General features: G+C 38.4%; 5 protein-coding genes, 1 long non-coding RNA gene and 1 pseudogene across 15 annotated transcripts; 5 read left to right on the top strand and 2 right to left on the bottom strand.

The window, feature by feature from the left end:
• Window positions 1-25,459: 25,459 nt before the first annotated feature.
• On the top strand, window positions 25,460-27,443 carry LOC133715654 (uncharacterized). Its single transcript, XR_009849150.1, has 2 exons — window positions 25,460-25,805; window positions 27,003-27,443. It is a non-coding gene; the product is annotated as an uncharacterized LOC133715654 (long non-coding RNA).
• Window positions 27,444-29,626: 2,183 nt separating this feature from the next.
• LOC133714295 (germin-like protein subfamily 1 member 18) lies at window positions 29,627-30,803 on the top strand. The gene is made up of 2 exons (XM_062140392.1): window positions 29,627-29,823; window positions 29,952-30,803. Exons 1-2 carry the CDS (start codon window positions 29,679-29,681, stop codon window positions 30,503-30,505), a joined length of 699 nt encoding a protein of 232 aa, XP_061996376.1. The 5' UTR covers window positions 29,627-29,678; the 3' UTR covers window positions 30,506-30,803.
• A 39-nt stretch (window positions 30,804-30,842) lies between these two features.
• Window positions 30,843-62,476, bottom strand: LOC133714290 (uncharacterized). 9 transcript variants are annotated; one of them, XM_062140384.1, is made up of 10 exons: window positions 38,570-38,881; window positions 38,065-38,180; window positions 37,214-37,258; window positions 36,665-36,712; window positions 36,479-36,550; window positions 35,416-35,711; window positions 32,632-35,276; window positions 31,929-32,033; window positions 31,530-31,704; window positions 30,843-31,413 (listed from the first exon to the last, which is right to left on the bottom strand). In XM_062140384.1, exons 6-7 carry the CDS (start codon window positions 35,474-35,476, stop codon window positions 34,198-34,200), a joined length of 1,140 nt encoding a protein of 379 aa, XP_061996368.1. In that variant the 5' UTR covers window positions 35,477-35,711; window positions 36,479-36,550; window positions 36,665-36,712; window positions 37,214-37,258; window positions 38,065-38,180; window positions 38,570-38,881; the 3' UTR covers window positions 30,843-31,413; window positions 31,530-31,704; window positions 31,929-32,033; window positions 32,632-34,197. The 9 variants fall into 9 exon arrangements, with proteins under 9 accessions (XP_061996368.1, XP_061996366.1, XP_061996367.1 ...); XM_062140382.1 differs by having other exon boundaries at window positions 36,479-36,712; XM_062140383.1 differs by lacking the exon at window positions 38,065-38,180 and having other exon boundaries at window positions 36,479-36,712.
• On the top strand, window positions 47,739-48,768 carry LOC133713380 (germin-like protein subfamily 1 member 18). The gene is made up of 2 exons (XM_062139384.1): window positions 47,739-47,940; window positions 48,069-48,768. Exons 1-2 carry the CDS (start codon window positions 47,796-47,798, stop codon window positions 48,620-48,622), a joined length of 699 nt encoding a protein of 232 aa, XP_061995368.1. The 5' UTR covers window positions 47,739-47,795; the 3' UTR covers window positions 48,623-48,768.
• Window positions 48,989-52,878, bottom strand: LOC133714292 (uncharacterized). Its single transcript, XM_062140389.1, has 4 exons — window positions 50,765-52,878; window positions 50,036-50,144; window positions 49,640-49,811; window positions 48,989-49,523 (listed from the first exon to the last, which is right to left on the bottom strand). Exons 1-2 carry the CDS (start codon window positions 51,631-51,633, stop codon window positions 50,054-50,056), a joined length of 960 nt encoding a protein of 319 aa, XP_061996373.1. The 5' UTR covers window positions 51,634-52,878; the 3' UTR covers window positions 48,989-49,523; window positions 49,640-49,811; window positions 50,036-50,053.
• Window positions 55,142-58,440, top strand: LOC133714289 (probable RNA helicase SDE3). 2 transcript variants are annotated; one of them, XM_062140377.1, is made up of 5 exons: window positions 55,142-55,290; window positions 55,404-55,614; window positions 55,701-56,478; window positions 56,832-57,062; window positions 57,335-58,440. In XM_062140377.1, exons 2-5 carry the CDS (start codon window positions 55,607-55,609, stop codon window positions 58,307-58,309), a joined length of 1,992 nt encoding a protein of 663 aa, XP_061996361.1. In that variant the 5' UTR covers window positions 55,142-55,290; window positions 55,404-55,606; the 3' UTR covers window positions 58,310-58,440. The 2 variants fall into 2 exon arrangements, with proteins under 2 accessions (XP_061996361.1, XP_061996362.1); XM_062140378.1 differs by having other exon boundaries at window positions 55,208-55,337.
• Window positions 62,477-63,671: 1,195 nt separating the features above from the next.
• On the top strand, window positions 63,672-67,353 carry LOC133716086 (heat stress transcription factor C-1-like; annotated as a pseudogene).
• The last annotated feature ends 3,880 nt before the right edge of the window (window positions 67,354-71,233 follow it).

The following is a 71,233-nucleotide window of genomic DNA, read 5'->3' as shown; positions in this document are numbered from 1 at the left end:
GCCTAGACTTGTACCTCCATTTAGTCCTTTGTGAGTGGCGCCTCTTGGAGGGGTACTTCCTCCACCGTGTGTTCCTCAAAAGCCTCATAGTAAGGCTTCAATCGATGGCCATTCACCTTAAACTCATTGTCGGTCCTCTCGCTCCTTATCTGTATAGCACCATGAGGGAAAACATTAGTAACAATGAAAGGACCAACCCATCTAGAACGAAGCTTACCTGGAAAAAGCCTAAGTCTAGAATGAAACATCAAAACTTTCTGGCCCACTGCAAAAGATTTCCCACGGATCATTTTGTCATGAAAGGCTCGAGTCTTCTCCTTGTAGATCCAGGCACTATCGTAGGCCTCGTTCCTTATCTCCTCAAGCTCATTCAACTGGAGCTTCCTATGCAAACCTGCCTCATCAAGGTTCATATTAAAGTTCTTCACTGCCCACCAAGCTTTGTGTTCCAACTCCACTGGTAAGTGACAAGCCTTCCCATAGGTAAGTCTAAAGGGAGACATCCCAATGGGAGTCTTGTAAGCTGTCCTGTAGGCCCATAGTGCATCATCGAGCCTCTGACTCCAATCTTTCCTCGTTGGGCCCACAGTCTTCTCTAGTATCCTCTTGATCTCACGATTTGAGACCTCTGCTTGTCCACTCGTCTGAGGGTGATAAGGTGTAGAGACCTTATGCGTGACATTGTATTTCTTCAGCAAAGCCTCAATCGTTCGGTTGCAGAAGTGAGATCCTCCATCGCTAATAAGCACGCGTGGCATTCCAAACCTAGAAAAGATGTTAGAACGAAGGAAATCTGCAACAACTCGAGAATCATTAGTACGGGTGGCCTTAGCTTCCACCCATTTTGACACGTAGTCCACAGCAAGGAGTATATAAAGACAACCATTAGATGAAGGAAAAGGCCCCATAAAATCGATACCCCATACATCAAATATCTCAACAGTTATAATATGAGCTAAGGGCATCTGATCCTTAGGACCTAGGTTACCTGTCCTTTGACACCTATCACAACTCATGCAAAACAAGTAGGCATCCTTAAAAATAGTTGGCCAATAAAAGCCACAATCCAACACCTTAAGAGCTGTCCTACGAGACCCAAAGTGACCTCCACAAGACTCAGAATGGCAAAATGCAAGAATGGATTTATGCTCAATTTCTGGGACGCACCTCCTAATTATTTGATCACTACAATGTTTCCACAAGTAAGGTTCATCCCAAATAAAGTACCGAGCCATTTTTTTAAGTCTTTCCTTATTAGAACGAGGTAAAGTGTCTGGAAACCTCCTAGTCACTAAATAGTTCACAATATCAGCATACCAGGGTTCACTTACCTCTACTCCGAAGAGTTGTTCGTCCGGGAAGGTCTCTTGCAAGGGTAGGGTGTCCTCCTCATGCACAATTCTGCTCAAATGATCAGCCACTACATTCTCACTCCCCTTCTTGTCCTTAATCTCTAGGTCGAATTCCTGGAGCAAGAGTATCCATCTGATGAGTCTCGGTTTCGCTTCCGTCTTGGTGAGCAAGTACTTCAGAGCTGCATGATCAGTATAAACAACAACTTTAGTCTGAAGTAAATATGAACGAAACTTATCTAAAGCAAAGACAACTGCAAGGAGCTCTTTTTCTGTAGTAGAATAGTTCAACTGAGCATCATTGAGTGTCCTTGAAGCGTAGTAGATGGCATAGGGCTTCGTGGCCTTCCGCTGCCCTAACACAGCCCCCACAGCATAATCTGAGGCATCACACATTAACTCAAATGGCAAGGACCAGTCTGGAGGGAGCATGATGGGGGCAGTCGTCAATAAGTCCTTCAGCTTTCCAAAAGCCTTCTGGCACTCATCATCGAATTCAAAGGGTATGTCCTTCTGAAGCAAACGACATAAGGGTCTAGCTATCTTGGAAAAGTCCTTGATAAACCTGCGATAAAAACCTGCATGACCAAGAAAAGAGCGTACCTCTCTCACACAAGTGGGAGAGGGTAAGTAACGTACAAGATCCACTTTGGCTTTATCAACCTCTATACCCCTATTAGAGATAATGTGCCCTAGAACAATCCCTTGTGTCACCATGAAGTGACACTTTTCCCAATTCAAAACCAAGTTTGTTTCAACACACCTTTTTAAGATTAAATCCAAATTTCTCAGACATGAATCAAAATCTTTACCAAAGACACTAAAGTCATCCATAAAAACCTCAATTATCTTTTCAATATATTCAGAGAAAATAGACATCATACAACGTTGAAATGTACCTGGTGCATTGCACAATCCGAAGGGCATACGTCTGTAGGCAAATGTCCCAAAAGGGCAAGTGAAGGTGGTCTTCTCTTGGTCCTCTTGAGCTATACAAATCTGATTGTAGCCACTATACCCATCCAAGAAGCAATAAAAGGAATGACCTGCTAACCTCTCTAACATCTGATCAATGAAGGGCAATGGGAAATGGTCCTTCCTGGTGGTGGCGTTGAGCTTCCTATAGTCTATGCAGACCCTATGTCCTGTCACAACTCGTTGGGGCACTAGCTCATTCTCCTCATTCTTCACCACGGTCACCCCAGACTTCTTGGGCACTACCTGAACTGGAGAGACCCACTTGCTATCTGAGATTGGGTAAATCACATCACAATCGAGCAGCTTGATTATCTCATTTTGGACTACCTTCATCATTGGAGGGTGAAGGCGACGTTGGGCTTCTCTGGTGGGCTTGGCACCCTCCTCCAAAAGTATCCTATGAACGCATGTAGTAGGGCTGATGCCCTTGATATCTGCCAAAGTCCATCCAATGGCAGTCTTGTACTTCTTCAGAACTTCCACAAGTTTCTTCTCTTGATCCTTCTCTAGCTTGGAGGACACTATCACTGGCAATGTCTCCTTGTCTCCCAAAAACACATACTTCAAGTGGTCTGGTAGTACTTTCAACTCAAGGGTAGGGGCATGTACCACTGAAGGAAGAAGTTTATTAGTAGCAAGGGGAATTGACAAAGGAGGAGTGTACCTTGATGAAGGAGGTTGGCTCTCAAGGGCGGCCACAGTTTTGATCACAATAGGCTCAACAACGCCCTCCAATTCTACATTGGGGATGGCGACGCCATCCTCAGTGTATCCCACCCCTTGGGTGATGGTCAAAGCCAACTCATCATCTGCCATTGCATCTAAAAAGCTCTGCGCAAGAGAATCAAGCACATCAATAAAAAAACATGATTTAGAATCAGACAAGGGATACCTCATTGCTTCAAAGATGTTGAAGCCAATCACATCACCATCGAACTCCATGGTCAATGTCCCTTCATAGACATCGATCTTTGTCCTTGCTGTCCTCATGAATGGACGCCCTAAAAGTAATGGAGTTGAGTTTAAGGGTGAGTCCTCCATGTCAAGGATATAGAAATCTGCAGGAAATATCAGATGGTTCACCTGCACAAGAACATCTTCCACATATCCCTTAGGATACGTGTTGGACCTATCAGCCAATTGGACAACAACATTATCTTTCTTAAGCTCACCTAACTCTAGAGATGCATATAAACTATATGGCATAACATTAATTGATGCACCTAGATCTAGCATGACATTTTCAAACTTAGTGTTTCCAATGACACAAGGAACAGAAAAACTCCCTGGATCCTTAAGTTTTGGAGGCAATTTCCTCTGGATAACTGCTGAGACAGTTTCATTCATCTTCACTACCTCCTTCTCACGCGTTTGTCTCCTTGTGGTGCACAACTCCTTCAGAAATTTGGCGTACTTTGGGACTTGTGTTATGCACTCAATCAAGGGCATGTTGACTTGCACCCTCTTAAAGATCTCCAAGATGGCTTGATCAGATTCATCCTTTTTGGACTTTGCAAACCTACTGGGGAAAGGAACACGAGAGAAAGGGGAGTTAGTAGTAACTGAACCTTTAGGGTTTAGATCATTACCTCTTAGTTTCAAAGGTGGCTCAGATGTTTGAGGCACATTTGTTTCAACCCTAGAAGTGGCTGGATCATGCTCAATATCCTCCTTTGTAACCTCAACGTCATCCTCCTCCTCATGGGCTACATGGTTCTTCTTCTGGGCCTTCTTTTGGACCTTTGGGACGTCCCTAAGCTCTTTTCCACTCCTTGTGACGATCGCCTTTGCAGACTCAAAGTTTGGGTTGGGAATGGTGCTGCTTGGAAGCTTCCCACTCTCAGATATCTTTCCCATGAAGTCCACCACCTGTCCCATTTGCTTCTTAAGCTCAGATATGTCCTTCGTGTTACTCTGTTGACCTGTTACAAGAGCTTGAGTAGAATTTGTCAAAGTTTGTTGCCCTTGAAAAAGGGCTTCAAGCATCTTATCGTAAGAAGGGTGAGTAGCATTATTAGGAACAAAATTATTATTGGGAGCAAAGTTTTGAGGAACCTGAGGCCTCTGATAGAAGCTCTGAGGACGTGGAAAGGGTCCATTTTGATTCTGGGGGTTCTGAACATTCTCCGTATTGCTCCAACGAAAGTTAGGGTGGTCCCTAAGTCCTGGATTGTACGTGTTGGAAAAAGGTTTGTACCTTTGAGATTCAAAAGCATTTAAGGACTCCCATCCACCATTTTGTATCAGTTGGGGGCATTGATCAGTTGGGTGCCCTTGAATAGAGCACACCCCACACGCCTTTACTCCCTCTTGGCCTTTCTCGATCAAAACTTGAGACAACAAAGCACTCATATTATTCAACTTTTCCTCAAGTGCTGAGTTAGAAGTTACCTCATTTACCCTCCTTGAGGAGGATAATGCCCCCTCATATTGTTGATAATTGAGAGAACGATTTGCCAACAGCTCCTTAGCCACCTCAGGTGTCTTATCCATAAAGGACCCTCCAGCTGCAGCATCCAACAATTGTCTTTCAAGAGGGAGAAGTCCCTCATAGAAATAGGTGAGTAGGTTCCCTTCCTTCATCCCATGTGAAGGGCATGATGCCACTAAAGTCTTGAACCTTTCATAATAGGAGCAGAATGATTCATCAGCTGCTTGTTGTATCCCAGTTATTTGCTTCCTTAAGACAGTTACCCTTGAGGCTGGGAAGTACTTCGTAAGGAATTCATTAACCATCTTGTCCCAAGAGTCCACATGGCGTGAGGGAAGATCAAACAGCCATGTCTTCGCCTTATCTTCCAGAGAGAAAGGGAATGCCTTCAACTTTAGGATGTTAAGGTCAGCATTCTGAGGGCACATACTCCCACACACGAACTGGAATTCTTTGAGATGCTTGTTGGCGTCCTCATTCATAAGTCCATGAAACTTGGGAAGGTGGTGCAAGAAACCACTCTTCAATTCAAACTCTGCTACCTTTCCATCAGCTGGTTCTGGGTATATGATGCAAGTTGGGGCAGCTCCTCCTTCATTTGATGAAGACAGTTGCCTTATAGTCTGATTCAATCCAGCCATGGGTTCTTCTTCCTCCTCTTCTGACAAGTAACTTGAGGAGTTTGAACCCAAGTTAGCTTCTTCTTCTGTCCTCCTCCCTTGGGTGTCAATTGAAAGTTGTCTAAACGCCAAGGGAGTTTGGATAGGAATGTCTAAGAAATTTGGAAGCTCTTGATTTCGTTTTATCCTATCCAACCGTTCTTTGATTTCTGAAAGCTTGCTAATTGACTTGGACATTCATGGACCTTACAAGATAAAACAATTAATATACAAGTTAAAAAATAGAAAGCAATTATAATGAACTTCTATTCAAACATTACAAAAGTGAGGGAGCTTTAATCAGTCTATGCTCATTTTATTTCCAACACTTAGGTACGGGAACAGAGAATCTCGATGTGCAATGGGACTGAAACAGCTACCCTATTTCAAGATTATGTTTAATCCAATATACGTTAGCATATCACAACATTTTCTTCTGTTATAAATATAGTTGATATCGAATTTAATTCCAAGCGGTAAATCAAGGTGGACGTGCGGCCCAAGTATAGTCGCCTAGACACAAACTCCCTCTTACATCTTTTGGGCAACCTTACTGAAATGGCCAGGTAGGGGAGGACGACCACAAGAGGCAGAATCCATTTTGGCATGAGCGAAGCCCATTTGTAAGCACTTCTGGATTCAAAACCCGTTATGAACGTTGTCCCCTTCCTAGACACCATTCCACATAGGCTATACTTACTAAGATGAAAAAGTTCATAAGTGTGAAGACAGTTCAACAAGTGTTAATAAAGGCCGCCCTCAACCTTAAGGGACCTGAACTAGGTACCAATAAGGGGTTTAGACCAATATTAACAAAAGAGACTTCACCTATTCCATTCAATTTACAACTTACAATTAAAACTCGTGTTCAACAATATAAATAACATCCTAGTTAATTTAAACTAAGTTTCAAACAGTTTATAAACAACAAATATATACAATAAATGACACATTTTTAACAAAGAATTTTTCAATCCCCGGCAACGGCGCCAAAAATTGATGCGGCTAAAATAGCCTCACAATTTAACCCTGCAAAATGTAGTTGTCAGTATAGGATAAGCAGGGATCGTTCAGTCCGGGGATTGTAGGGTACACCTAAACAAAAAGGTCAATTTTAATTAGTAATTAATAAAACAAGTATTAACAAGTATTTATCTACAAATTTACACAATAAAAAGGGGGGATTCAACTTTTGGTTTCTAAGTTCCTACGAAATAAAAGAAAAAGATAAATATATACATGTGATCGACTTCTTCACACTCAAATCAGAATTTCCAAACCATATCAACATGCAATGAATTATTTCAATCTAAACAACCTAAAATCGTGCCAACACTAAATATCATAAATGAATTCGAAGTACAAGTCTGAAGAGATCGAGTACCACTTTAATTCTTCTTTTGAATCTCCTAAGTTAGGAAAAGTCCGTAACTTAAAATATTTCATATAAAACATCACGTTAATACTGAAGAGCATCCGTCAACATTAAATATGAATCATTAAGTGCAATTAGAATTCTGAATTCAAACATGTATGCATCCATAAGAAGTTACAAACGCACAAACATGTAGCATATAATCTCGACCATTGTACATAGCCTTTACCACTTCAATTTATGCCCTAAAACGATTATGTGAATTAAAACACAAATTTGGCTTTATTAACCTGCAGATTAACATCATTATTCAACCAAAATCATATGCTTAAAGATATAAAAGATGGCACGAAATCAGATTGGAGAGATATCATAAACAACTCAAGAACATAAAGAAATGAATCTGAAAATTACTAACATAAACTCGTTCTCAACAAAAATCCAACTCCAATGACAAAGTTCATAAACGAAATCTGAAATTCAATACTAAAGAGTACGAAAACAGAAATAAGGGCCATGGATTACACTTTTTGATCTTCAAGGAAGCTTGGAGAACGTCAAGAGAACACAGGGCTTGGCCTTCAAGAACACGAACAGCCTTGGAGAAGTCCTAAAGCTCTTCACGCTGAGAGGCTTTTTCTGAATATTTGGAGAGGGTTTTGGAGAGAAGAGAGCTAGGCTAATGAACTGAATTTTGTGTGTAGAAGTGATGATTTTGGAGTAGAGAATGGCTGCTATTTATAGTGGAATTCTCATCTCTTGTGATGCAATCATAGCCAATCATCTCGAGGTGATTTCTCCTCCAAATTTGCTTGATTTGCTCATGACAAAGTCTTGATTTTTCTGATCTCTTTTCCCCTTAATGACTCATTGTATATTCCTTGAATAATGACCAGATACATCCCTTATTCCTCTCCTTTGAATTGCACTGATTTCTTCTTCCAATTTTGCACATAATGAACTCCTACAATCAAGAAAAATCAGAATTTAATTAGAGTTTATAATCAATAAGAAATCAGATAATTAGGAATAAATATTGATTAAAAACAATCCATTTTATCTCCTCGAATTATTCCTCATTAATCCTTCAATTTTTCTTGATTTAATCACTCAAGAGTTTCTAATGGGATGGACTCTCATTAAAATATAAAAATCAGAAATAGAAAAGTTCAAATGAAGAAAGTTTCCTAAAACAAAATAGGAAATATTTCCTAAAATGAAAGAGGAAAGTTTCTAAAATGACTTGTCCTTAATTTACTCTCATTTCTGCTCTTTTTCGCTTGTTTTCTCCATTTCAGTCCTTGAAGTACCTAAAAACATAAACTATGTTATAATTATTAATTTTAAGAGAATAACTTAGCCAAATGAGGGAAAATATATATTAAAAACGTCACACTTTGTGCTCCTATCACGGAACCATCACCCCCAACGGTGATCCAAGCTCGGCAAACAATAACTTCTTCATTGTGTTTCCATGAATCCCCTCTTGGAGCCATTTTTCACAAGACAAAAAAAATATATATAGATATATTTAAGAACAAGAAGATGTGTTTATGAATGGAAAATTGTTAAAGGCACATCGGACCATCCATATTCAAAATGAAGCAATCTCAGCCGAGCGTTTTTTGACCGTTGCATGTCCCAACAGTCGGCAACAGACAACCCAGCATGGCGAGGCCCAGTAGAACAGGAAGCATGCATGTCACTTTTCTCTCTCCAGCGTAATTGAGAGCGTGTTCTTCCTCCTCCCTTCTTATTTCCGCGCGTCGTTCTCCTCTTCATTCTCCAGCGCGTCTCTCTCTCTCTCTCTTGGGCTGGGTCAGCCGGGTTTGTGGTCCCAGACCACTGTTCATCAGTCTTGGTCTTGGAAAAGTCTCAATTTGGAGACTTCAAATGAGCCCAAGTCCCATTTTTATGAGACCAGCCCCCTCTAAAAACCAAGGTTGGAGATGAAAAGTCTCATAGTTGATCAAATTCTAATTTTGAACCCCAAGGTTGGAGTTGCCCTAAGGGCTAACAGAGGGATTGTACAGGTACCACTGGACTCTCTGAAAATTTGTAGGTGCCAAAAGTGCATTTTGTGATAATTCGGGTACTATATGAGGATTTTACCCTTATCTTTATCATTTGAGCTCATGCGTGACGTCTTTTATTTTCCAAAAATGAGAGCATCACAAAATTTTCTTGCATTCCAGCTTCTGAGTTGATGTAAAACAGAAAAAGAGAAATCCCCTTTGGAAAGTTTACCTGAGCATATTGATTCATTAGCGAAGCTTGAGATATCTGGATGTGAGGCCTTGGTTGTTGCAATATCAAATTTTAAGCAACTCCATGAATTAGATATCCGAAATTGCTACGGAATGGTGCATTTGTTAGAAATAGCAAACTTGAAGAATCACAAACATATAGTTAAGAACCTATATTAGATCAATACATGTAACTAAGATTACTGAAAATCAACAAAATGTAAATTATATGATTAGGATTGAAAGTGCTATATCAATCCTGAATCTCTAGAAAACAAGAACACAAGAACATTAATGCAAAGTCTTACTCGATGCACTTCTATTGTCCATGATAGCCTTCTCCTGATTTCACCCTTATGTTCTCTTAGTATATGGGACTAAAGCAAGAACCACACATGCATCAGAAGGGATCAATCTGACATATATATAGCAACTCTGCAAATCAGTTTCATCCATAAAGAAACTGCTGCAATACCTCAACTGCTTATCAAACTTTAACTGCTCTTTCAACTGTAACTTAATTTAAATTCAAATACCAGATAAGCTTGTCACAAAATGAAATATTTCATCAGCTTATATCATAGTCTAAACTTAGATTAATTACATATATATGAAATGTATATGCAGAATACAAGTTCTAATCAATGTCTTATTCCATAAGCAATGCTAGTTTGCTTACAATCTCCCACTGAACTTGACATTGATTTGTAATTGTAGCTGAATGCATATTTATACACTCACATAAGAACTAATCTACTTAAAATGTGCACTGCAAGTTTAGACACTTTGGTTATTTAAATTTGGTAATCTAGATTCTGTCAATGATATCCAACTACAAGGAACCCAAGAACATCACAGTGAATAAGAATAAACACTAGTGTTCCAAGATCACAATGCAGCAGACTAAAATCACATGAATCTCAGTTACAGCAACAGTATAAACACACCTGTGTTATGAATGCATTCAATTATACACTTGTATGTTTAAAGTCCTACCAAAATTTCTAAATTAATAGAAGTAAAGCAAATTATATTCCACTATAAATTTTATCACAATCTGCATTATATATATTGCCATTCAATAAATTGCAAACTGAAAGTTGTACAACTTGATTTTAGCAGATAATTAATTGAATAAAACCTTAATAATATAATTGCATTTTATTGATCATATCACAACTTAAATACTAGTCAATACTAACTTGTGAGATAATGCTGATATGTTCCTAAATATCAAATGATGTCTGCAACTCTCATATTTGCAGCATGTTTTACAAACTTAGCCACTGGTAAAGCCTTGGTCAATGGATCTGCCCAATCTTTACAACTTCTATTTAATTATCTCTAACACTTTCCCTCACTGCAAAGTACTTAACATCAATATTTCTAGAACTTGAAGACCTCTTGTTGTTCTTTGAAAAGAAGACTACTGATGCATTATCACAGTAAATCACCATAGGCCTTTCTACAGAACCTATTAACTTCAAATAAGAAATAAAGTTCCTTAACCACAATGCATGTCTTGTTGCTTCAAAAATAGCAATATACTCATCTTGAAAAGTTGATGTGGCTGTCAAAGTCTGCTTTGCAGTTTTCCATGAAATAGCTCCACCTGCTAGAAGAAATATATAACCAGATGTAGATTTCAAATCATCCATATCTGATTTGTAAGATGCATCTGTGTAGGTCTCTACTTCAAGTTCTTTCTCATTCAATCTTCTATACACCAGCATATGATTCCTGGTCCTTTTTAAATATCTCAGAACTTTCTTACCTGCTATCCAATGTTCATGGCCTGCATTTGATTGAAATCTTGAAAGCATATTTACTGCAAATGAAATGTCAGGCCTTGTACAAATCTGAGCATACATCAAGCTCCCCACCAATCTTGCATATGGTACATTCTTCATGCTCTCTATTTCCAACATGTTCTTTGGACATTGACCCTTGTGCAGCCTATCTCCTTTAGATATTGGTGCATCACCTGATTTGCAGCCTTGCATCCCAAATCTCTGCAATATCTTGTCCATATAATTTTTCTGAGATAAACCTAAAGCATATTGCTTTCTATTTCTAGTTATTTCAATGCCTAGCACATAATTAATGTGCTTCTCCCATATCTTTCATGTCAAACTGACTCAACAAAAAAGCTTTTGTTTCTTTCAGCAAACAACTATTGCTGCTTGCAAGTAAAATATCATCATCATACAGAATGAGCAAAATAAAATTGCTCCCACTGGTCTTAAGATAAATACACTCATCCAATTTATTTTCCAAAAAGCCAAATTGAGTGATTACCTTATCAAACTTGAGATACCATTGCCTGGAAGCTTGCTTAAGACCATATATTGATTTCTTGAGCTTGCAAACCTTGCTTTCATCTTCTGCAAAATCATCTGGTTGCAACATATAAATTTCTTCATGCAAATCACAATTCAAAAATGCAGTCTTGACATCCATCTGGTGTAACTCAAGATCAAAGTGTGCTACTAGAGCCATGACAACTCTGAATGCATCTTTGGTTGAAACTGGAGAGAAAGTCTCATTATAGTAAATTCCTTCTTTCTGATTGTAGCCTTTAGCCACTAGTCTTGCTTTAAATCTTTCTACTTTGCCATCTGCATCCCTCTTTGTTTTAAACACCCATTTGCATCCAATAGGCTTAGAGTCATGTGGTTTATCAACCAAAATCCATACACCATTCTGAGCCATACTTTGAAGTTCATCCTCCATTGCCAATCTCCATTTTTCACTATTTATTGACTGCATAGCTTCTGCAATTGAAATGGGATCATCTTCATCATCTAAGTCATCTTCTTCAATTGTCAAGTATAGCTTGTAATCATCTGGTATGACACATTTCCTGAAGCTTTCAATTTTGGGGTAATTCCTTTTTGCCCAAAAATCCTATGTATTGTGCCCAAATGCACCAAACTTTTCGTATCTTACTATTTGCTTAGGAAAAGACTAAAAAGGGTAATTCCTATGTGTTATCCTGAATTTTAGAGCTTTTTTCTACCATAGAAACTTTATTTTAAAACAAAAATTGAACACAAGACTAGCCTTCAACATACCCAAGTTTTTCTCCTAACGGCTCCCTGCCTAGCGGATACTTTAACAGGTGGAATCACTGCTGCTTGTCTTAATCTTGGTTTTAAAACTGGTTTTTTTCTGGTGAACAAAATACTTTTCAAACTTCAGAATGTATATAGGAAGTGGATGGTGATGGGTGGAAGACACGGTTACGAGATAGTGATAGATATAATGCAAACTAGATAGTGATAGATAAAGATAATTAATTTTGCTACTTTTGACAAACATGGGTGGGTATTCTTTTATTTATTCAACAGAAATACATGTTAGAAATCCAGAGCCTCATTCTCAGGTAAACAGCAAAAGGCTGTTTAGTTATCCATGAAAATGAAAAACAGGTACTTACTTGTAATGAAAGCACACTACTGCACACCGAATAGAAAACACACTGCTACTATGGCTTTCTTACTTCTTGAGAGAAGACTCTTCTCTTCAATTGTCTGATCTAGAACTAATATGATAAACTTCGAATGCCTTCTAAGAGAAGCTAAAACTCCTTATATAGGGAGCGGAACTTAAACTAGAATTCAAAACATAAAAATGTACAGAACAACTCCGTGACTTCTGCTTTTCTGAGTGCTCCTGCTGGTGGAGGTCGGTCAGGGAAAAGCAAAAGGTGATAAGTGAAATGTTTTTCACTTGTCCTTTTCTTTTTGAAAAGGGAAAAGCAAAAGTAGCTTTAGAAAAGTCTAAAAGTCTACAGTTGCTATTTTGGTGTTGATTCTTCACCTGAAGCTTCACATGTTCTCGTCTGTTTCAGAATGGTGGCCAAAGACAAAGGAGTTGTTGTCTGTCTGGGCCATGCGAGTTGTTGTTGTTGCATTTTCCTCGACATCTGTATCAACATACATTTTGTGGTGGTTGTCATTTTCAAGCTTTTCCACCCAGCGCATGCATGCCATTGTCGAGTCTATCTCTTTTCTGGTGAGAGATAGAAATAGGTCACTGCTGACTGCGTCAGGATGATCGTAAGCAGTGATAATTATCTTTTCTCCTGCTGCCAGGAAGGTATTGTTGATGTCTTCAGAGATGATCTTTTTGATGTAGTCAAGAGCCATGGCCTTCATCCAATGGATGCTAGAATTTGGTTGGCCATTGTATGCTACACAGGCTGGTTGAAGATATCTTCTTTGAATAATTCTCACATAATGATATGGAGGAATATATTCAACTTCACCGTTTGTCTTCTGGATCCATTCTGGAGGAGTGGATCTGAACTTTAGACGAAGCATACAGTCATTTTTCCTAATGTTCTAGACTGTGTTGACAATAATAGGCGGCAAGCCTTTTAGATCATCATTAGTTTTAGTCCACAGATTATGGACAAAACCATTTTCAACAAGCCAAAGCTTGTTGACAGGACCCGCCCCGGATTTCACCCCGAAATCCGGAGTGACCCTGCGGGGCCCACCTTAGAAGAAATTCTACCAAAAATTTGGCAGAACTTCCCCTAAAAGTAGGCTACCCAAACCTGTAGGAAAATTTTACACTTCTAAATCAATCCATCCTTATTCTCCTGGAGCCGCCCTGCTTCCCAAATAACATCAACTTCCATTTCAAAAAGTACAAGTATCAACTTGATAACTTGATAACATGAATCCCACAGGTTATCAGAGCAGCTCTAATATAACAGATAAATAAGGAAAATAGAAATAAAATGAATGCACGGAAGCTATGTTGTGGACTATGCCTCGACTCCATGTACGCCCGACCACGACTAATCTAACCTGCACACTGGGCATTTGAAACCGAAGGGCCCAGGGGAAAAGTAATTTAAAACACGTTAGCGTGAGTGGACAAAAATAAACAATTTTTAAACAAAAGGAATTTAATACTTTCCCCATTTATTTCTCTAAAAACTCCCGATGCATGCAATGTTTAAGGACAACAAAACAAGAGAAGTTCTGTACAAGAAAAACCGACTAGCCCCGCTAGTCACAACTAAAAGAAAAGATTGAAACTCCAGTACTCAAGAAAAATAGGACCAGCCCCGCTGGTTAAACGGAAATCGAACTAGCCCCGCTAGTCAAAAATAGTAAAGTGAGTAGGGGAAGACGATAGCCATACCAGTGAGCCTCCCAGGCTCGGGTGATAGCCTCCCAGGCTAAAATACTCCCATAACTCCCGTAATATACCCTTACGCCACTAAGTGTAGCGATAGGATACCGGGCTACAGAATTACTGTCACAGAGACAGTAACCTGCGCCACAAAGGCGGAAGGGCTACGGTGATCCCATCACCGCACCACAAAGGCGGAAAATCAATGCTAGCATGATAAAATCACCCCTCAGTATGGCACAGGGAAACATAACCGAAAATCCAGTAAATCCATAAGTACATAAAGCTTCCCCATCTCTCGTAAAAGAATTTCCAATGACGTGACCCCGCACGCCATAAAATCTTCAAATAATCAAAGTTCTCAAACCGACATTATTGCTAAGGCATTCCCAATGCCAAAACCAAGGATCAAATAAATAAACAAGAAAGTAATTCCATCGAAATCCCATTTCGAAAACCTTTCCAAAAATCTCAAATCCATGAATAAGAATATAACTAAAAAGTAAAATTCCGGAAATCACCTCGGAAATAAATAATTCATCAAATAAAATTATAAATCATAAGCAACTTCGGAAACGAATCATTATCGAAAGTAATTATATGAGATAAAACGAAATCCATCTCCGAAATCAAATCACATGCTCGAAATGTAAAATGATAAATAATTAGAGCATAATCAAAGAATAAATGCATGCATCATTTACTTAAAAACAAAAGTCCACTCACAGTGATTCAAATGCAATAACCGTCAACTTATCCATCCCAAGTCAAGAGCTTGGAAATTCCTCCGTTAAGTCATTTTCGATATTGAGCTTTTATTCTATCTCAAGTAGTCACGCTCAATTCCTTAACAAAATAATTAAGCCCAATTAGTAACTTAATAATAATGACAACTTCCTTAAGTAACCAAAACGTGTTAAATTCACCAATTTACTCCAAATTGATAATTACGGGTAACCATTTCCGAATAATCCACTTAACAAAGTAAACTCATTTGGAATATGGTAATTACACTATTTTCAAGTTATAATTCAGGTTAACCATTCGACCTTTTTACTTAGCCTTTAAACCTTAAATGTAAAATTCATGATCACCATTTCCAAATGATTATGTCCTTACGGAAATTCCCGGATATGGTAGTATTAGAATATTCCAATTGGCAACTCGTTTCATTAATCTTCATCGAACAATCGATTTAACTTGCTCAAATAAAATGTGTCATTCTCACAACAATTTCCTCTTAACATCAATTTCAACATTCAGTTACTTGCCAAACTCGTCGAAACCGATCCATTCAATATTCACCAATACCTTAATTATTTGGCCAAACTACTTACCACTTCTAGTAAGACATTTCCACAATGGTAATCAATTCGTCACTTCCTAACTTTGCACAAGCATAACACCATCGAAAATATATTTGAAACCATTCTAATTGCAAACCAATAACTCCATCAATTCCATAATTTGACCAAACCAATTATAGCAATTATAAGGTCACCGAACCCAGTTCCTTACCAATTCTTCATCTTCAAACAGAGGGCCAATTCTAAATAAGTGTAGTCCTCCACCACCAACAACCATTCGAACTCCTAGCAATAACAACACAATTAAATAACAATCTTCAACCAAATTTATATCTCAAAAATAGAGTTCCTGCTTCTTACCTTCCTTCCTTCATTATACATCAAACTGAACCAATGCCCATTCATTTCTCCAAAAACTTCATAACTCATAATCAAAAACTAATAAAGGTGGCCTGGAATTCCGGTGGCGGAGCCACGGTGGTCCACACGGCAGCGGCAGCGCGTGCAACGGTTCTGGCCGAAGCAAAGGTCGGGACCAAAGGGTTTTGAAGAATGAGGAGGCTCTGATTCCAACTTTGGTGGTTGTGCAGCTCAATTTGGGCTGGAGATTGGAGAACGAGGACAAGCAGATTCGGAGTCACCGGCAGTGATGCATATGGCAGCTTTCCGGCGTCGATTGGAGGAGAAACATTTGGGTTTTGTGGCTTGGCTTGATCCAAACACGTTGGCGGCAGCGGTGAGCTGAGGGAGTCGCCGGAATTGAAGGAGACAAAATCGCGGGGACTGTGGTTGCTGTGCATGGTGGCTAGGCTCGGTAGAACTCGTCGATTTGGCCTGGGCTTGCGTCGAAACTAGGTGTCGGACCGATTGGTGGTGGCGGTGACGAGAGGTGGTGGCCGGAAACTAGCATTTTCCGACGCTAGCAGAAGAACGACGTGCAAGAGAGAGAAGGGGTCGTGCGGCCGAGAGAGGGAGAGAGGAGAAAAATGAGAGAGAATTTAGGGTTTTTCCCTTTTTATACTTGACTTTGTGAAAAGTCGGTTTTACCCTTCACTGACTCTCAAAAACTTTGGCGTAACTGAACTTCCGTAGACCGTAACTCATTCATACGAATTCCGATTTTTGCGTGCTTCGTGTCTACGAACTCCGTTTAATACCTTTTACAACTTTCATGAAGGAAGTTTTCTCAAAATTGAAACCGAACAAAAAGTCAACTTTTGGTCAACGAAAAATACCGAAACGAAGTAAAAAGTGAGAGTAATTGTTGTTTACCGCCCAAATGACCAGTAAATAGGTAAATTGAGATACGAGACGTAACACTTGTGTTCTTGGGGATGTTCACTCTGAACATTTACCAGGTATCTTCCAACATATGGTCCTGCTACGATGAAGAGAGTTGGAGGAACTAAGTTTTCAGGATTATGCCTTCCTATCAGACTATGGAATTCATGCCAGTTTGACTCATTGAGTGCCATGATAGGGACTTTAGCACTTTCTGGACTTTCAAGGAAGGAAATTTTTTCTTTTCTTGCAGCACTCTGCTGCATATTAAGCTCTTCACCCTGTGGTCTTCCATTTGCGTAGAGTTCTTCAGCTAATGCGAAAAGAGCTGGGAACATCAGACCACTGCTTCTTTCTTGAAAGGCAAATAAGAGATTATCCAGGATTGCCTTCTGGTGATAAGCTAGTCTCCTGCCAGTTTTGAACACAGGAGTATCAAAAGTTCTTAATTCATAATTAAAAACATTTATAACTCCACTTGGAGTTGGTCTGCTTTTTGGCAAAGCAGCAGCCATCAACGGTCTTGATGTGCCTTTACCGTCTGCCGTTTGAGACGGGCTAGCCAATCCTTTACCCTGGGATTGATCAGTTGAGGCCAAGCTTTTTGGGCTTAGCAGAAACCTTTTAAGAATTTTTTCTTTGGTTTCTTTAGGATCCTCTTCAGGTTCCTATTCTTTCCCAGTCCTTCTGCTTCTGGGATTACGACCTTCGTCGTCTTCTCTTTGGCTGAACATTGCCATTTCTCTGGTCAATGCGTTTGGAAGATAATTCTTGTTTCCTGCAATTAATTCAACAATATAATCATATTGGTTAAGAAATAATTGCCAGTTGGCTAATCTTCCTCTATCAGCAGCTTTGTCAAGTTTAAAATGTTTAAAATTCTTTACTCTAGCACAATCGGTGCGGACAGTAAAGGTTTTTCCAAGAAAAGCTAGAGAGTTTAAAATTGTTTTCTTGACAGCCAAAATTTCTTTTTCCCTTGTGGGATAATTCAGTTCTGCAGGGCTGAACTTGCCATTACAAAATTTACAGATCTTTTCAATGTTAGTTCCAGGCGCTTTCACCAGAACCACACCGGACCAGTAATTATCACTCGCATCTGTTTGGAGGATAATGTCATCATTCTCTTCTGGTTGTTGGAGAGGAGGGAGGTTTTTGCAGAGATTTTTTATCTGCTTCACAATCTTTTCATCATCTTCTGTGAAGTAATGGAACTTGTTTTAGGAGATAACATTGCTGTTAACCCTGAGATTTTAGGGATGAAATCTCTTCCATAATTTATGACACCAAGGAATCTCTCTAGACTCTTAGCATCAGGAATTCTGTCTGGGAACTTCCAGATCTTTTCAAGAATATGAGGTTGGAGTTTTATCACTCCATTCTTGATGTTTATTCCTAGGAAATCAACTTCATCGAGGATAAAGAAGATTTTCTTTTCACCTAGGATAATTCCATGCTGAACTATCAGCTTTACTACCTCATGGAGGTGTTTCATGTGTTCTTCTATGTTTTTGGAGAAGACCAGGATGTCATCTATGTAGACGACGCAGAACTCCGCTACATGCTTGAAGATGTTGTCCATCTTTCTTTGAAAGATTGAGGGAGCTTGCTTTAGACCAAAAGGCATTACCAACCACTCGTAATGACTTTGTGGTGTTCCAAATGCAGTGAGAGGTACACTCTCAGGATGCATCTTGACCTGCCAGAAACCCGACTTTGCATCGAATTTCGAAAAGACTTTGGCTCCTCTGAGCTGGTTAATCAATACTCTTACTTGAGCAATTTGATAACCGTCTTTGACAGTCTTCTTATTGACATCTCTGTAGTCAATAACCATTCTAGCTTTGCCTCGTAGATTTTCTGCATGATTTCTCACGTAGAATGCTGGAGCATGATGAGGGCTAGTGGAAGGTTGAATTAATTTCTTCTTCAGGAGATCTTCAATATCATTTCTGAATTCTTTTTGATCTTCCTCTTTGTACTGAGGAATGGCTTTGACATGACAGATGGCATTCATGTCATGCAATCTCAATTCACATACCACTGGGTCTTTTTCCCAAAACTTTTGAGGATTTGTATCCACATTCTGCTCTAGTAGTTTCTTGATTTTTTCAAGAGTTGGAATTTTCTGAGACTCAAGCTTGTTCTGAAAATGCTTGAGGTTGTGCTCATGGATGAAACTAGTTTCTTCATCTTTTTCTTCTTCTTCTTCTTCTTCAGAAGATTCTTCAACAAGTAATTCCTCTTGTTGTTTGATTTGGAGTATGGGTTCAAATTTGGGTTTGTATGGGGGAAGATCACCACTATTCTGTTGCGATCTCTGATACTGAGTAGTAAAACCTGGACCTACCACACTTTTTGCTTGTGTGAATCGGTCTGCCCAGAACACCCGTTCTCCTTTTCTGAAGCCGATTGCTTCTTCATCCTGAATGAATCTTTGTTGGAGAATAAAGTCATTGCCCAACAAGAAATCAGATCCTTGGCCTTCAAATTGCCAAACATTCTGGATGATAAATGTTCCTCCACCAATGAAGATATGAACATTTTTTGCTACTTTTTTCATGGTTAGATGGCTTCCATCAAATGTGACACCAGTAGCATATTTTTTCTTATCTTATTTCCAGAGTTCATCTGGAATTGCAAATCTCTTTGCAACAGTAAATCTCTGGAATTGCAAATCTCTTTGCAACAGTAAATCCCGATCCATTATCTACAAAGACATGTAGATGATACTTTTTGTGATCAGGGAATTTTAGTCCAATCTCTATGTAGTTACTGTATCTACTAGTAGAGACGACTTTCGATTGTTGAAGCTCATTTTCCTGAGTTTGTTCCTTTGGAATGAACGGTTTACATTCTTCTGGAACAATTTCTGGTGGTTCAACCAGTTCAATATCTTCATCGATTTTTTCTTCACCGATGATTTCTTCCTTTATTTTTTAGGAAGAAGATTCCATGGTTTCCTGGAATAGAGTTTCAACTACTTCTTTCGCTTTTTTCTCAGCAAAATATTCTTCATATTCTTGTTCAACCAATTGGCTTACAAGGCCATTATTGGTTTTTCTTCTTGCTTCAGCTATGAAGCATTCTTTGTGATAAGTCTTTTTAGACTCTTCACAAAACATAGGGAGACCATTCTTTTCGTGACAAAAGCAGTAGTCACAAACGAATGTACCAGGGTTCACCTGATAAGAAGACATGAAAGATTCTGTCTTACTTTCTTCCCAGTTTTTGATTTTTAAAACATTCATTTGTCTGGATTCGAAGTACTCTACTTCAGAATCTATCTCAAACGACTCTTCTGATGAACTTTCTTCTTCAAACCAGGCAGAATAAACAGACCTGTCGTCATCTTCATCATCAGAATAGGCTATTTCGTAGCCTTTCATGTTTGCTACCTCTACTATTTGCTCATATTCTTCAAAGAGAGCTTTAGTAGATCTTTTACCCTTTTCCGGGCATTCGTTGGCATAGTGCCCTTCAGCTTTACACAACCAACATCTGCAAGCTTTCTTGCTAGGTTGTTTATGCTGATTAGTATTCTTCTTTTTCTTGAAGAATTTCTTTTTAGGATCTTCATCCTGTTGCTTCTTGTAATTGGAACTTCTCTTGAATTTCCAATTTTTCTGATTACTCTTTTTGAATTTTTTAGAGTAATATTTTTCTTTTTTCTTCCTTCTGTGGAATTTGGATTCATGACATCCCCAGTTTGTGGGTATATCCAGTATTCCGTAACAGAAATTTTCAACTCCTTTGAGTTGCTTCTTGGCCATCTTAGCTCTAAGATTGGCTTTGCATTGCTCCTTCAGTAGTTGCCGGATTCTGTCGGCAATTCTTCCAACTGAAAATCTTTCAATTTATTTTTCAGCTATGCTTTCTCTCACAGCTGTTCTCCATGGTTCAGGGAGTTTTCTGTGCAACAGATTAACTAGATCAGTATTCTCTAGTTCACCAATTGTACATTAATATTCCTGAAATTCATTCAGGTATTCTTCGAAATATCTCATGTCACAAATTTTGAGAGCATAGATATTCGATTTTGCCGTTTCTTTGGCTTTCTCACTCAGATTTGAGAGATCTCCACAGAACTGATCGTACAGGGGTACTGCAAAATCATACGGAGACTTTGAATTTTTTATCTCTTCAAGCCAGTCTCTTCCTCTGGCAGTTTCTTTGAAAGATAGGTAGTACTTTTTTGCCACTCCAGTAAGAGTAGTTTCATAGTACACCTGCAAATCTGGTGCTTCAAATTTGCCAAGGGTAAGTGCAGAAGCCATCATCAGGCTATCTACCCATTGGTCAATGGTTTTTCTTTTGTCTAGACTCTTGTCTAGATTTAACCAGATGCCATAGTTCGTGATAGGAACTCTAGGCAGATTGTCTTCTGGGACAAATCTTTGGGAATTTCTTTCCCCTTTTTTACCCGTGGGGGCTTTCTGAAATGGGAGTTTTGTTTCCCTTGTTTCTCTTTTTATGAAAGTTCTGGAGCTTTCTCCATCTTCCATTTCAATATCTTGATAAGGAAAGACTTTTCTCGTCTTTCTGAATTTGAATTCTTTCATCTCTTCGATTAGTTTTTCTAATCGTTCAGGACTTTCACAATTCTCAGCTTCTTCATAAAGATCATAGAGCCTCTCAGCTCTTAGCGTATGGACTGGTCTGAGTAGATCAGCTTCCAGATCTTCTTCTGATATTGGCTCTTCAATAGTGGGTTTTGTACCACTAACACTAGCTTCTCTAGTGCTGTAGCTTCTTCTCAGAAGACTGCTGTTTATCCTGATGTTCTCAGGACAGACGTCACTTTTTCTGTGATTGTCGAAGTTGAGGCTGATTTCTCTAGTTCTTCTACTCTCGTAGATCTTTGCTTTTGCTCTTTCCGGTAGCTTTTTTGGACCGGATAATTTCCATTCAAGAGGAAAAGTTACTTCATTCCAAGCAACCTTGTGAATCTGTTGTGAATGGTTCTTCTGGCTGGTGAGGAATCCAGTAGTGAGACCAGGGATGTTGGAGATCCGTGTCTTCGGCTCTACTGTGGTGTTCATCAGTTTATAGTATACTCGGTATACTATCGCCAATTCTTGCATATCATCTTTCATTGATATGCCATCTGTCTTGACTCTCAGTCGGAGACAGTGGGCTGCATCCTTCAGGCTGGTGGTGAAGTTGGGGAAGCAATTGAAATATGCCACTTGATTGCAAAGTGATGCTTCTAGAGTTCCCAACAGACTAGCTTGGAAGTCAGTCAGTCTGTTGTCTTGCAGGACACATAGGACTGAACAGTTGATGCCTTCTCTTGCCAAAAGCTTTATGCCGACTTGGACTGCTCCAATGTGCATAAATTGATACTTCTTTGCTTGTGCTCTGGCAACTTCAGCAGGGGTGATCATCAAGAGATCTGTCTCTCCTGTTGTTGAGGGGGTTGTGAATTCATGTACTTTGAAATGATGGCTATCCATCAAGTCAAATGTTCCCCTTCTATAGATCTGTTTGAAATCTAGCTTTGGAATTGAGGCGTTTTTTACCTCATGCTCGATTTCATTGTATTCAAATTCTTCAGAGTTTAGGAGTTGAACTCCTTTATTTTTTCCAAAGATGCTTAACATCTTCATTTCTCTTTTTTTTTTTCCGGGTTTTCATACCGGATACTAGTCTGACTAGTAGATGGTTCCAGAAAAATCATGTTAGGAACACGATTTGTGTCTGGTTTTTCTAATGGTTTGAATCCATTAGTCTTCTTTTTTACTGTAGGCACTTTCTTGTCATTCAGTATAGAATCCAGCGTTTTTTGCTGTTCTTTGATTTTTCTACTAACACTCGTTAGTTTTTCTTCTTCCGTTTTTGGAAGATCTTTGATATAATCTAGTTTGTTTTCCAATCTTTCTAATTGGTGGATTATAGCAGGTAATTTTTCTAGATGAGTTTGACATCTAGATACTTCTAGAAACAGCTTCTGATATTTCTCATCAGAAGATTTCAGTAGAGAATTTATTTTCTCTAATAACAATTCTGACATTGTCCCCATTAAGGAGGGGTTCTCCTTGAGCTATTTTACAAGCTCTGATAGCAGTGGAGTGCGGATCTAACCAATGCTCAAATAATCAAGAGGTTTTTGTTCCTCTTCAAGAACATATAAGAGGTTATCAATCTCTTGTTCTATTTTATAGATTCTAGTCTGAAGTCTATAAATGATATCCCAATAGTTGGGTGATTCCCTATTAAGACTATCTCTATAGGCTCTCAACTTTCTCAATTTTTCTATTTCCTTTTGCAATTCTTTGCTAGTATTTTTACAGATGGCCACTAATTCGAGTCTGTCAACGATCGAAATTATGAATAGTAAATCGTACTGTTTACCTTTGAATAGAGGATGAAATCTATCCGACTTCTGTTTAAACAAATAATTTAAGAATGGGCCCACCACATTTCATCAACCGTAACAGAAATATTAAACTAATATATAAAGAAAACATCAGAAGGGTACTGATGGAATGAAAAGGTGAAAGTTGTGTAAGTAAGGAAGAAAGGGACAGATGGTTGGGTGAAGAGGAATGAAAATAATTTGTTGGGGTTTTTGGGAAGTATTTTGATAGAATCAGGGTGTATGAGCATTAACCCTTCAATTTTACTCTCCTATATAAACAAAGGAGTATGAAGTAAATGTCTTTCCTACCCTTCTTCTCTTTGACAGATCACGACATGAAGATAGGTCATCATTGACTTTGAACAACTCAAATCAATCGGGTAGAATTACAAATCACTCTCTTCGAGCAGGCGAAGTTGGGAGGGAGGACCATGTCTGCAACTCTCAAGTAGATTTCTCCTTTATTTACTTTTGTGACACTTGCAGCAATTTTGAGCAATTCTTCTGTTTCTAAAATGATTCTAGTATTATTCTCATTTATTATTCCCCACAGGAAGGCTAAAATTGTTATGTTTCCAGCATATCAACCTCAACAACTTCATATTCGTCTTGCAGTGGTGTATCAGGTCTGGAAACTAGAGAAAGGACCACATATACTGGTTCAATTATGTATTAGTTGTTTTGCCTATTAATTGTTCAATATTTCCGAATGAATGAATTTGGGGAGAAGCAATTGGTCCTTCTTTGGATGGCAGAAGGTTCGGTCCAACAGGAAGATAAAGGTAGTGATTGTTTTCGAGCACTATTATCCTGGTCATTATTTCAAAAGTCATGCAAGAACAATTCGAAATATGTAATGCATGACCTTGTTACTGATTTGGCACGATGGGCAGCAGGAGAGACTTGTTTTAGATTGGAGGAAAACTGGAAGAATAAACATGCAATTTCAATGTCATCTCAAGGCATGTTATTCGTCTTACGCTCTTGATAGGTATGACGGGGTTCAAAAGTTTGAAGCCTACTCTGACCCTAAATGTATACGTCTGAGGACATTCCTGCCACTTTCACTTTCAGATCTAGCTTATAAGGTTACATATGATTTACTTCCAAAATTGCAGTACTTGCGAGTGCTCTATTTCAAGGGTTATACAATATTTGAGCGGATCAAAATTTTCGATCCAAATCCGTCCAATAGCCACGGATCTGGAGCGGGTCCGGATTAAAACCCGGTCCATTTACAGGTCTAGTTATCTTGATCTTTCTTACACACTAGTACTTTCAACTTCCAATAAAAGTTAGGCTTAGTTTGGCATTGCTTCCTAGGTGCTTTTGGAACCAAAATCGCTTTTGGGTCTAATCCAAGGTGTTTGGTAAAATCTTAAAAAGCTGTTTTTGGTCACTCTCTTCCAACAGCAGGTTTTCAGAAGCTACAATTTGTAGCTTTTCAAAATGGCTTCTGCAGACATAAGGTGAAAAACAAGAATTTGAGATAAACCCACAGAGACTGCAAAATCACCGAAGATTGAGTAATTTGGACACAAACCCGCAGAGACTGTAGGAAGAAGATGGAGGAAGACAAGTTGAGAAGCCGTATCCGGTGAGCTTCGACACCCCAACCTCAAAGCCAATCCTCACTGGTTCGACTCAAACCCCCCCCCCCCCCCCCCCCCATTGAACCAGACCATTCAGACCTTTAGAGCTCTCGAAGTCATCGAGAGGGCCTTCCTTGCCACCACCAAAAGCTTCACCTCTCTCTTCTCCTCCCTCTGCCTCGGCTCCCTGAAGTCTGCAGTTTAATTGATCGTGTATCTTCTTCTGCCCCTCTCTCCCCCTTTCTGAACAATCTGCAAATTCATCCCATTTCTTCCCAACAAATTGAGTGGGTAAAGGTTTCACGATTTTGCACCATGCAATTTCAATGTCATCTGCACTTGGTAACTCATGAATTGAAATGGTTGTTGGGGAATGATTAGAAAATAGAATGATCCTAGACTCCTGGGTATGGATCTCGACCAGAAAGAGATAGAGATGAAAAGAATGTTTAATTATGTTGATTATCACAATCTCAAAAAAGTTATGTTCATTATCTTTAAAAATTAATATTAATTATTTTTTTTTTCTCACAGCACTTTTGAAAAATAGTTTACCAAACATTTAACTACTTCTCCTCACAGCAATACCAAAAGCAATTCTGGCCACAGCAGAGCTAAAAGCACTTCTGCTCACAGCACAGCAATGCCAAACTAAGCCTTAATCTAGTGAGTTTTAGTTACCAAAATGTAGACCCCTCCAGATAGGCCTGACATTTGAACCCGCAACCCACAAACCCGCACGGTAAAAGCCCGTACGAACCCGCCAATTATTAATCTAGACTGAGAAAAGCCCGCACTCCAAAAACCCGTAAATTAACAGACCATGCCGTGCTAGACCCGTTGGAACCCGTTAAGTTATTTCTGAAAATTAAAACCATTTCTACTCTGTTGAAAGAAGCGATCCAAGTATATCCAACGATGGCTCTCTCACCCTCTCTGCCTCTCTCGTAGACTCCATAACTCCATCTCTCTCTTCTTCATCCAAACCCACAATTTCAGAGTGAGAGAGATCTGAGCTGGGATGCCTGGGATTGGGTTCTGAAGTGCTTATTGGGATTTGGGTGGAAACAAGGTAGTGAAGTTACCATCTCTGATCTCTCTCTTCAGTTCTCAGTTTGTCTTTATTGCTTTGATTAATCTGTGCTCTTTTGTTGTTGAAAGTATGGATCTTGATGGATTAAATCATTGAATTTATATCATTGGGTTCGGTTGTTGCTTCTCTCTGTAGTGTTCACCAACAATCGCAAACAACAAAATATATAGAACCCACTTTACTGTTTTGTTGCTTCTCTCAATTAATAGTTTGCTGAATCTGAGTTTAAGAGAATAATGGTGTGGTTTTGCTTTACTTTCTAGAAGCCATTCCAATTTTTCAGCTCGTTCTTGTAGACTTGTAGTGCATATCAGGTGAATATTTGATTACTTCTGATGTAGTGTGGAATTAGAGATATTCATTAGCCTTTGTATGTAAATGACTAAATGTTATCAGAGGTTGCAGGGAGTTTGTATTTGCTTAATAGATAGCTTTCTTCTTTGTTAAATTGATGATGTATGCAGTAGACACTTAGAAACAGATTTTGACATTATTCAATTTTGTTAGTGCTTGTTATACAATCCCATGTTTCTGATATATCTCTTAAGCAGCTTGCCAAAAAAGTTTTGTTTATGATAAACCTCTCTTAATTAAAGAGGAAGGGAGATGCGAGAAGGGAAGCATAAGTGGTTGACCAGGTTTTTTTTGCTTTAGCTTTTGCGGGGTTTAGGGTCATATAATAAGAGAAGCAAAGCAGAGCGAGAAGGGAAGCATAAGTTGTGTGCTGCCTGTCATTGCTCAAATGACGACAGATGCATATGCATATTTAGATAGTTTAAGTTCAGTTGCATGTTTAGTGCTCTAAGAATAGGCCTCTGTATGTTTAGAATTTAGAATGATAAAAGATGCTTTAGATATTTTATGAGTTAGTTGAAGAAAAGAAAAATGTTAGGTAGTAATACAAGGTCATTGACAAAAGAGAATATAGCTTTCAGACCTGAAGATATTATAATCTGACTGAATATGTCTTGCTGTAGTGCCGTTTCTACTGTTCTATTGAATAAATAAAGTTTGCTAGGCAAGTGATGATGTATAATGTTTTACCTCTTCTTTCAATTTTCGGAAACCGACAGTTGGTAGTTGTCAAATTTGCTAACTTTTTCATCTTTTTGTTTTGGTAGTTATCAATCTTTATGTCATTCTAATATTTTTCTTTTTTGTTTGTTTATATTTTAGAAAAAGAGCGTGCTGAATTGGAGGATCTTACTGAAAAAGGGGGTCACTGATGGAGCAGATGCCAACGCTTCTCCCATCTCTCAAGTCTATGTTCAGAATTGGAAACATTTCCAGAAGGGGAATTGTCGAGAATCACTTTACATCTTCCATGTTCCAAAAGGTCGGAGTCATGGAAAACACGGGTTTCTAAATTCTAAACCTAAGTACCTAACTCTTTGGTATCACTGGGGATTTCAGAATACCATGAGCTCCATTGTGTGATACTCCATTCCACTTGTTTTATATAAAAGCTCTAGGAACAAAAAGTTTGCAGATTTATTTCCTAGATCTCTTGAGTACTATGTGAACCTTCTCCAAGAAATCTATCTTGAGTAAAACGATTCTGTTGTCAGATTAAGTTGTTGAACATTTCACATAATAGTATGGAATCCGTTATCCTTCTTTGTAGAGCTTTATGTTCCTCTCTTCTTCTTTTTCCCCCCTAAACAAATCTTGCTTTACAGATCTATGTTCCTTCTTACCATCAACCTGTGCCTTCTGGGTATGTTTTTTTATTTCTTTTGCTGAGTGTTTGTGTGGTACTTTCTTCTTCTTCTTTTTCTTCCTTTTTGTTTTTTTAGTGTCAATTAATAGTATTTAAATTTTGACCTTTCTCATTAATCACACTATCAACTTGCTTCCCTAGTTTACTTCGGATTATGGACCAAGTTGTAGCTTTTTTCATCATCATGGAAGTGATTAGAAATTGTAAGTTCAACTCTGTTGGGATCATCAATTAACCTCCGAGTTTTGTGTTAAATGGGAAGTTCTACCATTTTTACAGTACATTAATATATCGATACATCATGTGCACTTAGTTTGATACAAAGGTGGAGCAGTGCCAAACTAGTCTCTAATGCATGGAGTTAATCTAGATCTTAATTGATTGGCCACTTGTTGTATCGATATATTGATGTACGTACCTTAATGAATCCTAGATAAATATCTTCTTTGTAATATCCGCTTACACGCGGGAGTTCTTACCCATGGTCAAGCTGAACCTTTCAACTCACAACTTCTCAAATCTCAAAAAAAAAAAAATAATCCCAAGAACCTACAATTCCACCATTCAGTAAAGTGATGTGTTGTGTATACCAATTTAAATAACCATTATGGTGTTGTGACTGTTGTCCTCTCTGAAGAATGGATTGATTCTCTACCAATCTTCCAGCATTACATAATTTAATTTCAAATTCGACAACTCATTGAGGAAATAGGCCCAGCTCAAAATTTTCAAAGAAGGTGATGGTAGTGCAGAATACGACTACATTGATTGCAGCACTAAATCAATTTTTTGCTTGAAATAGATTAACACCCAAGCTAAGCTATATATGAGCAAATGATTCTCCCTCCCTCTCGTGACGAAGTCTTTCAATTAGAAGAGCTTGAAATAGATTAACACACAAGCTAGCTATGCTATGTATGAGCAAATGACTAAAAAATTTATGACTAATGGTGACTGCCACTTCAAGAAACCCATAATCTAATGTTCGAAATGTTGAAATCTTCAACACCTAAAGTCCCAAATGAAAATTCTACAATTAGATGAATCATCTAAGAAAGAAACTTTTTGCTGGAGCAATTCTTAGTCAGACAATTGATAAAAATCATCAATAACTTTAAAGTTTATATAGAATTGGATCGTATGGGCACTAAGGAGAGATCAATGTTGAAGGTTGGAACAATATGATGGAGAGTTGGTGGGGGAAGGGATGAAGATTGTTGGGTACAATTATGGCATTAAAAGTGGAAATTAGATGACTATTTTTTAAATGCTGTCTGCTAGATATATTTACATATTTGATGGATTCATCTAGCAAGACCCCAAAAAAAATAGTCAATTGAAACTTACTACTACTAGTATACTCGTCTTCTTAATGCTAAAAGGTAAGAGGTAAAAAGGCTTGCACCCTTAATTTGAAGCGTGTTTCTGGCTACTTTCTAGGGTGCAGGTGAACTTGTGGAAATGCCTGACCAGAAGACTTCGGAGGGTGAATTCTGGGTAGTTATCATCAACAATATTATCGGCCGGAATGATGTATTGATGTTAATTGGTTGATATATTATCGTTTTGTTTGGTAGAAATATTGGAAGGAATCATATGACTAAACATTGGAACACTTGATTTCCATCATTGGTTAACTACTACCTACAATTTTTAATATGGTTAATCCCATTATCCACGTCTAACGTACTCTCGTATTTTTGTTTCCACCTCTCATCTTCCTCGTGGTATAAACTAATAGAATTCCTAGCTCACTGATCGAGCTGAGCTGAGCTCATACCCAACGTTGGAGTGTCGGACTTTACAAAAGCCACATTTTAAGGTTGAAACGGATAATATCCTATAATAATTTGTTAATTTTATGAATATGGCGGAGAGCGGGTCAATTAGCTTACAATTAGTACAGAATATAATCCAAGTCTTTACCTGCTTCTGAATACTAAGGAGTTAATTATTTTGAGTTACTACCTGCCTCCTTAGACGTGGCAAAAAATCCAAGACTAGTTCAATTGTATTTCTCTCCATCTCTTCCATCTATAAATAGGCATTTCCTCCATACAAGATTTTCATCCACCTCGATCCAATTCTCTCTTATACAAAACACTATCATATACGAGTATTGCGATCACGATATGATGAAAGGTGCTCATTGCCCTACAGCTGCTGCTTTTGCCCTATTGGCATTGGCAGCCTTCCACCTTGTCTCTGCCTTTGATCCTAGTCCTCTCCAAGATTTCTGTGTAGCACTTAACACCACCAACACTGATATTTCTGCTGGTATATAGTAGTCACTAGCATATGTACATATCATATTTCCCATATATATGAGGATAAGAGGATTATATGATTAATTTTCGTATTTGCATGAATGCATGCATGTTCTGATATGATGTTCCATATTGCAGTGTTTGTGAATGGGAGATTCTGCAAGGACCCAAAGATGGTAACACCCGAGGATTTCTTCTTTTCCGGGCTCCGGATGCGCGGAAACACATCAAATCCGCTTGGTTCCATCGTCACCCAGGCGAATGTGCAGCAAATAGCAGGACTGAACACTCTTGGGGTATCCCTCGCCCGCATAGACTATGCACTTGGTGGACTAAACCCTCCTCACATCCACCCTCGGGCCACGGAAGTCCTTAGGGTCATGGAAGGCACTCTCTACGTTGGCTTCGTCACATCCAATGATAACGGCAACCGCCTCTTCAGCAAAGTGTTGTACGAGGGAGATGTGTTTGTCTTCCCATTTGCTCAAATTCACTTCCAGCTTAACATCGGAAAGGTCAACGCCGTAGCCATTTCCAGTTTTAGCAGCCAGTTTCCTGGTGTCACCACCATAGCCAATGCAGTGTTCGGCTCCAACCCGTCAATCAACCCTGATGTTCTCACCAAGGCCTTCCAAGTTGACAAAAATGTCGTTCAGTATCTCCAGAACCAGTTCTGGTATGACAACAATTAAGAAGATGCTGGCCATATGTCCCATATTATACGACACATATCTAAGCTTAATACAAAATAAGACGGCAGTTGCTTGTGTAATGTACCTCTTCCTTGATCAGTGGATTATTGGAAGTTGATTATTAATAAATACTTGCATCGTATAAAGAGGCTGTGTGTTCTATCTCTAAATCGCTTGCAGTTTAGACAATTGATCGAGAAGAACTAGGCTAAAATTCATAATTCATTCTACAAAAAACAAACATCTCTACCAAAGAGAATCAAATGAGAGGCTTATATAAGAATTCTCATTGAATTGAGATTGAGAAGTTTTCATCTCATATGAATCAGTGACCGGATAAAAACTCCAAACTGAGAACGCTATTTACAGATCATGTATTCTGTAAGATATTTACAACATTATCAGGGAGGCAGCTAAACTGATAACACTACACTACCTTTCTTCAGTAACACTACGTACAGTACCTTTCCAAATCCCTGTAAGAGTTGCATTATATTCTGAGGCACTCACATGCATCCTGGAAGGAATTCAAAGGCTATCTATACATGTATGTGTAACAAAAAAAACAAAGAAAAAGGTTGGTCACCCTTCTGCCTACCTGAGGTTAGATGTTACCTTGAATGTAGATAAGCTTAATGGGGAACTGACACTAGTTTAATTATGAGTTGTTAAAATCAGTTACAGAAAATTTCAATACGTCGCCGCTAGCGCCGCCTAGAGAGGAAGAACTCGTAGTCTGGATGCCTGTTTACAGATGTCATACTTCCTTTGCTCACAACAGCTCTTGACATAAGAGATGCCGTCTCCTCAAGTGTCCTCAAACGCTCCTCCAGTATTTCACAAGGGTTTAAGTTTGATAATGTTGTCTGTGCTGGTGCTGAGGGCCTTAACCGGAACCAGCATTCACTCTGTTTGTTGACATAAAGTATATATTTCAAAAAAGCTGCACAGATCTAACAGTATGCTTGAATTACATGTTAAAATACACTGCACAATATTTCACAATCTCTGTACCATTAACTACCTGAGCGTTGTAACTCTGAAGACCCACAACTGGAGATACAATACAGTCATCCACACTACGAGACTCAAAGTTGGCATTTCTACGAACCAGACAACCAAGTGAATGGTAGGTCAAAAATGCTGCACGGAAGTTACCATCAGGTATCCTGTAAATAGGATACCATGCCACTGAATACCTGAAAATCAGATCGCACTTGAAAGTTACATGCTATTTAGAAATTTAAGGAACTCAGAAAAGCTGATATTTTTGTACTGTTCATTCATCAGTGTCAATTGCATTCCCCTTGAAACTCTTTAACTAGTAATTATATTCATTTTAGCTATGAACCTAACAGGGTCAATTACAAACAATATTGATTAATTTACAATGTAAAGGTCTGAATCTGTTTGTATTACTAACCAAGATCTGGGATGTAGATCATTTAGATTTATAGAGTCTAGTGTAGTTGGATCGCCATACACTTTTGAATGTGAATGTCCATCACCTCTAACCAGCTCCTTTATCCTGAAAGGGAGGGAACAGAATAAGATCATCTGAAAGTACAGGTCAAAATAAAGTTCATAAGGATCATCACAGATCCGAAAAGTAGATACTTACACAAACATGCATATTTGCGTACTGACAGATGCTCAATATTATAGTAACTGAGAAACACAAAAGAAATCTCTGATTTGTGCCTACTATCTTAAAATACGTTTCCAGCAGGTAGAAAAACATTCAAACATATGATGGGAGAATAAACAATAAAGTAAAACTGTGGATATAAAACTAAAAAAAAAAAAAAAAAATCTTACAGTATATGGTATTAACACGTGCTATGCTCATACCACAAAATGTCAAATCAATATGATATCCATCGACTAGAGAGTTAAATGTACTTACGGGAAGTGCTTTTATATAAATGAGTTTCCAACTAAAATGAAATTTGAGACAATAGATGTACATGTACTTGATTTGTTCTGCACAACTACTCTCTTAGTAACTCATCAGAACATAAAAATCCATTGATTCAAAACCCCATGTCTATGTCTCTACAAAGGCTGCTTTAAGTACATGTTATTCTATGACCACAACTTTCAGTAAAAAGTGTAATAACACTTACTTGTCATATAGAGGTCGTCTTTGTTGAGGTTGTTCATATTCAAAATATTCTAAAAGTAGCTCTAAATCACTGAAACCTGTTGTGTCAGCTGATTGAACAGGTGCATCTTTGGCAAAAGCTTCTGGAATACCCAGTTCGTTTACAAGTGGTGGGATGACTGCATCTTCCTTGCAATCAAGAAGAGAAAAAAGTAGTGAATATATTGGAAGACTACCAATACTAGAGGATTTTCTGGATATCTCATGACCACTCCAGCATGCGCTTAACACTTGATGATTGTGAAGTCTATTGTCAATATCTCCAGTACCAGTACTCCTACCATTCCTGAAAAGCTGAATTCCTGACAAATAAGGGACAAAATAAGCACGAAATGCTAAACGATCAGCACCCAATCTCTTTGGACTCCCAGGTTCCTCAGCCCTTATTTCCAGCCGATAGCTCCCATATTTCTCATATATACCACTCCCATAGGCATCCTAAAGTGATATTTGGTGTCTCATGTCTGCACAATGACACACCACCAACCTGGTCAACCTGGTTCCATGAACAGCAAGTGTGACAACTTGTGTGGCTAGGTGATTGATGGATAACGGGAGATGAATAATACAGAAGTCTTTCAAATTCGGCAATTGGATGACCAGTGGTCATTTGAACAGCTTCAGATGCCAGCTGTGCCCTACAAGCATTATTTACTGCTTCTAATACTCTGTTTGAATAAGCTTCAAAAGCATTTAGACCTTTGGATACATCATAACTATTCACATAGTTAGCTGCATGAAGCTTGTTGTTGGCCACCTCTTCAATTGCATTTGATGTAGGAAGCCTGCCCTCTGTGTCATCAGAAGAACGAGTTACATGTCCAGAACCCTGAGCCATGGACTCAACTGCAGCTTTAGAAACCACATTGCCTTTAACAGTGTCTTTAATCGTCCATCTCTTAGAAGCTCCCTCATCAGAATGTTCAAGCGATGAACTCTCAGATCTAGCAGAGCTTGCCAACTCAGAGTCCTTCAACCCGATTGGCATCCACTTGTGTGTAAGAGATCCAGAACTACTCCGGTTTTGCTTGCTGCTTTCTGCAAGAGGGATTTGTCTCTGTACTTCTTGACTTGCTGCATCATAAAGTAGATGAGGAAGGTAGACTGAAGATTGCACCAGAAGCAGACTTGGTTCCTTCCAGGAATTGCATGTTTTTTGCATTGAGCCATCCTGATTTCCTACATTTTGATTCTTCATGCCTGAGACGGTTTTACACACATTTTCAAGATGACCAATCTCATTTGGACAGAGTTGCATGCTTTGAACTGATACGGAGTTCATGCATTCTACTTTGCTGCTCTGGAATCCATCCGTTGGACGACTAGGTTTCTTGTCCTTCGCCTGAGACAAGATATCTGATATATCACTCTGATCCATCCGAAGCTTCAAAGAACCATCCGAGCCAGCCAAGCTAGCATGAGATCCCTTCCTGGAATAACAATTGTATTCTCGTTTCAATGCTGGAGCATTTTTTCTTTTCAACTTTTTTGAGACCTTATCTTTTTGCTGTTTCCTATTTTCACTCTTCTAAAAGACATTAATATCAACAGCATTACAGGTTTTATTGAGCATGGGAGCCTCTCTCAAAGGGAGATCAAGCCTTGAGTAAACAGAACTTGCTTTCTTCAATTCACCAGTGCAATCATTGGCATCATTCTTCAGGACCTTTTGCCAGACCCCTGTACGCATATTCCCAACACTACCAGATTTGGGAACATTTGCACTCCGTTGTCCTACTTTGTTTTGTCTACTTCTCTTGTTAGGCACAACAAATTTCATGTCACTACTACTGCCAAAATCATGAGTACCCTGCCCTGCGTCCTCAGTGTGATTATAGGTGTTTACAACATCATTCAGTGACCTTTGACGAGTAAAATATCCCTTTCTAGAACTCAAATCTGCTGGGTCAGATATATCTGTGTTGTACATTTCCTTCTCAGCATGTTTTTCGTCATGACCAAGATTAGTACTACCATCACTGTTTGAGCCAATTGAAATTGAATCCAAAAGGTAGGAGTCATGCATCTCAGAGTAACCTTTGGTATAGAGATCATTGTAACAGCTTGCCTTTGTATGCTGAATAGCCTCCACCCCATCTAAGATGGGAAACGCAGAGTCTTCCAGTACAATATGATTTTCAAAATTACTCACAGTGCCTACCTCATCACTGAAATTCTTAGAATCTAGCAATGAAATTTCTGGTGCAGTTGAAGATGGTGCTGGTCCATCCCCGTCCTTGTTACCACAGGTTTCAGAAGCTGAGCTTACATTGCCATATTCCTCAGAAATCACTTCGTGGTCAGTAGAGCCAACACTGCATGAAACTTTCTTGCTCTGCTTTCCCTTCTTTCTACTCTTCTTTCTTGAACTTCTCTTCACATTGCCGTCTATTTTTCTATTACTAACCACATCTGAGGATTTAATAGTATTAGAATCATTTAGGATCATAGCTGAGGGATCATTGGAGGTTAATGACTTCTGAAATTTTTTGGAAACATTCCATTTGGTAGCTTTATTTACTAAGGTCTTATTTCGATATTGGTGTCTCATAGTTGAACCAGTAAATCTTCTATTTGTAAATGACTTGACTGAATAAGCAGAGCAACCTATATCAAGGTTTCGACAGATCGCAGGTGCAATAAGTGGTGACAGCAACAATATATTATCAAGGCATAGAAGACAACATTAGTATACGATATCGCGTATTTTTCAAAATCAACCACAACAAATAAACAGACTCTGTACCTTTATCAATAATACCGTCAAAGGATTCATCTGGCAAGAAGCTCATATCCCTCACATCCATTTGCTTGTCTATTAAGGAATCAAAAACAACAACAACAAAAAAAAAAATGCCAAGTTACTATAGACAATACAACATATAAGTGTAGTGGGTAGAGATTCCAACGAGGAGTTTGGTTACATTTCAACTGAGGGATATATGTGCTTGTTTCTGGTCTTCATGAGGTTGATAGCCACTGATGAGATGTCTATGTTCATTATGTCTTCATATCCATCTTTCGCCATGTCCTCGAACATAACTAACAACATGAAGAATTCAATCCATTATATTCAATTCGATTCCTAGTATTGACAAAAGTCCTAGGATTTATTTTTGGTTAAATCTAAAACCAGACATTTCCTTTTTTTTTTTTTTCTGAAGATGAGCTAGGCCATTTTTTTTTTCTTCATGTTTTTCTTTTGTTTTAAATTAAAATAGATTATCAGGCTATATTCCCACGTTAGTAGTCTTTGTGAGGGCCTTTCCCACAAAGGCGAGAGGACAACTACACTTGGGAACTCACCCTTGGGCTAGCCCTGATAAAGTCACAAGTTCGTGCCTGAAGACTGAAGCAATTATTTAGATACAGACCATTTACTAGTGATAGACTAAATTTTTGATAATTCTTTCTATTTACTTCTGAAAATCATAGCTATACTGAGCATGATATTGACTGAAGATAAACCTCATAAAACTGGGACTGATGGCTAAAGTTGGTCATCAGTTGGAGTTCTTCTTTGACAATGGTCTCATTGGTAATTTGATATGCTCTTTAATTTTAGCTAGGTGCTTTCTATATGTGAGCAGAAGCCACTTTGGCAGCTATATACATCATTTTCAAATAATGTTTTCCTTGATTTCTCCTTTTGTTGTAAATTGTTACCAGTCATTTTCTACCAGTCTCCTTTTTTTTTTTTTTTCTACCAGTCATTGCAAATTTGCAACTACTTATAACCAACAGTACCAACCAAAAGCACTATCCTAGGCATACTGAATTAAGAAATGTGCTGTGTTCCACTAACTTACATGAGGTTTCTTGACACCTGATAGAGTTTTGAGCATCCAACCAAGACCACTTCATAATAGGTGGAGTAAACCCTACATGCAGATCCAAGAGTGTTGTCCCATGACCCATGTACTGTATTATTTCTCTTGGTCGTTTTGGTGAAAGTTTGTTCCTATTAAAACCAATTGCAAATAGGAGTCCCATACCTCTTAACCAAAGCCTTATTTCTCCAATCTGGGACAACTCCAATTTTGCTGAAAGAAATAGAGCAAACTAATCAAATGCGTACAAAAATTTTGCTGGCTGGTTTGAAAAATATATATACTATATAACAAATACTGTAGTTTTGGTTTGCTGTCTTTATTTCACAGTGCCAAAAAGGTTTGGTTTCTGTATATATTCAGAAGTCACAGCAGACACTACAGAATGAAATCAAGTTTGATATATAAAAAATTGAATTAAATGATCTTTAATTAACAAAAGAAGGAAAGAAGAAAGATATTTGTGTTGATAAATTGGAAAATTTTAAAAAATTAATCAGTATGAAGATCATGATACAAACAAACAAATAAAAAAATATATATATATATAAAACAAACACATAAAACACTTGCAGCCAAACAAACAAATATAAATATATATATATATATATATATATATATATATATATATATATATATATATATATATAACACAATAAAGGCATTCATTTCTCTTATCAGTAGTGCATTGAGCATTGTGTGAAAAACACGCACCAAGAGGGCATGATCACGCCATTGTAATTTGGAAGCATTCCTTAACTGAGAAACAAACCATAAACAAAATCCCAATAAAAACCTTTTCAATGCTTGTGGAATCTGAAGCAGATTTGATTCCCATCAGGACAAACCAGGGTACAACAACACATCAAATCCACTCCAACCAAATCCTACATAATATGCACAGAAAATCCTAATATTCTAATATCCAACCACATCACAGATACTCACAATCAAAATAAATAAGATAGATACTCTCCATTTCTAATATTTGAACTTAAAATTCACTGACAGCAAATCACAACAGTGAATATAAACTCTAACTCTAAAAAGGTCTGTCAAGAACCCTTTAAAATTAGTCTACAAAGAATAATATGAAAAGAGTCATTTTTTGTCAAATATGCACTGCTAAATCTTGGTACCATAGCAGTGCCATATACAATATAATAAAGCTGTAAACTTGATAAACAGATAAGCTACTTGTTATATTGAAAAAATGTGGCAAGAGAGCAGTACCCACTTTCAGGTTCTATGCATAAAGAAAACAAAGATTATTGGCCCATGATTGATAAAACATTACAGGCATCTGCTTCAAGAAAGACTTGTGCCGCAAAAACCATATCACAAATGAAGTCCCTTTAACACATAATGCACAACATATAAACTGTCTAACAAACAAAGTTCAAATCTTTTCACAACAAAAGCTTATAAGTTACACAAAAATGCTCATAAAGTCATTCTACACAATCAAGAACAAACTAATCAAATGCGTACAAAAATCAAAATCATCCAAAAAAAAAAAAAAAAAAATTGCTGAAAGAAATAGAGCAAACTAATCAAATGCGTACAAAAATTTTGCTGGCTGGTTTGAAATGGATCAGGAGACTTCTCAGACAGTTTGATCAAGTAAGTGAATAATTTTCTCAGTCACTTCTGTGCTTTCATTTTCCCTTGATAGAAAACCCTACCCTTATATCATTGAGGTACATATATGCATTTGTAGTTATATATTCTGCATATCAAAAACTACATGCATGCCAAACTGAATAAAGCCGAAATAGAACAATTGAGACAGGCATAGAAAACAAACTCAGGAGAAAGAGATCACTCAACAAATGAAGTTCAGATTTATAGTAATTTAATAATCACTTTTGACTCCGATTTAATCAAAAGGTAATAATCTGAACTTCATTTGTTGAGTGATCTCTTTCTCCTGAGTTTGTTTTCTATGCCAAGCTAATCACGAATCAAAATATTGCTGTCTACCTTTTGCAGAAAAAAAAAAAAAAAACTCCTTCTTTTTTCTATTTGAAAGATGATGTTGACATCGATTTGAAAGAACTAAAGTCTCACCGAGTTGTCACTGTTCTTGTTCTTGATCACCGACTCACAGTGAACCTTGATTTGGATGGAGGCTTTCCGAATAGTACAGATCAGCTTTGTTGTTTGTCTTTCTAAACCCCACCACGACGTCTTCAACTCCGCAAAGATACATATGCCCAGCCGACATAGTGCCAAACACCAAGAACAACCTGAAATTGCAGAAGAAAAAGCAGGACAAGGTCCTTTCGTCGTCCCCTTCCATTGCCGAAAGACAGATATGCCCACCCAACATAGTATGAGACACGAAGACAAACTTGCAATTAGAAGAGAAAAGTAAGAGCAGAAGCGCCTTTTCTTACCCCAGATATTTTTTTTTTTTGAGATAATTCTTACCCCAGATATAAACGAACAGCTATGATAATATTGTTATCATATTAGTAATTGTTTTTTATCATATTATATTCCTGAGAAGAATTATTATTTCCACAACCGATTAAAGATCGCATATGTGTTTTACACGCATCGCGTATGTGAATTGCTAGTATGTATAATATCTTATAAGGCTTTTGAGGTTGCTACGGTGGCTTTATATAATAGTTCTTTTTCCATTTGTCCGTCTTATCAAGTGTATTTCAAGTCATTATCGTCGTACAATCTTTACCTGCTTCTGAATATAAAGGAGTTAATTATTTTGAGTTTTTTTTTTTTTTTGAATCAAACCTCGCAAATGCGAGGTAAAAGATTTATTAAAAATAAAGATAAATACAAGTAAATATCGATCCTACACTTCCCAGATGTAAAGTACTACGAAAAATGAATGACAAACAACATCCTGCCTTCCAAAACAAAAACAAAAAACTCATCTAAAACGAAAATTAGAGAGACTCAACTTATCTCTTAAACAAAACTGATTAATGAAGCTTGGAGATGAATCAAAAGAGAGGCACAGAAACAAGCAACCCATAATTCTCTCAATTGGGGGCTGCGACCAACCATTAAACCCAATGGAAATAGCTCATGTAATGAATTAGGAATGCAACCCAACTCAAATTTGTCCAACATATAAGACCATATAGACCTTGCATATGGGCAGTGAAGAAAGACATGCTCTTTGGACTCCGTCTGTTGTCGACATAATAGACATATTGAACACAAAGAGACACCACGTCATTGTAAAAAGTCTTCAGTTAGCACCCTTCCCCTCAGTACCTTCCAAACTAAAATTGACATACGAGGTGCCACATACTTACACCAAAACAATCGACCCCAATCCACCGTAGGTAGAGAAGGCCTTACAAAATGAAAAGCCTCTCTTGCCGTGAGTGTGCCAGAAGAAGAGGTTGACCAAATTAACTTGTCTTCTTCCGGTGGATTAATTGCAATTGGAGAAGATGAGGGAGTTAATTATTTTGAGTTACTACCTGCTTCCTTAGACGTGGCAAATCCAAGACTAGTTCAATTGTATTTCTCTGTTGTGCGGAAGCGTAACAAACAAGGTATTGATATGAATTCAACAGTAACAAACAAAGCAAAAACACCTAATAAACAAACCACAAAGAACACCAAGATTTATAGTGGTTCACTCAATCAGTGTGATTGAGCTACATCCACTTTCGGAGCCGGCAAGATATTCCACTATGATCAATTTGGAGAAACATACAATTAGAGTTTATGAACAACTCTCTCTACCCAAATCCCCAATACACCCAAACCTATTAACTCTCCTCTGATTCAAATAGAGAAGAAGAAGAATTCTTACTTCTCATATACAATACTTAACAACACCAACAACTAAGCTTAAGAAGCTTCAACTATGGAATTGCTAAGTCTCCAAAAGGAGAGGAAAGACAGAGTATTCAAGGATGGCTTTCAATTTATGTTTCTCCCTTCTCTTCAATCTGTTTCTCTTTGCTCTCTGCTTTTATTTCTCTTTGCTTCCGATTCTATCACATCTTGGCTGTCAATGTCAAAGAAACATATTCATTCTTCTTTTGTTTCTTTTTGACTTCCTTTTTTCTTTCTCTATCTCTTTCTATGGCTTCATACGGCTGCAATAATTCCCTTGTTTGTTTGCATGTGTATAATTACTTTGCACATGCATGCACACATGGAATGAAGGAAACATGTGGCTACCTACTCCAAAGAATTTTCAATTCTTTCGGCTGTGCCAACTTCATTCACCTAGCATATGCAGCTAGTTCACATGGGAGACAACTTTTGACTAAGCCAATCATTTAAGTGAAGTCAACAACAACAATCTCCACCTTGGCTTCACTTGATACAATAATATCACAAGTAGAATATCACATACCAATTTGCCGCTCCGACATCCCCGTAGGGAAGATCAAATGCTACAAACACCAATCAAGTTCAAGCAATGCTTGAACTTGCTCAATGGAACTGGTTTGGTCAACATATCAGCAGGATTTTCTTCAGTTCCAACTTTCAGGAGCTCTATATCACCATCCTCCACCAGTTGACGAATCTTGTGAAATTTGACATTGATATGTTTAGTGCGAGCATGAGTAACCTGGTTCTCTGCCAAATGAATAGCACTCTGACTATCACAATAGAGATCCACATAATCTTGAATTATTCCCAAGTCCTCAAGTAAACCACGAAGCCAAACTGCTTCTTTTGCACCCTCTGTTACCGCCATGTATTCAGCTTCTATAGTCGACAAAGCAATAGTAGATTGCAAGTTCGACTTCCAACTCACCGCTCCACTAGCAAGAGTAAACACATAAGCTGTAGTAGATCGGCACTTATCCAAATCACCTGCGAAATCAGAGTCCACATATCCAACAACACACTGACTCATCTTATCCTGCTGAAACACAATTCCAACATCCACAGTACCAAGAATATACCGTAGAATCCATTTCACTGCTTGCCAATGGCTTTTACCTGGGTTATGCATATATCTGCTCACCACACTTAAGGCCTGTGAAATGTCAGGTCTAGTACACACCATACAGTACATCAAACTACCAACAACACTAGCATAAGGAACTTTAGCCATATATTGCATATCATCATCAGTGCTAGGAGACATAGTAGATTTAAGCTTGAAATGAGAGGCAAGAGGTGTACTTACAGGTTTAGATTTATCAACCATGCCAAACCGCTGTAGTATCTTCTTCAAATATTGTTTTTGTGACAAACAAATCTTGCCTTTCAATCTATCTCTTTCAATTTCCATGCCCAAAATCTTCTTAGCTTCTCCCAAGTCCTTCATTTCAAATTCACCACTCAACTGTGATTTTAATTTTTCAATTTCCACCTTGCTCTTAGATGCAATTAGCATATCATCAACATATAAGAGCAAATAAATGAAGGTCCCATCATGTAGCTTGCGAAAGTAAACACATGGATCATAGAGACTCCTAGTGTACTTCTGACCAAACATAAATTTATCAAACCGCTTGTACCACTGTCTTGGGGACTGTTTCAAACCATACAATGATTTATGCAGTTTGCAAACCAATTTTTCCTTACCAGCAACTTTGAAACCATCTGGTTGAGTCATATAGATCTCTTCTTTCAATTCACCATGTAAAAATGCAGTTTTGACATCAAGTTGTGCTAACTCAAGATCAAACTGTGCAACCAAGGCTAATAGGATACGAATAGAAGAATGCTTCACAACAGGAGAGAATACCTCATTGTAGTCTATTCCTTCTTTTTGTGCATAGCCTTTAGCTACCAATCTAGCCTTGTACCGAGATCCTTCCTTTTTAGCAAATACCCATTTGCAGCCAATTGCTCTCTTCCCATGTGGTAACTGAACCAACTCCCAAGTCTTGTTCTTGTGAAGAGACTTCATGTCTTCATCCATTGCTTTTTCCCACTCTACACTATCTGCATGTATCACACATTCTTCATAGGTAGAAGGAATTTCTTCTTCAGTAATTGGAAGTGCATAAGTTACCATATCATTTAGCCAAGCTGGCTTTGGAGCATTTCTTTTTCCTTTTCTAAGTGCAATAGGTCCATGTTGCTGTGGAGACTCTTGAGCTTGAGCCTCTACTTCAATACTTGAATCTTCATTTGTTGAATCATCTGACTCAACTGTAGGACTACCTGGATCAATTGGAGTTTCATCAAATTTTTCTTTAAACTCCACCTGCTTCAAACTCTCTATGGTCATCTCCTGTTTTTGAGAATCAGTCTGCTCACTTTGATTAACCATAACAGCCTCATCGAATGTCACATCTCTGCTTACAATAACTTTCCTCACATCTGGACACCAAAGCCTAAATCCCTTCACACCATCATTAAATCCCAAGAAAATAGCCTTCTTGGCTCTCGGATCAAGCTTGCTTTCCCTGACATGAAAATAAGCAGGACAACCAAAAATATGTAAGTAATGATAATCAGTAGCAGGTTTTCCAGACCATACTTCCATGGGCGTTTTACCCTCATTTGCAGCAGTAGGCAACCTGTTGATGAGATGGCCTGCATATGTAACTGCCTCAGCCCAAAACTCTTTGCCTAATCCAGCATTAGACAACATACATCGAACTTTCTCCAGTAAAGTACGATTCATGCGCTCTGTTACCCCATTCTGTTGTGGTGTCTCTCTAACTGTGAAGTGTCTCACAATGCCCTCATCTTGACATAACTTCAAGAATGGATCAGACTTGTATTCACCACCATTATCTGATCTGAGCCTCTTAATTTTTCGACCGGTCTGAGTCTCAATCATCTTCTTCCACTTCACAAATATATCTAAGACTTCATCTTTATGCTTCATGGTGTACACCCATACTCTTCTAGAGAAGTCATCAACAAAAGAGACATAGTAGTGTTTACCTCCCAAAGATGCAGTTTTGGTAGGTCCCCACACATCTGTGTGAACATAGTCTAGAGCACCTTTAGTCTGATGAACTGCAGTACCAAACTTCACTCTAGTCTGCTTTCCCAATACACAATGTTCACAAAATTCCAATTTGCAAGTCTTTGCACCCTTCAACAAACCTTGCTTCACTAATCCCTGCATTGCTTTCTCACCAGCATGTCCAAGACGCATATGCCATAATCTGGTAGTATCTGCATCATCTGTAGTCTCAAAAATTGCTGTTTCACTTGTCACTGTACTCCCTTGTAGAAAATACAAGTTTCTATCTCTAATACCTCTCATCATCACAAGTGAACCTGACACAACTCTGACAACTCCATTCTTCAATGTAACTGTAAGACCCTTTGATTCTAAAGTTCCCAAAGAGATAAGATTTTTCTTCAAGTTCGGAACATACCGAACATCTGTCAATTCTCTAACAACCCCATCATGCATTTTGAGACGAATTGTACCAATCCCTCTAGTTCTGCAATGACTATCATCTCCCATCAAAACTACTCCACCAATTAGTTCTCTTAAAGTAGAGAACCATTCCTTGTTAGGACACATGTGGTGTGTACAACCCGAATCCAAAATCCATTTCTCAGAATAATCAAGTGCAGATGAGCTTGCCAAAGCAAAATCAATCTCATCCTCTTTAACATCATCAAAGGTAGATGAACAACTCAATGCAAAACCAAAATCTTCATCATCTTCAGATTTTGCAACATTCACTTCAGAACCCTTCTTGTCTCTAGTCTTCAACTTGGGACAATCTTTCTTCCAATGCCCCTTTTGGCGACAAAAGGCACACTCATCTTTTGCAGGAAATTTGCCTCTTGACTTGGAACGAGAATTACCTCTTTTTCCACCAAACTTTCTATCTCCAGATCTTCCTCTTACTACAAGTGCTTCACCTGTCACTTTCTGCAATTGCTTCTCCTTCTTTCGACACTCATTATTTATCAATGAATTACACACATCATCAAATTTCACAAATTCTTTTCCATGCAACAAAGTTGTAATCAAATGCTCATACTCGTCAGGAAGAGAATTTAGCAAACACAAAGCCTTATCCTCATCACTAATTTGCACATCTAAATTAGCCAAATCTGCAAGTATCTTATTGAAATCACTGATGTGTTCAGACATAGAAATACCTTGTCGATAATTGAATCGGAAAAGCCGCCTCTTCAGGTGAAACCGGTTTTCAGCACTCTTGGTCATGTATTAGTCTTCCAATTTCTTCCACAGAGCTTTTGCCGAAGTTTCCTTCATGATAAAGAACTTCATATCCTTTGCAAGACACAATCTGATAGAACCACAAGCCCACTTATTAATCTGCTTCCACTCCTTCTCACTCATATCTTCTGGTTTGTCTTCAAGAGCTATATCCAATTCTTGTTGACACAAGACATCCATCATCTCACACTGCCACATGCCAAAATTGTTTGTTCCATCGAACTTCTCAACTTCAAATTTGGCATTGCCAATTGATGGCCTAGTAGTCGACGATGAACCCGAACTCGAATTTTTCTTTGTGTCAACCATTGAATCCAATCAATACACAACTCCCAAATTCAGAACCGGAGCTCTAATACCAGTTTGTTGTGCGGAAGCGTAACAAACAAGGTATTGATATGAATTCAACAGTAACAAACAAAGCAAAAACACCTAATAAACAAACCACAAAGAACACCAAGATTTATAGTGGTTCACTCAATCAGTGTGATTGAGCTACATCCACTTTCGGAGCCGGCAAGATATTCCACTATGATCAATTTGGAGAAACATACAATTAGAGTTTATGAACAACTCTCTCTACCCAAATCCCCAATACACCCAAACCTATTAACTCTCCTCTGATTCAAATAGAGAAGAAGAAGAATTCTTACTTCTCATATACAATACTTAACAACACCAACAACTAAGCTTAAGAAGCTTCAACTATGGAATTGCTAAGTCTCCAAAAGGAGAGGAAAGACAGAGTATTCAAGGATGGCTTTCAATTTATGTTTCTCCCTTCTCTTCAATCTGTTTCTCTTTGCTCTCTGCTTTTATTTCTCTTTGCTTCCGATTCTATCATGACTTGGATACACATTTACGCAAGCGTACGTATCATTGTCAAGATAGGGAAGTATTATGCCCAAAGTTTATCGTACCACGGGGATTAGTGGCTAACCCACAATCCTTGGGTAATCGGAAATAAAGACACTTAGCAAACAAAGAAAAGAAAAAGAAAATAAATAAAAATGTTAATCTAAGGCACCAAGCCCTAGCAATGCTCGGTTTTGGTTCTCACCAAAGCCTAATCAAAACTAAGAGCCTAGTGGTGGATATGCACAAATGAGTGGAAGAGTTTAATGTTTGGGGGTTGATTTTAACTTAACAAATAATAATGAAATGTAAAGCAATAAAAAATAAAAATGAAATGTAAACAATAAAAAATGAGAATGTTGGGTGTTAGGGAGATTCCTTCACCCAAATCTCATGTGTCGGAAGCTAATCTAATATAGATGCATATTTCCTATTTTGGCGGTAGTCGTATCCAAGGCGGTTCAAGGCTCAAGGACCGAAATTCCCTTTCATGGTATTCCTACTCCGGTTCAAGGGCCGTAGGGACTCACTTGGCATGAATTAGAGCCGGTTCAAGGGTCACTAATTCACATCAAGAGGCGTAGAGATCGAGGAATTAGACTACTAAGCGACCCGCCCGCGCAATCACGCAACGGGTGTAAATCACCATGCTTATAACCCCTCGAATACGAAATTGAAGGTTTCTAGCTTAGGAATTAGAGGGAGTCAAGCCCCTAACTCCATCCTAGACATGCTCAAAATACACACCCTAGAGTTGACTAGGCTCCTAGACATGCATTTTAACCCAACAAAAATAGATATAAGCATCCATCATATGAAAATTGCATCATTACATTAAATTAAACATCTTTTACACAAAATTTGGGTTAGGGACACAACCCTAAAACCCAACAAGAAAATTACTCACAACCCATAAATATGAACATCAAAGATACAAAATTCAAAGAGAAAAGATTATAGAAGTGTAGGAGAACACAAAGGTAGCCACAATTAGCTAGGGAGCTAATATGACTTCCCTTGAATTACAACTCCCACAAATACCTAAAGCTTGAATCTTGTAGCTTTTGATGAATCCTTGAAGGTTGTGTGAGAAATTCTATGAATACCCAAAAGAAAACTAAAACTATTATGAAAAATGGAGGAGAAGGACGAGAGGAGAGAGAGCAGCCCAAAGGGGCTGCCTCTATTTGGTGTGGTCTGGTGCGGCTGTTGGTCTAGGGTTCTCTCCGGGATGGATATGAGAGGGTTATATATATGGGTGGTGACTGATGAGGATAATTGATAGTCTGCACGTGTGCTATCTGCGTGTTTGCACTTAGAGAAAGATAAGGGGTATCTGCCACGTGGCAGCATGTGAGTGGCTAAAGTCAATTAAGCAAAGCATGGCTTAATTGCTGCTCCTTGCACGTGATGGCAGTGATGGCTAACTTAAATGATTAATTAATCATTATCCAATCATGTATTAATCAAAGCAAGGATTAATTAATCAAAGTGATGATTAATTAATTAAAGTAATGATTAAACTATTTCGTAATTTTGCCAAAAACTCCAGTTCACTCCACTTTGAACAATTTTATCTCGATTTCCGCAACTCCGCTTATTTCCTACAAAATATAAAAAATAGATTAATTACATAATAACTGACTTGAGGATTAGCTTAATTATAGTATTTTAGATACGATTACATGCATAAAAATGCGTGCAATCATATCACATCTTGGCTGTCAATGTCAAAGAAACATATTCATTCTTCTTTTGTTTCTTTTTGACTTCCTTTTTTCTTTCTCTATCTCTTTCTATGGCTTCATACAATAATTCGAGAAGCAAACTTTGCTGCTGATGCTGTTACTACTCTTGGCCACCTTTATCCTGATCGTGTTTGGTGGGCGAATCGCTTCCCACATGCGGTCACCAGGGCTATTTTATTTGACTCTGTAAACGGTGGAGGCCAACGTGGCCTTTGTATCTGATTTTATGTTGCGTATCAAAAAAAAATACGGCTGCAATAATTCCCTTGTTTGTTTGCATGTGTATAATTACTTTGCACATGCATGCACACATGGAATGAAGGAAACATGTGGCTACCTACTCCAAAGAATTTTCAATTCTTTCGGCTGTGCCAACTTCATTCACCTAGCATATGCAGCTAGTTCACATGGGAGACAACTTTTGACTAAGCCAATCATTTAAGTGAAGTCAACAACAACATTCTCTCCATCTCTTCCATCTATAAATAGGCAATTCCTCCATACAAGATTTTCACCCACCTCGATCTCTCTTATACAAAACACTATCATATACGAGTATTGCGATCACGATATGATGAAAGGTGCTCATTGCCCTACAGCTGCTGCTTTTGCCCTATTGGCATTGGCAACCTTCCACCTTGTCTCTGCCTTTGATCCTAGTCCTCTCCAAGATTTCTGTGTAGCACTTAACACCACCAACACTGATATTTCTGCTGGTATATAGTAGTCGCTAGCATATGTACATATCATATTTCCCATATATATGAGGATAAGAGGATTATATGATTAATTTTCGTATTTGCATGAATGCATGCATGTTCTGATATGATGTTCCATATTGCAGTGTTTGTGAATGGGAGATTCTGCAAGGACCCAAAGATGGTAACACCCGATGATTTCTTCTTTTCCGGGCTCCGGATGCGCGGAAACACATCAAACCCGCTTGGTTCCATCGCCACCCAGGCGAATGTGCAGCAAATAGCAGGACTGAACACTCTTGGGGTATCCCTCGCTCGCGTAGACTATGCACTTGGTGGAGTAAACCCTCCTCACATCCACCCTCGGGCCACGGAAGTCCTTATGGTCATGGAAGGCACTCTCTACGTTGGCTTCGTCACATCCAATGATAACGGCAACCGCCTCTTCAGCAAAGTGTTATACAAGGGAGATGTGTTTGTCTTCCCATTTGGTCAAATTCACTTCCAGCTTAACATCGGAAAGGTCAACGCCGTAGCCATTGCCAGTTTTAGCAGCCAGTTTCCTGGTTTCACTACCATAGGCAGTACAGTGTTCGGCTCCAACCCGTCAATCAACCCTGATGTTCTCACCACCGCCTTCCAACTTGACAAAAATGTCGTTCAGTATCTCCAGAACCAGTCCTGGTTTGACAACAATTAAGAAGATGCTGGCCATATGTCCCATATTATACGACACATATCTAAGCTTAATACAAAATAAGACGGCAGTTGCTTGTGTAATGTACCTCTTCCTTGATCAGTGGATTATTGGAAGTTGATTATTAATAAATACTTGCATCGTATAAAGAGGCTGTGTGTTCTATCTCTAAATCGCTTGCAGTTTAGACAATTGATCGAGAAGAACTAGGCTAAAATTCATAATTCATTCTACAAAAAACAAACATCTCTACCAAAGAGAATCAAATGAGAGGCTTATATAAGAATTCTCATTGAATTGAGATTGAGAAGTTTTCATCTCATATGAATCAGTGACTGGATAAAAACTCCAAACTGAGAACGCTATTTACAGATCATGTATTCTGTAAGATATTTACAACATTATCAGGAGGCAGCTAAACTGATAACACTACACTACCTTTCTTCAGTAACACTACAGTACCTTTCCAAATCCCTGAAAGAGTTGCATTATATTCTGAGGCACTCACATGCATCCTGGAAGGAATTCAAAGGCTATCTATACATGTATGTGACAAAAAAAACAAATAAAAAGGTTGGTCACCCTTTCTGCCTACCTGAGGTTAGATGTTACCTTGAATGTAGATAAGCTTAATGGGGAACTGACACTAGTTTAATTATGAGTTGTTAAAATCAGTTACAGAAAATTTCAATATGTCGCCGCTAGCGCCGCCTAGAGAGGAAGAACTCGTAGTCTGGATGCCTGTTTACAGATGTCATACTTCCTTTGCTCACAACAGCTCTTGACATAAGAGATGCCGTCTCCTCAAGTGTCCTGAAACGCTCCTCCAGTATTTCACAAGGGTTAGTTTGATAATGTTGTCTGTGCTGGTGCTGAGGGCCTTAAACTGGAACCAGCATTCACTCTGTTTGTTGACATAAAATATATATTTCAAAAAAGCTGCACAGATCTAACAGTATGCTTGAATTACATGTTAAAATACACTGCACAATATTTCACAATCGCTGTACCATTAACTACCTGAGCATTGTAACTCTGAAGACCCACAACTGGAGATAAAATATAGTCATCCACGCTACGAGACTCAAAGATGGCATTTCTACGAACCAGACAACCAAGTGAATGGTAGGTCAAAAATGCTGCACGGAAGCCATCAGGTATCCTGTAAATAGGATACCATGCCACTGAATACCTGAAAATCAGATCACACTTGAAAGTTACATGCTATTTAGAAATTTAAGGAACTCAGAAAAGCTGATATTTTTGTACTGTTCATTCATCAGTGTCAATTGCATTCCCCTTGAAACTCTTTAACTAGTAATTATATTCATTTTAGCTATGAACCTAACAGGGTCAATTACAAACAATATTGATTAATTTACAATGTAAAGGTCTGAATCTGTTTGTATTACTAACCAAGATCTGGGATGTAGATCATTTAGATTTATAGAGTCTAGTGTAGTTGGATCGCCATACACTTTTGAATGTGCATGAATGTCCATCACCTCTAACCAGCTCCTTTATCCTGAAAGGGAGGGAACAGAATAAGATCATCTGAAAGTACAGGTCAAAATAAAGTTCATAAGGATCATCACAGATCCAAAAAGTAGATACTTACACAAACATGCATATTTGCGTACTGACAGATGCTCAATATTATAGTAACTGAGAAACACAAAAGAAATCTCTGATTTGTGCCTACTATCTTAAAAAGCATTTCCAGCAGGTAGAAAAACATTCAAACATATGATGGGAGAATAAACAATAAAGTAAAACTGTGGATATAAAACTTAAAAAAAAAAAATAAAAAATCTTACAGTATATGGTATTAACACGTGCTATGCTCATACCACAAAATGTTAAATCAATATGATATCCATCGACTAGAGAGTTAAATGTACTTACGGGAAGTGCTTTTATATAAATGAGTTTCCAACTAAAATGAAGTTTGAGACAATAGATGTACATGTATTTGATTTGTTCTGTACAACTACTCTCTTAGTAACTCATCAGAACATAAAAATCCATTGATTCAAAACCCCATGTCTATGTCTCTACAAAGGCTGCTTTAAGTACCGATGTGGTATTGCTAAAGCATGTTATTCAATGACCACAACTTTCAGTAAAAAGTGTAATAACACTTACTTGTCATATAGAGGTCGTCTTTGTTGAGGTTGTTCATATTCAAAATATTCTAAAAGTTGCTCTAAATCACTGAAACCTGTTGTGTCAGCTGATTGAACAGGTGCATCTTTGGCAAAAGCTTCTGGAATACCCAGTTCGTTTACAAGTGGTGGGATGACTGCATCTTCCTTGCAATCAAGATGAGAAAAAAGTAGTGAATATATTGGAAGACTACCAATACTAGAGGATTTTCTGGATATCTCACCACTCCAGCATGCGCTTAACACTTGATGATTGTGAAGTCTATTGTCAATATCTCCAGTACCAGTACTCCTACCATTCCTGAAAAGCTGAATTCCTGACAAATAAGGGACAAAATAAGCACGAAATGCTAAACGATCAGCACCCAATTTCTTTGGACTCCCAGGTTCCTCAGCCCTTATTTCCAGCCGATAGCTCCCATATTTCTCATACCACTCCCATAGGCATCCTAAAGTGATATTTGGTGTCTCATGTCTGCACAATGACACACCACCAACCTGGTCAACCTGGTTCCATGAACAGCAAGTGTGACAACTTGTGTGGCTAGGTGATTGATGGATAACGGGAGACGAATAATACAGAAGTCTTTCAAATTCGGCAATTGGATGACCAGTGGTCATTTGAACAGCTTCAGATGCCAGCTGTGCCCTACAAGCATTATTTACTGCTTCTAATACTCTGTTTGAATAAGCTTCAAAAGCATTTAGACCTTTGGATACATCATAACTATTCACATAGTTAGCTGCATGAAGCTTGTTGTTGGCCACCTCTTCAACTGCATTTGATGTAGGAAGCCTGCCCTCTGTGTCATCAGAAGAACGAGTTACATGTCCAGAACCCTGAGCCATGGACTCAACTGCAGCTTTAGAAACCACATTGCCTTTAACAGTGTCTTTAATCGTCTATCTCTTAGAAGCTCCCTCATCAGAATGTTCAAGCATTGAACTCTCAGATCTAGCAGCGCTTGCCAACTCAGAGTCCTTCAACCCGATTGGCATCCACTTGTGTGTAAGAGATCCAGAACTACTCCGGTTTTGCTTGCTGCTTTCTGCAAGAGGGATTTGTCTCAGTACTTCTTGACTTGCTGCATCATAAAGTAGATGAGGAAGGTAGACTGAAGATTGCACCTGAAGCAGACTTGGTTCCTTCCAGGAATTGCATGTTTTTTGCATTGAGCCATCCTGATTTCCTACATTTCGATTCTTCATGCCTGAGACGGTTTTACACACATTTTCAAGATGACCAATCTCATTTGGACAGAGTTGCATGCTTTGAACTGATACGGAGTTCATGCATTCTACTTTGCTGCTCTGGAATCCATCCGTTGGACGACTAGGTTTCTTGTCCTTCGCCTGAGACAAGATATCTGATATATCACTCTGATCCATCCGAAGCTTCAAAGAACCATCCGAGCCAGCCAAGCTAGCATGAGATCCCTTCCTGGAATAACAATTGTATTCTCGTTTCAATGCTGGAGCATTTTTTCTTTTCAACTTTTTTGAGACCTTATCTTTTTGCTGTTTCCTATTTTCACTCTTCAAAAAGACATTAATATCAACAGCATTACAGGTTTTATTGAGCATGGGAGCCTCTCTCAAAGGGAGATCAAGCCTTGAGTACTGTAAACAGAACTTGCTTTCTTCAATTCACCAGTGCAATCATTCTTCAGGACCTTTTGCCAGACCCCTGTACGCATATTCCCAACACTACCAGATTTGGGAACATTTGCACTCCGTTGTCCTACTTCTCTTGTTAGGCAGTAGGCACAACAAATTTCATGTCGCTACTGACATGTGAATCCAATCCATCATATTCGATTCGATTCCTAGTATTGACAAAAGTCCTAGGATTGAACTACCCAAAAGAGTAGAAAATAAGGAGAAAAAGAGGAAGAGGGAAGTTACCGGCATTGCCGGAGCCGACGACGAGAACAGGAGAGGAGGTGAGGGGAATGAAGTTGCGGATGAGCAGAGTAGCGCTGGTACCAGTCGAATAAGGAGTCACCTTCTTGGACGTATTGGGCGTCTCCGTAATCGTACGTGTTGCAGCTCGACACGTCCTTCATCATCTTTTCTGCCGCTGATTCACTGTGGTGGTCGGTGAATACTAGTGAACCGAAATAGTGTGGGAACAAACCTGAAAGGGTTTTAAGTTCGGACACAAAACGGGCTTGAGCTTGGGCTTAATGGTGGGCTTTTCAAGGTCACTGGACTATATAACTATCAATTGTGATTGCTGCGACTTTAAAAAAAAAAAAAAACGGATGCTGCTGTGTTGTGATAATAATCAGTTTTGAATTAAAACAGTTTTGTGTTTGGTAAATAATATTTTAAAAAGTGCTGTTAGTACAAAAAACATCTTCAGAGTGTGTTTTGATCCACAACAGCTTCTAAAAGCAACATCTGGCATGTTTCTAAAATCTGCTGTCAGTGACCTATAATTTTCAATTAATACTGCTTTTTATTTATTTACCAAACACAATAAAATCTAAAATTTTAAACAAAAGATGATTTTTTTTTTAAAGCGAAACAATCCCAAACAGGACCTAAGGTCAGTGGTAGAGCAAATGGGTCTGCATCTCTCTAAGTCCATGGGTTCAGACTTGGAAACATTTCCAGAACTGGAATTGCCCAAGAATCACTTTACATCTTCCCATGTTCCGAAAGGTTGGAGTCGTAGAAAACATGGGTTTCTATACCTAAGTACCTAACCGTTTTATAGCACCGAAGATTTTAGAATCCCAGAGCTACATTGTGTGTAATCCATTGTGGTGAAGAGCAGTCATGTATTAGTTGATTTCGAACATTACTTTCATTATCAGTATCATGCGAACGCAGATATGACATCAGCTTCTCATTTAACAGACTTTGTTTTAAAAGATTTGACGCTGCAGTTCAAGCTGCATCATATCCTTTGTTCTAGAACTACTTCTTTCCTGATTGTGTTCCAGGAAAGATCGTCATTTCCAATGATTCCACATCAAAGGCTGCAGTTAGAAAGATTTTGGGCTTTTATGGCCCGCCACGCCCTATCTTGTAGAGGGCCAACGCTCCGTAATTCGTACAGGAAAAATTGAATCTAAACCGTATAAACTATAAAAAAAAACAAGAGAGGTTTGTTCAAGATGCAGCATTGCAAATCTATAAAAACTCTCCAGATGATCGTATTCTCATATGCGCCCCCCTTAAACAGCACATGCGACGAGTTGACGATTAGTTTGAAGAAGGTGATTCCAGACTATGACATTTATCAAACCAATGCTGCATTTCGAGAGGTAGATGAGGTACCTATTGCGATTCTCCTCTTCATGTGATCATGACGGCGAGTGTTTTTCCTGTCCTCCACTCGCAGAACTCTAGAGGTTCAGGCTGGTCATCGCCACATTTGTTACTAGCTTTCGGCTACACAATGGAGGCGTCACTGCTGGACATTTCAGTTATTTTTCTGAGGTGATCGGAAATTGCCTCGTCGTTCTAAACTAGGGCGTGCTGCTGGAAAAGCATACGAAAAAGCGTTGGGGCTACCATTTTTGCAGAAGGCGAGGTTTGATGCAGTGGGCGATGAAAGGAAGAAGATGAAGTTGCGTGTAATTTTTTTTTTCCTTTTCCTTCAACCAAAATGAAGTTGTTTTATAGAAGTCCTTTTCTGAAAATTTCTTTGGGCCAACCCAATGTAGGTCTCTAACATGCAAAAGATAATGGCCCATTTACATATTCAGCCTCAACAGCCCAAAGAATTCAATAATCTGATAACTTATTTATTTGTTTAGCTGCTAGTTTTTTTTTTTTTTTTATCAGAGAAGACTAGAGTGAAGAAATGTCAAGTTTCTTTGATCTTTTGAGATGCCTTCTGTGTTGTTCCTGATAAAGTGGTAATCTGAAACGCCTGATATACAGTCCTTCTTAGCTAAGGACATCCTTATCTAAGCATAGCTTAGGTACGGATTTCTAGTTTTGGACACTTTTCGATCACATATTCACATCTTAACCGTTCGGTTTTTAGGTCCTAATGTATAAATCATCTCTACAAAATTTCAGCCAAATTGATGATCATTAAGGCATTCAAAACTGCAATTTACAACAATATACGCAAACGGTTCCGGTTCGATAAATTCGGTTCGTTCGTGTAAATTGCACGCGCGAGAGTTTGATTCAGATGCCTACCTAGTAGCCGATCGATTACTCTGCAGCTCCCACTAATATCTTGCCAAGTGCACCAGAATCTGGTACTCATGGAAACTCGAGTTTTAGCCGAACCGAACGAACGAAAAAGGAATCTCTCCTGATTGTGCATGCACTAGGATGCTTAGACTCAGAATCTTCAGTTTTTATTTTTTTATTTTTGAAAAAAGTAAGCTTTACTTAATTATTAAGCAAATACTCCACGTACTTGCGAGTAGAAAAGCAAAGCGGTGATCAGTCGTTGGCTCGCCAACGAGGTCTTTGTTTCCTGTGTTCCTTTCTTCGTCTGACCATCGATCAATTTGTATAGTCAGTCAGCCACTGGTACGTAAATTCGATCGTAAAACTGTATCTGCGAGTTGGTAACATAGGTATGATTCTGCTTAAACTTACAAACCTTCTTAGATTCTTGAGTTTTGTAACTATGGATTTTGCAGATCGAAGAAACCTCAACACTTGATCTGCTAAGAGCTAGCTAGAAAGGGTACGCAGCTGTAGGGGCGAAGGGAGGATAGCTGCACACCCTGAAGGAAACTACAAATACATCATACATAGTTACATACTGCATGTTATACTTTCAACATATTTTCATTCAGATCAGACTTACCAGATCTATTGCTCTTCTTGCAACCTCCCAACTATGATGAGGTTTTGACTTCACGTTATGACTCCATTACTTTTCCTTTTTAAGTGTAGCCAAGTTTCGTCCTGATGGGGTTTAATTGGCTTAACAGGTTGGGGATAATCATTGGGGCTTCAGCAATATTATTGTGGGAATACTTTGAAAATAAGAGACCCACACCATCATCATCATCCCCTGAAACGCCACCTCAGCGGCAGCCAACGTCATCTAATTCTAAACCACATCCAGCCTCCGCAGAACCCCCACCATATTATTCTAAACCATCTCCATCTCCATCTTCCCCGAAACCCCCACCAGCTTCTTCTAAACCACCTTCATCTCCAGCTTCTTCTAAACCACCTTCATCCCCAGCTTCTTCTCCCCCACCATATTCTTCTAAACCACCTTCATCCCCAGCTTCTTCTAAACCACCTTCATCTGCAGCTTCCCCACAACCCCCAGCATATTCTTCTAAACCACCTGCATCCCCAGCATGTTCTTCTAAACCACCTTCATCTCCAGTTTCCCCACAACCCCCAGAATATTCTTCTAAACCATCTTCATCTCCATCTTCCCCAAAACACCCTCCAGCACATTTTTCTATACCATCTCCATCTCCCCCAAAGTGCCCTCCTGTCTTTAAGTCAGTTCTACGCCCAGCCTCCTCTTCCTCAAATAATGATGATATAAGTCAAAACCAACAATATGGGAAGAGAACAGCTTATGTGTGTGTTGAAGAGGATCCATTACCTGTATTCATGATTCCTGAGGATGTCGAAGCCTTGATCAAGAAAGAAATTGCGCCCAAAGTTCTGAATCGCCCATTATCTCCCACAACATACAAGGACTACTTTGCCGCTCTCTTATATTCTGAAGATTTCTACTTGGAGGTACCCTAATTATTACACGCTTACATCTTATTACCCTGATGCATATCTCAAACCATTAGATATATACTTATTGGAAGCTGCAGACCATGCCTTACTGTTCATAGCTTACTTCCCTTACTTTGTACATAGGAGTGATATAGAGGTTTTTTTTTTTAAGTCGAGTAGGATTATGGTTTGTTCCTTAAATCAAGGGTAATTTGTTGAGGGCCTTTAGGGAGTGTTTGAACACTCCACCTCCTTTAGATAGATGTAGCTTTTTGTGATTTGAAATCTTGTCATGTGATTTTCCGGATGTTGTATGCTTTTGGATGCTGGCTTAAAAACAACAAATCTAATGCTGTTATTTGAATCAGAAATGGAGTGATTTCCTTTTGAAAGGTGTGACATTAGCGTTGGATGAAAGTTCAATTTATAAAAACCGGAAAAAGGAAGCACTTTATAAAAATCGGAAAAAGGAAGATAAGGAAGACAAAACCTTTGTAGCATTTGAGCTTGATCGTGTTCCTGAGGAACGACCATTCCTCTTGTCAAGGGACTTGGTCCTTGCACGACCAGTGGGGAAGAGTTCTACTGAGCCCTTTAAGGTAAACTCTGAACATCCATTTATGCCTTTGCATATGCTGGATTCTGTTTATCACCAAGTTCTACTTCACTAGGTCCTGGCATTTCTGATTTACCATTCAGATTATCAAACCGAATCTTATCATGAATCTGCTTCATTAACTCTGGTAGATTCTCTAAAAAGAAAAAATGGTTATAGGCTTATAGTAGTGTGTAGACTGTACTAGTTAAATTTCAGTTATATATCCACATTATTATCATTCTAACCTTGGTTTCATGCATGTCATATGTACAGGGCCCCATCCATAAAGTTGTTGGGAGCAATCGCGTTTTGGTTGAATTTGAGGATGGCTTTTATTCTTATCATCATTCCAACAAAAAATATGATATCAGCTTCTCATACAATAGAGTTTGTTTGAAAAGAGCCCACCATGCAGTAAAAGCTGCATCAGATGCCTTGTTTCAGAACTTCCTCTTCCCTGACTGTGACTCACGAGCAAGCATTCCTGCTGCACCAGCTCAGCTTTCTACTACCTATCATAAGCTTGATCAAGAGCAACATTCTGCAGTCGGACATATCTTAAGGATTCAGGGCTCACCACCTTATGTAGTAACTGGTCCAGACTGTGAAGGCAAATCTTTTGCAAATTTAAGAGAACCTTCAAGAACTGGAGTGGTTGTTAGTGAAACAGTATACCAATTATGTCGGAAGTCACCAGAGTATCGCATTCTTATCTGTGCGCCTACTAACAGCTGCTGCGATATGCTGATGAGAAGCTTGGTGAAGGTGATTCCAGAGTCTACTATGTTTCGTGCCAATGCTGCATTCCGAGACAGAGATGAGGTACCTGAGGACATCCTCCGTTCATCCCTTTACAAAGAGTCTTGTTTTTCTTGTCCTGCAATAGAGAAACTCCGGGAATACAAGGTGATTTTCTCAACTTTCATGAGTAGCTTCCGACTACATGATAAAGGCATAGCTGCTGGACATTTTAGCCATATTTTTCTGGTGGATGCTTCATCTGCTATTGAGCCGGAAACATTGGTCGCCCTGACTAACTTTGCTGTCAAGGCCACTAGTGTTATAGTTACTGGTAATCATGGAAATAGTCCACTCTGGGTTCGCGCTGACATTGCAAGGAAAAAGGGACTCAAGATTTCATATTTTGAACGACTCTGCAAGCTCAGGCCATACAGAAGCCCCAGTCCAATGTTCATCACACAACTAGACCTGAACCAAAAGTCAGAGTACCAAACAAGACCTTTCTGAGTTCTTTTTTGGTTGCTTGAGTATTTCAGGTCTCAAGTGCTGCAGATAGTTTTTATGTATCGAACTTTAAAACAGTTTCTGTAGATATCATGTATGAAACTCGTTTTTCAAATACACAAGGCATTCAGCTATTTGCTTTTTATAATTTTTACTTGATTATCTGGTTAGATTGCTTATAAACAGAGAAATAAAACCACAATCTTTCCTCTGTCATTCTGTTGACAGAAAGATACCCAAGGATCATTCATAAAATACTTGAGGTTCTGGACAGAAAGTGAAGCTTGCTGCAAGAAAAGCAAGTAAACACATACCTTGTAATCCAGATAATAAGCATACTGTAAGAAAGCAACTAAAGACATTATCAGCATACTGAAGAAAAATTTCATCTTCATCTCCACAAAGAAAGAAGAAGAGAAGTATATATAGAAGCAGATACAGATAGAGAGAAAGAGAGGTCATTAACACGCCTCCCACATATCCAAACAGATTATCAGCTGCACAATAAGAGAAGACAATCAATGCAACTTCTAAAATAATTGAAAAAGTAAAAAACCAGTATTCAGAAACATCGGCTTTACTTACTATGTCATCCCAGACAAGTGGGCAAATGGCATTTGAAGTTCTAACTATCTTGAGTTGTCTCTCTTCTCTCTTTACTGGCAAAAATGAAACCAAGGAAAATAATTAGTAATGACTGGAGTTTATTCGCAAAACAAGGCCACAAGATGATGTCCTTAGCTGGTTTGTACAGACACTTGGTAACAATAATACACTTGGTGGGTCGCGATCTTCTGGAACAATGTCGAGCACGAGTGCATAATAATTAGTCATGACTACATGATAACTGTATCATAATTGTTATCTATCTAAATTTCAAGATCTATGACATGATATACGCTGTAGTTTCTTGCACTTCTATTGCAAGAATAATGATATAGATTATTGCATATCATTGTCCTTCAACAGAATGACGGATAACAAGACGCGTTAAAAGAAAGCTCCAAATGAGGGTTTTTCTTTTTTTTGGTTAATGAATGATTATATAGAAGAACCCTGGCTTTAAACAAAACCAGACAAGCAACAAGGAACAGTACCTAAAAAAGCTAACAAGCTAACAAAGCAACAACCTCAGCAAAGAGGGAACAGAAAAACAAAGAGCAGCTAAAACATACATCCTAACGGCTATACATCCTAGAGATGACACCATTAAGGAGGGTTTTTCATTCCTTAAGAATTCCAACCACATTAACACAGATGCAGAAATTGAATTAAGAAAGAACTTACCTTACAAACCAGCCAAGCAAATTTAGAGCTGCTTCTATAAACTTCTCTCTGAAACTTGTATTGGAACCAAAATCCTTTTCAATCTGCTCAATTACACCTAGTTTGGGCATGTTCAATCCTCCAGGTTGCATGGATTCCTAGAAGAAGTCATGTTTCCAGACCTGCAAGATCCCATAGTTCCCAACTTGGATGGAAACAACTATGAACTTCCAAACAAATGCAAAAGGTGTCACATCCCTTTCCACAACGTATCTTTGGTAGCGATTGAAGTTTGAAATTTCCAACATTTAACCAGTATGAAACACCATGAAAACCTTTAGGATAATCAACCAAAGAAATAAATAGTTTGAATAAGTTAAAGCCAGGATTTAGCGTGCTCAGTTTACAGTCCTACTTTGTAGTAGATTCTTCTCCATCAACCTATCACCCAGCTCCACTCTTGCTCTACTTATACCTCTACCATTTCTGCCATTCCAAGATAGTCTCCTGGCTACATGATTATATTTTATTCTAAAATGTTCCTCTACATAGCTGAATGTTTCCTATCATTGACGAGTAATATATGGCTGAGTAAGCTGACAATCTAAGTTGATACCTGAGCTGCGTTGTTAAATTCAGTTAAGGGATTCCCATTATTATATGTTGCTTTGACAAGTTCATCAAAAGTGTAGCCATACAGTATGTCACTCTTCTCTAGCTGTTTTTTTCAAACCTTCCAAGTAGTTACGATGATGGCCTCCCCAATGAACCTCCAATGTCCTCTGACTCATATAGGGTTCCAAAGCATCCTAAAATAGAAACAGTGGCAGGTCACTCAAGGAATGTATAATAAAATGATAATTCAAAAATTATAAGGAGGGATTCTGTACTTACAAATTTATAAGGTGGTTCCTTCAAGCCATTGTATGCAACAACTTTAGAAGCTCTCTGTGTCCCATCAGCCCATCTTTTTTGCTGCTTACACTGATGAATAAATGGAATCAACAGACACATTATGTAACCAATATAATGTAAAAGAAATCTATAATGGAGCATAGAAAAGTCCTGAACTATTTAAACACATTCAATAGAAGTTCAAAAAACTAATGAGCTGAATTCAATAAGTCCTCAACTTCCCCTGTGGAGTACTCATCCCCTCGAATCAGACAGTAAAAGATACATAAAGAACTATCTGGAATTATAAGCTTTCAAATAATATACGAAATAGTTCTTAATATTAGAGTTTCAACATTTCGTAAGTAAACACCTACATTAGCTGCTTCATTCTTATTGTCGCTATGCACTTGGCCTCAATTCTTCTGCATGTTCGTCTTGCAGTGGTCTATCAGGTCTGGAAACTAGAGAAAGGACCACATGAATACTGGTTCAATTATGTATTAGTTGTTTTGCCTATTGTTCAATATTTCCGAATGACTGAATTTGGGGAGAAGCAATTGGTCCAACTTTGGATGAAAGAGGGTCTGGTCCAACTGGAAGATATAGGCAATTATTTGTTTTCAAGCACTACTATCCACGTCATTATTCCAAAAGTCAAGCAAGAACAATTCGAAATATGTAATGCATGACCTTGTTATTAATTTAGCACGACGGGCAGCAGGAGAAACTTGTTTTAGATTGGAGGAAGACTTGAAGAATAACATGCAATTTCAATACCCTCTCAAGGCACGTTATTCATCTTACATTCTTGATAGGTATGACACAGGGTTCAAAAGTTTGAAACCTACTCTGACCCTAAATGTATACGTCTGAGGACATTCCTGCCACTTATAAGGTTATATCTGATTTACTTCCAAAATTGCAGTACTTGCAAGCGCTCTCTTTCAAGGGTTATACAATATCTGAGTTGCCAGAGTCAATCGGTAAATTAAAACACCTACGTTATCTTGATCTTTCTTACACACTAGTACTTTCAACTTCCTATAAAAGAAAGAATTAAATCTAGTGAGTTTTAGTTACCAAAATATAGACCTCCAGGTTTAAGAAGCCTGCAAGCAAATACAACCATGATTAGTAAAGAACCATGGTTAGTAAAGGAATATAACTAAACAATAAATGATTAATCAATTAGAAGAAGAGAAGTGGGAAATGAAGCCCTAGTATAAACAACTGCAACTGAATGTTTGAGTCTCAGAGTCTACAACCTACTCACTTCCCCTAGCATTCGGGCAGCACTAATAGTAGCATCACTGCCACACTAGAAACATAAGGAGAAACGATATAATTAGCAATGGCCAGGAGGAATCATTAAAAAAAAAAAAAAAAACATGTCAACATGCATCATACCATCAAGGAATCAAGAGATTCTAACGAGGAGTTTGGTTACATTTCAACTGAGGGATGTGCTTGTTTCTGGTCTTCATGAGGTTGATAGCCACTGATGAGATGTCAATGTTCATTATGTCTTCATATCCATCTTTCGCCATGTCCTCGGACATAACTAACAACATGAAGAATTCAATCCATCATATTCGATTCGATTCCTAGTATTGACAAAAGTCCTAGGATTTGAACTACCCAATAGAGCAGAAAATAAGCAGAATAAGAGGAAGAGGGAAATCACCGGCATTGCCGGAGCCGACGACGAGAACAGGAGAGGAGGTGAGGGGAATGAAGTTGCGGATGAGCAGAGTAGCGCTGGTACCAGTCGAATAAGGAGTCACCTTCTTGGACGTAGCGGGCGTCCCAGTATTGGACGTCTCCGTAATCGTACGTGTTGCAGCTCGACACGTCCCCCATCATCTTTTCTGCTGCTGATTCACTCCGGCGGTGGTGGGTATGGACTCACGGTGGTGGTGGTGGTCGGTGAATACTAGTGAACCGAAACAATGAGAAACAAACTTCGAAGGGTTTTAAGTTGAGAGAGTAAACGGGCTTCAGCTTGGGCTTAATTAAACAATAATGGTGGTCTTTTTTTAAGGTCACTGACTCTATATTTGCCCAACTTGACCCAGCTAATTATGTATGAATGTGACAGGTCACTTACTGGAGCAATCATGGCAAGTGGTTCAGCTGATGCACTGGCTCTTCTTATGGGAACGTTTAAGATGTAGAATCCCAATATCTTGTGTTCAAACACTAAGTTGGTTTAGTGTTATTTATTGAATGACTAATTTCAGTTTACCTCCCTGAGGTTTGGGGTCGTCATCATATTAGTCCTTCTAGTTTCAATTTAATTAGTAACACCCTTGTACTCTCCAAATTCAACAGCCATGTCCAATTTTTGGATCTCGACCGTTAAATCATTTATGTGGGCTCCCTTTAGGGGGAAAAATGGTAATTTTTGCACATTCTAGCTCCAAATTTTTTTAAAAAAAAAAGAATTTTAAAAGTGCCTTCAACCTATACACCACAAGTTCATAAAAACAACTAGATATCAGAAATATCGGAGATATATTTATATTATTTTTGAAAGAGTCAATTTATTGAAATTACATACAAATGTCAGTCTTTTTTATTTATTTATTTTTTTAATCAGATTTTACTGATATTTCTTCATTTTATTTGAGATATATCCTAAAATCCATATTTGCCTTGAGAGTATTTCTCCTCACCTGGATTCTCCTTGAGGGGATTTCTCTTCACCCAGATTTCTCTTGAAGAGATCTCTCTTCACACAGATTTGCATTTAGAGAATTACTTAGTCTTATTTATTTTTTGTTTTTTTAATCATATTTTATAAATATTTCTTCACTTTATTGGGGATATATCCTAAAATTCTTCACTTTATCGGAGATATATCACAAATATCATAGATCAACGAGTGACTTTTCAACCACCTATTAAAAAAAAAAAAACAAAACAAAAAAATGTGCAAAAATTACCATTTTGCCCCCTAAAAGGGAGCCCACATAATGGATTTAACGTCCAATTTGGACAGAAGTCCAAAAATTGGACACGGTTGATGAATTTGGAGAGTACAAGGGTGTTATTGATTAAATTGAAACTAGAAGGACTAACATAATGACGACCCTATATCTCAGGGGGGTAAACTGAAATTAGTCATTTGCTGAATTATAAACATGACAAAGAGAATTGGTTCAGTGTTATTTTCGGACTGACACCTTCCATGATTGAGCAGATGCCGACGCTTCTCCCGTCTCTCAGGTCTATGGGTTCAGAATTGGAAACATTTCCAGAAGGGGAATTAAATCTTACATGTTCCAAAAGGTTGGAGTCGTGGAAAACCTGGGTTTCTAAATTCTATACCCAAGTACCTAACTGTTTTGGTAGCACTGGGGATTTCAAAATACCATGAGCTCCATTGTGTGATACTCCATTCCACTTGTTTCATATAAAAGCTCTAGGAACAAAAAGTTTGCAGATTTATTTCCTAGAAATCTTGAGTACCATGTGAACCTTCTCCGAGAAATCTATCTGATATAGGACGAGAATGAACCCAGTTTAGCCGAAAAACCATAAAAGTAAAGAAGAGGCGTAGAATCAAGAAAAGTGATAGGCAAATAGGTAACTCACGAGTAATCAGATTACTAGCTGCTGGAATATTCAAGAAGATTTGGTTTTGGACTTTTCGGGTGATGCAGTCGGAAATAACTTGGGTTTACCAGCAATAAACCTAAAATAAAGATTCTGGAGTCCACTAGAGATAAAAGAGAAGACTCTCAATTTTGATTGATAAAAGGATAAAAGATAGTTCTGCAGCCGTTTAAGGTTGCTTATATATGGGAAAAGAAACCCTAGAGCGACTAACAATGAAACCCTAAAGCCCACAAATTAAAACAAAACAAATCCAAAATAAATTTAAATAAAAAGAATGTAAAACTGGCCTAAAAATATTAAATCACGAATCGGATAATTAAGACAATACATTTTGGCCTAAATCTGATAGGGCTCACTAAAGTGAGTCTTGAAGATCTCGTCGTTCCCATTATGGAAAGGTATCATGCGTCTCAAACGGACATTCTGGCCAAAAGTTAGTCAAATCTAATTCAAAATCAAAACTTGACTTTTCGCACGAGAAACCCGAAAAGTCCAAAACCAAATTTTCTTGAATATTCCAGCGGCTAGTAACCTAATTACGCGTGAGTTACCTATTTTCCAATATCACTTTTCTTGATTCTACGCCTCTTCTTTACTTTTATTGTTTTTCAGCTAAACTGGGTCCATTCTCTTCCTACATCACTATCTTGAGTAAAACGATTCTGTTGTCAGATTAAGTTGTTGAACATTTCACATGCATAATAGTATGGAATCCATTCCATTATCCTTCTTTCTAGAGCTTTATGTTCCTCTCTTCTTTTTTACCCCTAAACAAATCTTGCTTTAAGATCTATGTTCCTTCTTACCATCAACCTATGCCTTCTAGGTATGTTTTTTTTATTTCTTTTGCTGAGTGTTTATGTGGTAGTTTCTTCTTCTTCTTCTTCTTCTTTTTCTTTCTTTTTGTTTTTTTAGTGTCAATTAATAGTATTTAAATTTTGACCTTTCTCATTAATCACACTTTCAACTTGCTTCCCTACTCCCTAGTTTACTTCGGATTATGGACCAGGTTGTAGCCTTTTTCATCATCATGGAAGTGATTAGAAACGGTAAGCTCAACTCTGTTGGGATCATCAATTAATCTCTTAGTTTTGTGTTAAATGGGAAGTTCTACAATTTTTACAGTACATTAATATATCGATACATCATGTACACTTAGTTTGATACAAATGTGGAGCAGTCCCAAACTAGTCTCTAATGCATGGAGTTAATCTAGATCTTAATTGATTGGTCACTTGTTGTATCAATATATTAATGTACCGTAATGAATCCTAGGTAAATATCTTCTTTATAATATCCACGTACACGCGGGAGTTCTTAGTCATGGTCAAGCTGAGCCTTTCAACTCGCAACTTCTCAAATCTCAAAAAAAAAAAAAAAAACAAAAAAACAAACAAAAAAATCTCAAGAACCTACAATTCCACCATTCAGTAAAGTACGTGGTGTGTTGTGTATACTAATTTAAATAACCATTATGGTGTTGTCCTTTCTGAAGAATGGATTGATTCTCTACCAATCTTCCAGCATTACATAATTTAATTTCAAATTCGACAACTCATTGAGGAAATAGGCCCAGCTCAAAATTTTCAAAGAAGGTGATAGTAGTGCAGAATACGACTACATTGATTGCAGCACTAAATCAATTTTTATTTTTTATTTTTGGTTTAGGCCATAAACCACTTTTTTCTTTATCCTTTTTAAGACGGGAGCTTCTATTCATACCTCCAAAATTGTCATTTGGACCTCTCTCATTTTTCAAATAATAGTTGACTTTGTCAACTTATGTCAAATTACCAATAAAGAAACAAAAGAGGGAAGGAAATTTTATTTTTTTTCAACTTAATTGTATTAAGACAAAATAGAATTGTGAAATCTTCAAAAATTGAAGGAGGTTTTTTTTATTTTTTTTATTTGGATGATGACCATTGTGGGAAAATTAGGGAGGTGTAGATAGCAAATTAGTTATTTGTAAAAGTAAATTGGAGGTCTATCAAGTGAGAAGGTCCAAATACCAATTTTGAAGGTATGAATAGAAACTCTCTCTTTTAAGATACCCGCGTAGGTGAAGATATGTATTACATCCTATGGAGTACAGCTAGCAGCACCATCAGCCAATTATTTGTTGTGTTGTATTTCTTCATAATAACTCACTGACATTGTTATAAAAAAAAAATAATAATAAAATATAAAAAATAAAGGGAAAAAAATGCAAACAGTACCTGACCTTTGGCCCATTAGTAACTTTGGTACCTGACAAAAAAAAAATCACTTTGGTACCTCAAGTTCGAACAACCCAACATTAGTATTTGGACCGTTAACTCCGCTTAACTCCGTTAAGGAGATTGCCAGCTGTCATATTTTAAAGGGTATTTTCGTCTATTTGTATCTTAATTAATTTTTTTTTCTTTAAGCATTTTTTCCTCTTTTTTTTTTTTTTTTTTTTTTTTTTTTTTTTTTCTCTCTCTCTCTCCCTCACCTTTCTTATCTTCTTCTTCCCTCTCTCCAAATCAACCTGCAAATTCTTCCCCAAACGGTGAGAATGGATAAGGCGGTGGTGGACTCTCACGACGGTGCTCAACACGACGACGGCGTATGGGAAGTCGGAGGAGCTTGACGACTAAGAAATAGTGACGGAGATAGCGAGGCTGAAGCAAGAGCAGAGGAGCTTAGAGGAAGAGGTGGAGAATATGAGCAAGAGATTGGAGGCGACGGAGAGAAGACCGTAGCAGATGATGGCGTTTCTTCAGAGAGTCGCTGAGGATCCCGAGATTTTGCCACGTATGATGCTGGAGAAGGACCGGAGACTCGCGGAGGGTTTGGGGGACAAGAAGCGTCAGCTGGTGATAGCGTCGACGTCGTCCACGTCATCATCGGGGATGGGGGCGACGGCTTCCGTGAAGACTGAGGATGAAGTTGACTGGGCGATGGGGGTGATTTCGTCGCCGGAGACGGGTTTTGAGATGGAGAGCTTTTCTCGAGGGTCGACGTCGCCAGAGGCGTCGACCGCGCAGGGGTGGTGGAGCCAGAAGCGGGTTGTGGGTTAGAATCGAAGTGATAAGGAGTTGTATGGTAATTCTACGGGGTTAGCGACGCAGTCAGGTCATTGAAATGGGAATATTAGTAATTCCGGGTACGGGTTTGGCCCGTTTGGGTATAGTGGAAATAGGAGTGGTAGTGGAGAAGTGGATTATTTTGCGGAGCTGGAAGAGAGTCCACCACCGCCTTATCCATTCTCACTGTTGCATGAAGAATTTGCAAGTTGATCTGGAGAGATGGAAGAAGAAGATAAGAAAGGAGAGAGAGAGAGAGAGAGAGAGAGAGAGAGAGAGAGAGAGAGAGAGAGAGAGAGAGAGAGAGAGAGAGAGAGAGAGAGAGAGAGAGGAAAAAATGCTTAAAGAAAACAAAATTAATTAAGATACAAATAGATGAAAATACCCTTTAAAATATGACAGCTGGCAGTCTCCTTAACGGAGTTAAGCGGAGTTAACAGTCCAGATACTAATGTTGGGTCGTGGTTCGAACTTGAGGTACCAAAGTGATATTTTTTTTTTGTCAGGTACCAAAGTTACTAATGGGCCAAAGATCAAGTACTGTTTGCATTTTTTTTAAAAAAAAAAAACTCACTGACATCTTTGTGCGTTCAGCTTTTGAAAACTTAAGACCAAAAATGGAAAAAGAAATTTGGTTTTGGAAACCGGAAGGTCCACCACTGTAAAATCTGAAATGAAGCCTAAACAATTGGTGTGCATCCACACATGGTGTTCCCATTCATTGTTTGCTTTTTGTTTCAGCAACTTTTCTCTTCTAGAAGTTCAACTTTTTGACACTGTGATGAAGTGCATGAGGGGTTAACTCCGTTGAATCCATTTAACATTTCAAGAGTCTCTTTTTAAATTTAGTTATTAATTTATGTTTTAAATTATACATATTTATTAGAGTTGTTGAATGTGTTGGAGGATTAAACATGGTGTAATGCAGAGTTAAAAAGTGGTGTTCTTGATGGCACGTTTACTTACTTGGAATGGAAAATAATCATGAATCGGAGACAAGTGGAATGGGAGAAGAAAGGAATCAGTATTGATTCCGGAGGAATGATTCCTAAACCCATCTCCCCCTTCGCAATCGAACTCCTGAGTATTCAGGAATCGATTCCTGATAAGGATGTGAGACCTACATCCATTCCGATTCCTTCATGTGTTAGTAAACGCAGGAATTCTTTTACCCAGAATCATTCCGATTCCTTTATGTGTTAGTAAACGCAGGAATGTTTTCACCCCGTAATCATTCATTTTCCTTCCAAGTAAGTAAACGTGCCCTGAATGTACAAGGAGACCAAGCGTGGTTTAAAGTTGTATTAACATTTATTAAGGTGGGTGCGATTAGATCTTTAAAAGGGAACATCCGTTTAAGAGAAAATTATTTAAGAAGAATCTACTTCAGTAAAGGATAAGATATTAGAGAGAGAGATAAGCACTATCTCTTGACCGGGATAATCGATTGATTTATTAGGTATAGAAATATATAATCAAAGGTAATTAATAATGCCCAGCTTTATGGAAATTAATAATAATTATTAATTAATAATAAATTAAGTTAACTATGGTTAGCTATGATAAAGAATTATCACACATGATAGCCTTTTATGAAATGGTGATAAACACCATTTTAAATAATAGTGGTGAGCAAATTTGAATCTCTTCGTATCATAAGCAAAAGAAAGGTCAAAAACATAAGTTTCTCTTCTCAGACAATGCACCCAAAAATAATAAAAACAAAATTCCATTAAAAGATAAAAATAAAATATCATAAAAAAGTAAAGACCATATTTATTTCGGTGTTACATCGTCAGGTCTCTATGGCAACAACATTTTCAACTTTGAGAATTATTGCTGTTTGATGGAATTCATTTATCATACTTCGGTAGAGCACAAATTTCTTGATCAAAACATGCAGGGAGAGAGCAATTGTTTCCCTTTGATGATAAACCAAGTGCACCCTCAGTGAAAGAACTAATAAACCATCTATAATACTCTCGAGAGGGGATGAGTCACGCTAGGGTTTCTTGGCGGCTGTTTGACGCGAAAATCCGTACTGTACAAACTGTTTCTTTTGAATGCGCGAGTGTGCCAGCACAGTGGGGTGCAATCGTCGGGGAGTCCCTTGACCTGACTTCTTGATCAAGCGTTGTGGACGAGGAGAGCACCAACCTCGTCACAAGACTCTTTTCCTGCATTCCGAGAAAGGACTTCTTACCTTACAGATAAGGGCTTTGGTTGTGATCTCTTCGCATCACTGAATCGATACTTAGTATTGTAGACTAAGCAGAGCAATCACTGGGAAGTTTGGAGAAAGCACATGGTTTGCTAAAGCGTGATTTTAGCTTCGCGGGGATTGCGAGGGCGTTACCCTTGCTTCGCTGGTAGTATCCGTGGCAGTAGCACTAACAGTCGGCTCTTGGAGAGACTAGGACTGGAAGCACGGTTTCCGGGTTGGTTTGGTGGCTCTGACAGTCGGCTCTCAAGGAGACTGGGACTGGAACGTGATCACCCGTAAGAGAGGTTGCTCTGGGGAGGCTTTGATAATCGTAGAGATTAATTGGAGAGAGTTGTCTTCGTATATCGTCTTTAGCCTCTATATATAGGTTGCTCATAGATTCACTTTCCAAATATGAATGAAATACTATATTTTAGGCTACAGTTATTGGCCTTGAATCAAATCAAAACTCTTAATAGTTTTGATAACTAATCGTACAATAATTAATAATTATCCTCTGTCGCCACTAGAATATAGGCAAAGGTTAATTGCCTCTTAGGATGTAAACTCTTGGATGCGAACTGTAGGATAGGCACGTATCTTAGTATATCTCCGTGAAGACTCCGTAGCATAGTGGCATGCAAGAATATATACCCTTTGTTTATTGCAATTAAGCATGATTGTAACTTACTCAAACTGCTCCACCTTCATGAAACCTTAATTGCATGGAAGACTTGCTTGCTTGCACACCATTGGTAGTGAATGATGGCCCACCCTAGATAGTACTTAATTGCATGAGTACTCTTGAATATAGGTAGAGAAGCACAGCACGTTGCCATGTTTGATTGCAGGGAAACTTTCCTTAATTGAACCATGCATGAGCCACCATACATACATCATATATATATTCCTCTCTGGCCACCATCAAGCATGATTTCATGCTTCCATATATGCCATTGCACATTAATTGCATGGGAAACCATAATCCCTTACAGAGCCACGTTATTGTTCTCTTTTGCATAATCTTGGTAATCAAGCATACAAATCACCATTAATTATCAAATATTTGATAGTTAAATAGTAAATCGAGAAATATTCAGATTTGCCTCGATATTGCTTGATCTCCAAATAGGCCTTATTTAGCCTCTAAACAATATTTTCCGAACTTGTCGAAAATAAATAAGTTGGGCCACGGGTATTGGCCTGGTTTTCTTCGAGTCCCCCTTGTCGGGAAAAAATATTAATTTTGGGTTCAAACACTTCCCCCCAGACCTCGAAGTCAAAGTTCTCCGTCCTGACTGAAGAGGTCTTGAGTCAACACTAGTCTTGCAATAACGTCGCATTAAAGCCACTTGCATTGGCTTAAATGAAAATTGATAATTTGAAATCACTTGACTGATTAAGATAAACCTCTTAATAGACCATGAAGCTTGATTGTCATAAAGTCATGTTAATCTCAATAGACAAAGACTTGCGGATGATGTACTCGCCATAAGTTTTTGAATTGCTCCATAAAACATCATCAACTTGGATGAAATTTTTTTATTTTTAGGCCACTAGAATTGGCCTTAAAGAGCTTAAAACACATAAGTCTCGAGCAAGAATATTGGCAGAATAAATTCACCACTTGACAAAATAAAATTTTGGTAAAAACTTAAAAGCCCCTGGTGTGGGTCTTAACAATGATATCTTCTCCAAAACTTCTTTGAAGAGAAATCTCAGTAAGGAGGAAATCCCCTCGAGGAAGATCCCAATAAGGAGAAATCTCCTCGAGGAAGATAAAAATCTTCTCAAGGAAGATCTAAGTGAGGAGCAAATGTCCTTGAGGAGAAATCTCAATAAGCTTGATTTAAATGTGCTTCGCGAACACACATTCCTCGCGAAGGTTTC

Source organism: Rosa rugosa, chromosome 6 (assembly GCF_958449725.1).
Source record: "Rosa rugosa chromosome 6, drRosRugo1.1, whole genome shotgun sequence".
NCBI lineage: Eukaryota > Viridiplantae > Streptophyta > Magnoliopsida > Rosales > Rosaceae > Rosa > Rosa rugosa.
The sequence above is the reverse complement of the archived record's forward strand: the minus strand, read 5'-3'. Positions and strand labels throughout refer to the sequence as shown.

Bases quoted from the DNA above. Each gene is read 5' to 3' on its own strand.
- LOC133714289 (XM_062140377.1), top strand. The intron at 56,479-56,831 runs GTACCCTAATTA...TATTTGAATCAG, and splicing joins CTGAAGATTTCTACTTGGAG to AAATGGAGTGATTTCCTTTT. The intron at 57,063-57,334 runs GTAAACTCTGAA...TCATATGTACAG, and splicing joins GTTCTACTGAGCCCTTTAAG to GGCCCCATCCATAAAGTTGT.
- LOC133714295 (XM_062140392.1), top strand. From the start codon at position 29,679: ATGATGAAAGGTGCTCATTGCCCTACAGCTGCTGCTTTTGCCCTATTG. The intron at 29,824-29,951 runs GTATATAGTAGT...TCCATATTGCAG, and splicing joins CAACACTGATATTTCTGCTG to TGTTTGTGAATGGGAGATTC.
- LOC133713380 (XM_062139384.1), top strand. From the start codon at position 47,796: ATGATGAAAGGTGCTCATTGCCCTACAGCTGCTGCTTTTGCCCTATTG. The intron at 47,941-48,068 runs GTATATAGTAGT...TCCATATTGCAG, and splicing joins CAACACTGATATTTCTGCTG to TGTTTGTGAATGGGAGATTC.
- LOC133714292 (XM_062140389.1), bottom strand. From the start codon at position 51,633: ATGGCTCAGGGTTCTGGACATGTAACTCGTTCTTCTGATGACACAGAG. The intron at 50,145-50,764 runs GTAAGTGTTATT...CCTCCCTTTCAG, and splicing joins AGACGACCTCTATATGACAA to GATAAAGGAGCTGGTTAGAG.
- LOC133714290 (XM_062140379.1), bottom strand. From the start codon at position 62,028: ATGTCCGAGGACATGGCGAAAGATGGATATGAAGACATAATGAACATT. The intron at 35,485-61,916 runs GTAACCAAACTC...ATTCCTTAATAG, and splicing joins GCACATCCCTCAGTTGAAAT to ACAAGCAAATGGATGTGAGG. The intron at 35,277-35,415 runs GTACAGAGTCTG...ACCTTGATATAG, and splicing joins TGACGGTATTATTGATAAAG to GTTGCTCTGCTTATTCAGTC.